We start from the raw sequence: 71,815 nt of genomic DNA on the forward strand, positions 1-71,815 counted from the left end.
TCTTGAATACTTTAGGATAAAAGCTTTTCATAGAGTATCCGAAATGCATATTTGATAAATCAAATAAGATGTGCAGTCATGTTAAATTTCCTTTCAGTTTCCCAGGATTCGACATGTCACTTAGTTTCTTAAAATGATTTCAAACTATCCCAATACAAGATACCAGTTCAATTAAATGTAGTTATTTGAGTGATATATTACTCAATAAGTGCAAGCGTGTTGTAAAACAAATTGAAAAAAATGCGACATGACCGTTTTGTTATCTATGATGAGTTTATTTTCATACCAGTTGAAACGTCCCCAAAATTAAAGCAAATTAAATTAAGTTACCAAATATTACGACAAGATATATTTTCTTGTTATTTCATCTGTGTCATCAGCTATGTCAACTGATTCTGCTTGGACATTGTTACAACTATCTAAATTTTGACAAAAACATAAATCAGTGCAAGGAGGACCCAGTTCTTTGCAAACACATGTTGTATATCATGCTTTGTTTCCCGTAAAGGAACAAACTAGATCTTGCAGAAAGTCGGTCCCTGAAAGAAAACTGACTTTAACTTGTCATTTTGCGCATTTTTCCAACAAAAACCATATGAGGAGCAAATAATTTGGGTTAACTAAATTTCAAATTGGAACAAGTTGTTCGGTACAATGTCTAGACAATTCATGTGGCAAGACAGATCACTCTCTGCATATCATTCTGCGAATAACCCACAACATATCTGGAGTCTGACCGATTGGATATGTGCAAGTGTTTGATAGTTCAAGTGCATTTGAACGTCGCGATGGTTCGCCCCTTATTTTTGGATTTGTAAAGGGTAAGCACTGCATCAGCGAGGATATTTTCATAGACTTAAGACTTGTCCTGTTTCCGTTCAAATCGTTGTATGATTCTAAATCCGAGTGTTCCATTCAGGACTGGATTTTGGAATATAGCACGCGCCATCGAGTGAAATGTGTTTTTACCGTCAATCATTTCGGTATTAATGTCAATACTGTCTACACCTTCTGGAATTAAGGAAACACAGTTAGCGATACGGAACGGGACACAACAAACACTTTGTATTTCATTGTTTTTAAAGCATTCGCTACACTAGTAAAAAACCTCCGAACCTCGTCATACTTGACGCAGAAACCATGTGCATTTGAATTTTTAATTAAAGACTTCGATCCAAACTCTTAATTCAACTGTAATACAAGACCAAGACTATATAAAGTAACTATGCTTTTACAATTTGACACCAGGCACCCTGCGAGAGCAACACATTGTCTTCGAGTGTCAGGCAATATATCCATTGATAATGAAGAAAATGTTTCAAAAGACTTTTTATCAAGAAGCAAAGTAACAAAAAAAAGTAATCAAACAGGGTGGCAACATTGCTTCTAACATTTCTAACGATACTTCGTCATTTGCAGGATAATAATAAGATATATAAAAAAAAAATCTATTTTTTGTCTTTATATTGAGGCTGCTTCATAAATTACATGCATATCGATTTGTTTGTAAGTTTTGGTTGAGCTATATGTACTTTAGTCGGCTTGTTTCTAAAGCATTTCAATTCTGCTTCGATGCAATTCGCTGCTTTAACAGGGTATCCAATAAAAATATCGCAATCAAATACAATGCTAGATTAACCTTGTCTTTCTTGAGAAAAAAACATAATGGCATCCCTATAGTACTTTTCAAGTTAAGCCTTAAGTTTAGAGGAATTATTGTATGTCTTACTTACTTTATTAGGTCAAAGGGACTGGTACATTGTCAAAAGAAGTGACAATATAAGAAACTTATTGTCAAGAATAAGGTCTCTGTCTATAATTTCACATATTCTTTCAAATACCATCATTCATTTCTGCGCATGCTCTAATAGCATCATCTTTGAGATTGTCTAACCTTTAAGCAGATGAAATTGTATATAATGTTTTCACCCCTTTTTTTGAGACACTGAGTAATACACTATGAAGTTTCGGAATTTATATCTGGTGTTTCCTTTTCAGCTGAAAAACATGATACTGATTTTAAATTCTGCGTACTTGTGTAAAAGAGGGACGAAAGATACCAAAGGGACAGTCAAACTCGTAAATCTAAAATAAACTGACAACGCCATGGCTAAAAATGAAAAAGACAAACAGAAAAACAATAGAACACATGACACAACAAAGAAAACTAAAGAATAAACAACACGAACCCCACCAAAAACTAATGGTGATCTCAGGTGCTCCGGAAGGGTAGGCAGATCCTGCTCCACATGCGGCACCCGTCGTGTTGCTTATGTGATAACAAATCCGGTAAATAGTGTAACATGACATATGATACTTAAATACGGGTAATGCTGTTCCATTGCAGAATTCATTCCAATAACTGAACAAATCATCACATCTCTTTGCTGCAGCATTTATCAGACTTTTTCTTCCAGATTCTGGTAATGTTGTTTAAATTTCTTCAACAACATAATTGCAAATAATGCATTTGTCAACACCAACATCCACTCTCCTTTTTTGGGCATCTGGTGGGACCAGTTTTAACGAGACTATGAAATTTTCCATTTGATAGAATAAAAAACATATCAAACACACCTGAAAACCAAACAAACCCTACAATGACATTAACTTTCCCAGTTAAATTCAACAAAAATGAATAAAAAACAATACCAAATTAATCACAAGGCTTATAAAATTAACAAGAAATATGCTTGAAATTGACTACAAATAACCTTCTCTCCATCGCTGAAGGTGGGACTATAACTAGAAACCACAACCACAACAATGTCGGTTAATCTGTGACAAATATACGGACTTGAAATCTGGATAAAAAGCAGATATTTAGCCAAATATCTATTTTATTAGGAATTTACTTCAAAAAGTAAATCGGGTCGATTGAAGTATTATAATGCGGCTTTAATGCCGTGCCTTTAACATAAACATAAACTGCATGTGCAAATAATGCTAGGTGATTTTTTTCAGTGTTATTTTTAGTCATTTTCAAATGCATTGTGCTTTGCATATATGACTATTACGAAATGCCCTTGAATTGTATGAAATTCAAGAATTACTGTATTTATCAATTTCGTTCACTAGTTGTTTTTTAAACGGGTTTGTTATGAAATTTGTCTACCGAATTAGCAGTAGGGTATTTGATTCAAATTGGGTAACGTCAGTTGAGGCTATTTTTAACGTCATTTGTACCACATTTTATATTTACGACAAACATTTTTATAAAGCTGTATAATCGATAGACAATTTACGACCATACAATTCCATGAGGTATTTAGGTAATTTTAAATCGTTAACTAAGTGACTTTTTCAACATTCGACGCTCCACTATAACATCGTCTATCGAAAAAAAAAACAACGGCAAATACACAACCGGAAGTCCTCTCGACCAATCATATAAATGTATTCCATTATATGCAACTCATAGAAGAATTAGTCGCTAATATTTTAATTAAAGATAAATAAACCACCAAGCATTTACATAATCAGAATATCGCTATTCTTCATTTACTTTCAACAGGTTCGCTCTGACCAAAAAAATACGAATGCCAAAGACGTGCGAGTATCATGTTGATTTACTGAACAAGTTTATTTTGATCGTGAACAATAAAATAAGTCGACAACAAACTGCTAATGGCAAAAAATGAGAAACAAATAAACAAATCGTAAGTAATCTCATGCAGTCAGGAAGGGAGCATTTCAAAATTAACTTGCCACACACATTGTGAGGCTGTAAGATACGTTGATAAGTTATGCCAAGTCAGTAGGCATCATATAAGAGTGGTACTTGACTCCAATTAAACCTAAAACGTCACTGTCTAATGGTCATTGGTCAATCTGAATGCAAATAATTGGCTGCATCTCAATTAGAGCATTCTTCTCTAATGAGGAAAGTACATATGCTGGAAATACTTAATGGAGGTGAGATGATCGAAGCTGTTAAATTTCTCAAGGATAATATATTTATATTTAACATTCATGTACGTTTTAGCAACAACGTCTATCGACAGATTGTAGGTTTTCCAATAGACACTTATTTCGCTCTTTTAATAGCAAACTTAAATGTTGAACTGTTATTAAGCACATATTATGAACAAAAAACGGTAAAGACCCCAACGAAATTGATTTCTCCACCAACACTTCAAAAAATACTGCCGAAATATACCCAAAGAAACTTAATCTAAACAAATCAGCATTGTTCAAATGTAACGTTATACGTTAAAATGACTTATATTTAGATATTTCAGTTGAACTCCGAAAAATTAACACTTAAATTTACGACAAAAGGGACTATTTTCTTTTTATCTTACCCTATTGTTACTCTTTATCTAACCCTATTGTAACTTTGGTTTGGCGATCAGCACTATCTTATGGTGTTTATATTTCAAAGTTCGTTTTCTATGACCGTGTGTGTTATGACGTTTGAGATGTAAGCGAAATTAACATATGTATAACTCGTTAATTAATATATGTATAACTCGTTAATTAATATATGTATAACTCGTTAATTAATATATGTATAACTCGTTAATTAATATATGTATAACTCGTTAATTAATATATGTATAACTCGTTAATTAATAAGTCAGGAATTTCTTTACCGCATATAACTTAAAACTTCTACTTAATTCTCCTTTGGATATAAACATATATATATATTTGGTTTTAAAGTTTGATTGTGACTGTAACAAACTTACTTTAAACGAGATAATTCATTCTTATTTTTTTCGAAGATATTGTATATCGGGTCCGGATATTTTAAAATGATCCTGGTAAACCTATCGATCCTTTAGATAAACTTATTGTTAAAGATTACCACTTCAACGCTGTTATTTGATCTTTTTTTATTGGTGTTGATATTTTTTTTGTTATTGTTTAATTAAAAGCAAACTATATATTAGTGTTATGTATATACATATGTACATTAATACAATCGGTTGTCATCTGTTTCTTGGCATGGCAGAAGGTAAAGGTTTTTTTTCCTGACTGCTTATATAAAAAGAAGATGTTGTATGAATGCCAATGCGACAACTCCCCACAAGAGACCAAAATGACACAGAAGTTATAGGTCACGGTATGTCTTTTACAATGATCAAAGCCCACACCGAATAGTTAGATATACAAGCTCCAAAATGACAACGTAAAACAATTCAAACGATAAAATTAACGGCCTAATTTATGTACAAATAATAAACAATATGTAACACATAAACAAACGACAATCACTGAATTACAGGTCCCTGACTTGCGACCGACACATACATACAGAATGTGGCAGGGTTAAACATGTTAGTGGAATACCAACCCTCCCCTTAATCTAGGCCAGTGATGAACCCGTACAACATCAGACGTCTTTAATTTTAATCAATTGGATGTTGAATGTGTACTGATTATTAAGTTAGCGTTATATGCAATTTTTATTTCGATTAGTTGTTGTCAAACTAGCTGTCAGTTACTGCAAATACTCTAAGATCTGTACTTGATGTATTTTTGTTGTTGGAATATTCAAATTTCCGGCCACGTCCACTCTGTGATTTTGTTGTGGTTTGTGTAGAATATTACAATAACATATTTGATGTTATATAACTGATAGATATAGGAAGATGTGGTGTGAGTGCCAATGAGACAACTCTTTATCCAAACAACAATAAAAAAAGCATATAAGATAAAGCTATAGGAAGATGTGGTATGAATGCCAATGACACAACTTTCAATCCAAGTAACAATTTATAAAAGTAGAAAAGTATATAAGATGAATGCATGTTGATTTATATTTATGAATAATGCCCTTGTACCGAAGAAACATTTTAGTAAATGTTCTGACTACTTTGTAAATATTGAAAACCCCGGTTAGATAATTTTTTAGTTATACAGATATTTCTTTCGATTAAATCAAATACGTTGTTAAAAGACAAGCAAATAGAACAAGTTAAGATATCTAAACGCCATAAGATGAGGACAGTGGAAACAGTTGGAGGACTTTTTGAAATTCGGATTTTGAATGTTTTTGGAAGAATAATTAGGGTAGTATGGGTGTCTTGCTTTTTGAATTGTAAAAAACAGAGAATCTAAGGTCCAGATTTTCTATCAAGTTTGCAGATATCTATTGTGAATTTCCTTCAAATGAACCAATTTATAAGAACATTTTTACATGTTTAGATTATATTTGGTTGTTTTTTTAAATGTGTTCAGATTGCCTTTTTAAGGGGATGTAACTCTAAAACAGAGCATTTGTTGAAGGAATCTACATGCAAATTTCCTATTTTGTGTTTTAGGCGGAAAAACGTACGGTAACCCTAAATTTTCTTTTGATTTTCTCAAAACATTGTTTGAAATCTATCTTTTTCAATTTATTTTACAATTTTATCATTTTGTTTAGTTTCATATCACAACCATGACAACATGGAGTTTTTTCCTATGTAATCCATACAAAATGTGTCATCTATAACAACCTGTAGCTCGAGAAAATGCGCGGATACCAATTATCCTTTATTATGTTTTTGACCATATATCAAAGATACTACGTTTTGGCATGAGTCCCATACTACCTTAAGATAACAAATGATGGATGACACGCATGATGTGGTATTCAAATCCGTTTGACGTGCAACAACAAAAAAACGACTAGGAAGACCAATAGTACCACCGGTGTAAAGAACATCATTTTAATTTTCAAATATATTGTTAATTAAAATCAGCGTTATTCTTACTTACGATGGAAACATTATTATGCATATATTGTGATCTAAACTATAACAAACCAACAACGTCTGTTTCAACATTAATAAAAAAAATAAACATTGTGCATGAATATGTTTTAATTGTTTTTACAGATATCAGATAACACATTCATTTGCTAAAAAGCTGTTAGACGATTCTTGTTTAATATGTACTTCCTTTTCTGCCTTCATATCCAGATCCACCTCCATTTCCAGATCCGCCTCCATTTCCAGATCCGCCTCCATACCAAGATCCACCTCCATAGACAGGTCCTCCACCATACCCATATCCACCACTGGACCCTCCAGATCCACCTCCATTTCCAGATCCGCCTCCATACCAAGATCCACCTCCATAGACAGGTCCACCACCATACATATATCCACCACTGGAACCTCCGGATCCACCTCCAGATCCAGATCCAACTACGATAACAGCACCGCCACCAAAATCAGCTCCACCACCGATACCAGCACCGCCGCCGAATCCAGCTCCACCACCGCCTCCTCCGTAACTACGGTTAGTTACACTGTTTGGTAACACCTTACAGCATGTAGTCCATTTCCCTGGGAATAAGGGTGTTAGTCTGCAATACTTGTCCAAAACAAATTCTCCTTTAAGACATTGTCCTTTACGACAGGTACACCATACTTGACTACCTGTAATAAACAATGACCAACATACATTGTATGTAATAACTACATGCATAATATTGGTATTGATAAACAAGGGATAAACATCAAGGAATCAACTTAGTTATATTGTATAGATATAGGAAGAATTAGGCTACGATTGATAATAATAGTTGAATAACAGTCGGTGTGTTTGTGATTTGGAATTATAGCAAAATATATTTTCAATATACTTCAGGCAATTTGAGAATATGTTCATTTATAAATTTTGAAATTATAGCGAAAAAAAGATTTATACCCCCTGAGGCAAAGTTGACCTTAAATAGATTTGGTTATTGTTGATGTATTTTGTTTGTCGTGTTCCTTTTCCAATGTTAAGGAACTCAAACATACATGCTCAGTTTTCATATATTTGGCTATGCAAGTTACTGAAAAAGCGGTTCGCATGAAAATATTCTTTTTTTCCTGCATTTTTCTCTATCACGTTATCTATAATGCACAATTAATGGTACTACTTGTAGAGGAACACAGCAAGGGATGTCAGGATTGAACAAATGATAGCCGGACCGTACGCGTAGGAACGACTTTCTTTAAGCAATCTTGACACCCAGATGTATGTTCTACGACAAGGAAAACCTCGAAATGTGCATTAATTTTCTTATATACCGTGAGGATTTGCAAAATTTAGCATCCTAGTTTACCGACCAAACTAAAGTGGGCTATTCCTTTCTAATGCGTTCATGTTTTAATGCGCCCTACGGCTCATTTAGAATTTGGAATAACACTCACTTATAAATCTAGATATAACCGTAAAGATTATTATCCAGACACAATACACATATTACTGCAACTGCATAAATTAAAACACAACTGAACGTGACAGATATTCAGGTTATCATTGTGTACACTCCACTCACCCATTGTGAGGTATACATGATTTTTTCAATAGAATTTAAGAATATTTTATTAGTCGACCATATGATAAAGTGAAAGGTATACATAAAGAAAGAGGGACGAAAGATACCAAAGGGACAGTCAAACTCGTAAATCTAAAACAAACTGACAACGCCATGGCTAAAAATGAAAAAGACAAACAGAAAAACAATAGTACACATGACACAACATAGAAAACTAAAGAATAAACAACACGAACCCCACTAAAAACTAGGGGTGATCGCAGGTCTTCCGGAAGGGTAAGCAGATCCTGCTCCACATGCGGCACCCGTCGTGTTGCTTATGTGATTACAAATCCGGTAAATAGTCTAATTCGGTAGGTCAAATTCATGAAAGGGAAGGGGATTGTAGTTACGACGTAAGGAACATATCCGATATAATTTGTGAAACGGTTATTCCATAACGGTCAACCAACTCGTGATGGCGTCCGTAAAATTTACGAAGGGATGATTTCAACTTCACCATTTGAAACTCTTGGTTTAATAGCTTCCTTGTGAGCAATAACCCTCTATCAAGAAAATCATGATAGGAAATGCAAGCACGGGAATATCGTATCAATTGGGAGATATATACCCCGTATGCAGGTGCTGCTGGAATGTTGCTACTTAGAAATGGAAAGTTCACAATTGGAAAGCTGAAATCATCTCTTTTGTCGTAAATTTTTGTCTTCAACCGAACCTCATTGTCAATTTCTAGATGTAAGTCAAGATATGAAGCCGACTTAGCCGACCATATGATAAAGTGAAAGGTATACATAAAGAAATGACACGAAGAGGGACTGAAATCGTGATACATGTACATGTTAACGAAATCGAATGTCAAAATATGTAGGTAACAGTATGATTTCCTATTCAGTGTGTATAGTCCTGAATATGCATGACATATTTGCCACTGAACGTTGAGCAACCATTAACCAATTAACCTTTTTAGGCTAAATCTAAAAGATATTTAAAATCTTTCAAAGGAATTTGTTATATCTGGCTTTATTTGAAAGTGTTGTGAAAATTTTACATTACAATTCATCTAACATGATATATGACAATGTCTTTGTATTGTAGCAATAAATTAACAAAACTTCACATCATTTGTTTCTTGAATTAAAATGCGGGCAATGACGATATTTTCACACCAATCATATATTGAACTTTAAAGATAAATTCCCAAATTTGCAACAAAAGACTATCAGACGAATATGATTTTGAAGTATGTTATCGTTTGCATTTTTATCAAGGAAAATAATGGCCTCAAATAGGTCGTTATATTATGCTTTGGAGCATATTTATTCGATGTTTTAATCCATAAATATGTTCTCGAGAGCGCTCAATATAGCTACCTCAATAAATGCATTACTATTATACAAATTATACACTCGCTGTACTTAATCAATTGTCGGTAACATTGCTTCTCTCGAACTTTATCATGTTGATTGAGTGTGCTTTATAGTTATACAGTTTGACATTCATACGTATTGGTTATACATAATTAAAATACTGTAGCATTGGCTTACCTTTCTTTCCTCCACCTCCTCCTCCGCCCCCTCCGCCTCCTCCGCCTCCTCCACCTCCTCCGCCTCCTCCGCCTAATAACAATAGTCCACCTCCACCACTAATGCCGGATCCGAATCCTCCGCCGCCACCGCCGCCATACCCAACACTATAACCTCCGCCGCTTCCACCACCATATCCTTGAAAATAAAAATTAAAATAAGGATACAGCAATTAACTTTGGTATAATCTCAAACAGCATGAAATAGACACAAATCAAAGAAGAAGTGACGTTATCATAGTTTAAAACTAAAATACAGTAACATTAATTTACCTCCTTTTCCCCAACCACCTCCTGCCCCTCCTCCTGCTCCTCCCAATCCTCCGCCACCGCCGCCGCCGCCGCCACCACCACCACCGCCATACCATCCGCCGCCTCCACCCCCATATGGGCCATGACAAAATGCAGATCCGACAACACTTAACAGCAGTAAAGTTATAATAGCCATGATGACTGAGGTTTGACAATTTTAACTGTGTTGACACAACTGTTTAGATCTGTATTTATACCATTTGATGTAACCACAACTTCTTTGATCAGGATTGATAATAATAAAGCAATTTAACTTGATTGATTATAAGTGATTCGACATGAGTTTTTACAACAACCAATGATATTATTATGTCATTCTTGGCTTTGAAGTTACCTTTCTTTAATCAGTAATGGGAACATTTTCTTTTTTAGTTGAGGAAAATTTGATATTTTGAAAGTTATTAAGGGTATATTCTTTTGATGTTTCAGTATCATTTAGTCTCATTGAAATCTCATTCAGAAATTATTTCAAAATAAAGTTGAGAATGGAAATGAGGAAAAAGAAAGAGACAACCACCCGACCATGGAAAGACAACAGCAGAAAGTCACCAACAGGTCTTCAATGTAGCGAGAAATTCCCTCACCCGGGTAAAAATAATACAAAACTTAAAAAGGCCAGAGGCTCCTGACTTGGGACAGACACATACATACGGCGGGGTTAAACATGTTTATGAGACCCTAACCCTCCCTTATACCTCTAGCCAATGTAGAAAAGTAAACGCATATCAATACGCACATTAAAATTCAGTTCAAGAGAAGTCCGTGTGTGATGTCAGAAGATGTACCCAAAGAAAATAAACAAAATGACAATAATACATAAATACAACAGACTACTAGCAGTTAACTGATATGCCAGCTCCAGTCTCCAACTAAACTGATTGAAAGATTTCACCATATGAATATCAGTCACAATCCTTCCCGTTGGGGGTTTAGTATCATAATATTATAACATATGAGAAGAACATAACTCATGTCATGAGAATGGCAAAAACAAAACATAAGTCAAAAGTGGAGAATAGCATTGAATTTGATAAAAATAATTATCATATACTTAGACTAAATAACATATGATTTTTACTGTATGATAATAGCATTACATTAACGTGAATTCCATATTTTTGGAATTGGTGCTTAGCGGGCTGATATGAAAAGTTTATCACATGCTTCAAGTGTTATCACATGCCTTTCCGTAACGTTATCGCATGGCATTCCGGTAAAACTCGGCAAATTCCGGAAAATACAACTCAATGCTACGTTTTCACTGCAAAAAATTACAAAGTAGTGTACAAAACAACTATTTGCATACTGAAAAGTATATTTTGTAAAATAATTAAAAAAAACAAAAGCAAAAAAAAAAAATCAAATTATAAAAAAAAATGCATTTTTTAAAAGTTTCAAACATAATTTAGAAAGTTACTTTACAAAAAAGTTTCTTTTCCAAACAGTGTTTATTATGTATATTTTTGATTTTTTTTTGTGGTTTCGTCAACATTTTAATGTTTTTCTTCTCTGTTGAGGCATATGATAAAAAGATAACATATTGAATGTTCTAAATTTCGGGTCCGACGTCCGTGAACTTTTCACTCTTTGAACATCTATCTGGGAACCACGTAAAAGGATCAATATATCGATCTGTGATTTTTCTCCATCGTTGAAGCATATGATAAAAAGATCATAACATGTCATTTTTCATATCGCATGTATTATCAGCCCTCGGTCAATATCAGCCCTCGAGCCATGCGGCTCTTGGGCTGATATTGAACCTCGGGCTGATAATACATGCGATATGAAAAATGCCATGTAATAATCTGATATAATCAAACTTTGTTTCTGAAAAAAATGTGTATTTCCAATATGTAGTCTTTAGCCCAAGTTTTTAGAAAATGAGTAAGGGTTACAAAAAATGATTTTACCAGAAACATGTACATCTCATATAATAACTTTATCTTTAATCATTGATAACAAAGAAGTTGAAATAATATGCATTTTGTTCTTTCAACTGACAAAAAGCACAAATTTACAAAATTGACAACATGATAAATTTGACACGAAAAAGCATAAAAAATGCTTAAAACTTCCTTTATTCAGATGGGTCCACTTCATTTTCATTGAGAGTATGAACAAAAGTTTAATTGTGGAACTGTGATTTTTTTACGATAATAGCCTCAAAATGGGGAAAATGATAAAACATGTGAAAATCATCACAATAGTGTACTTTTAGAGTGCTGTAGCAGTAAAAGAAATGCACCACCTTCTTCCTCTTTTCTGTAACTTCCTCCTACTAATGAGGAGCATATTCTTTACGGATTTAGAACACCAAATGATTTTTTTCTTCGCCAATTTTTTTATTACATTCATATCAACCCCAAAAAAATTCAGGTTAAGAAAAAAGTTTAATTCTAGAAATTTTCGGTTTCTCAATAGTGTGCATTCTTAATTGTATTGCTATCGATAAAAGTGGGATGTTAGATTGCAGAAACAATATATATTTAATTTTGTTTGGTATGTTTTCTGTGATACGAATTTGACGTGGCTCGGTACTAATACATCCGATCAATGTGTTTGTATTACCTTTCATTTTTGCTGATGTGATTTGTTCATGTGACTTTTTGTGTTTTTTTGGGAACAAGTGACGTTACTCTGTACTTTTAAAGATACAGCTATCATGTTATTGTTCTAGTATAATTTGGAAAATATTTTGAACTACAAAATTATTTTACTCGCGTAGTGGTATTAACCATATGCGGGTTCTACAAAATTCAAAACCCTGTATACCAACATTCCCCATGTAAAATGAAATTTTGGCAATATTTTGAACGACAAAATCATTTTGTATTTATTCCTGTATGACTTTGACATTTTCTGACGTCAAACCCGGGAAGACTTCAAATATATCATACCTTTATGAGTTAATTTAAATTACTCATTTAAGTAAGCTATTATTGTGGTTGTTAAATTTGAAAGATGCTGTTTGTGTTACTTAAATAGTTGTTTGTTTTGAGATTGTGACACTGTGAGAACTGCTGTACCCATATTTAGACAATTTATACCTATAAGATCTGTTTTGTTCACGCATCGTTGTAAATATAACGCGACTATCATACAAGTGCAAGGTTTAGCGCTATAATCTCATAAAACCCGGTTCAATCCAATCCACCATTTTCTACATTTGAAAATGCCTGTATCAAGTCAGGAATATGACAATTATTGTCCATTCGTTTGATGTATTATATCATTTAATTTTGTCATGTAATCAGGTGATTTCCGTTTTGAAGTTTCTTAAGAGTTCAGTATTTTTGTGATTTTACTTTTTACATGAAATTATCAATTTATTTAAATATAACAAACTCCGTAAAAAATCTTTCAATTAATTTATATTATTTCCACAGTGACCACTTCCAGTGCTTGCTCAAAAGGGATGAAAACAAGTGCAAGTAAAATGGAACTACGCTTTATAGATGATAACAATTCATTTTAATTCATGTATTCCGATTTTAAGAATGCCAATTTTATTGTCTTCGTTTTTGTTTTTGATGGAACAGAGATTAAACATTTTGAAATAAAGAGCATTTTGCTATTTTGTTGTAAAAGATTTGAGAATAATATCAGAGACACAATAAAACTTATATGTCGAAAATGACCAGGCAACGCCTCATAAAATTTACCAAACCTATACACAACAATTAATTAATGCTTTCTAAAACATCAATCATGCATTTTTATCAGCAAGAAGATTAGAAGACAAATAATAAAGTGACGATCAACAATCTCTATGTGACGGATTGTCATGTAGTTTCATTTCCTTATTTTTATTTTGTTATAGAAAAAAGTGTGTCCCTGAGCTGATAAATGGTATTCACCTTGATCGAATATTGTATTGCTACGTGCAATCGTTTAGTATCTTATGGTTTCTCATGAGTCAGGGTTCCTTCAAGAAAAAAATCGGTCAATTAAATTTACAAAGAAAATCAGTCCACTTTTTAATCAGGTATACTGATTATAGTACTTCCCTTAAGGTGGCTGGGGACTTTTTGAAGTTTCTATCAGAAGTGACTGTTTTTTTTTGTTATTTGATTATTTGGGGTTGATATGAATGTAATAAAAAAATAGGCGAAGAAAAAATTCATTTGGTGTTCTAAATCCGTAAAGAATATGCTCCTCATTAGTAGGAGGAAGTTACAGAAAAGAGGAAGAAGGTGGTGCATTTCTTTTACTGCTACAGCACTCTAAAAGTACACTATCGTGATGATTTTCACATGTTTTATCATTTTCCCCCATTTTGAGGTTATTATCGTAAAAAAATCACAGTTCCACAATTAAACTTTTGTTCATACTCTCAATGAAAATGAAGTGGACCCATCTGAATAAAGGAAGTTTTAAGCATTTTTTATGCTTTTTCGTGTCAAATTTATCATGTTGTCAATTTTGTAAATTTGTGCTTTTTGTCAGTTGAAAGAACAAAATGCATATTATTTCAACTTCTTTGTTATCAATGATTAAAGATACAGTTATTATATGAGATGTACATGTTTCTGGTAAAATCATTTTTTGTAACCCTTACTCATTTTCTAAAAACTTGGGCTTAAGACTACATATTGGAAATACACAATTTTTTCAGAAAAAAAGTTTGATTATAATTTTTATCAAATTCAATGCTATTCTCCACTTTTGACTTATGTTTTGTTTTTGCCATTCTCATGACATGAGTTATGTTCTTCTCATATGTTATAATATTATGATACTAAACCCCCAACGGGAAGGATTGTGACTGATATTCATATGGTGAAATCTTTCAATCAGTTTAGTTGGAGACTGGAGCTGGCATATCAGTTAACTGCTAGTAGTCTGTTGTATTTATGTATTATTGTCATTTTGTTTATTTTCTTTGGGTATATCTTCTGACATCACACACGGACTTCTCTTGAACTGAATTTTAATGTGCGTATTGATATGCGTTTACTTTTCTCCATTGGTTAGAGGTATAAGGGAGGGTTAGGGTCTCATAAACATGTTTAACCCCGCCGTATATTTGTGTCTGTCCCAAGTCAGGAGCCTCTGGCCTTTTTTAGTTTTGTATTATTTTTACCCGGGTGAGGGAATTTCTCGCTACATTGAAGACCTGTTGGTGACTTTCTGCTGTTGTCTTTCCATGGTCGGGTGGTTTTCTCTTTCCTTTTCCTCATTTCCATTCTCAACTTTATTTTGAAATAATTTCTGAATGAGATTTCAATGAGACTAAATGATACTGAAACATCAAAAGAATATACCCTTAATAAATTTCAAAAAATCAAATTTTCCTCAACTAAAAAAGAAAATGTTCCCATTACTGATTAAAGAAAGGTAACTTCAAAGCCAAGAATGACATAATAATATCATTGGTTGTTGTAAAAACTCATGTCGATTCACTTATAATCAATCAAGTTAAATTGCTTTATTATTATCAATCCTGATCAAAGAAGTTGTGGTTACATCAAATGGTACAAATACAGATCTAAACAGTTGTGTCAACACAGTTAAAATTGTTAAACCTCAGTCATCATGGCTATTATAACTTTACTGCTGTTAAGTGTTGTCGGATCTGCATTTTGTCATGGCCCATATGGTGGTGGAGGCGGCGGATGGTATGGCGGTGTTGGTGGTGGTGGCGGCGGCGGTGGTGGCGGAGGATTGGGATCTAGCGGCAGTGGAGGACTATTATTAGTAGGCGGAGGATTGGGAGGAGCAGAAGGAGGGGGAGGAGGTGGTTGGGGAAAAGGAGGTAAGTTAATGTTACTGTATTTTAGTTTTAAACTATGATAAAGTCACTTCTTCTTTGATTTGTGTCTATTTCATACTGTTTGAGATTATACCAAAGTTTGTTGCTGTATCCTTATTTTAATTTTCATTTTCAAGGATATGGTGGTGGAAGCGGCGGAGGTTATAGTGTTGGGTATGGCGGCGGTGGCGGCGGAGGATTCGGATCCGGCATTAGTGGTGGAGGTGGACTATTGTTATTAGGCGGAGGAGGCGGAGGAGGCGGAGGAGGCGGAGGGGGCGGAGGAGGAGGCGGAGGAGGAGGAGGTGGAGGAAAGAAAGGTAAGACACTGTTACAGTATTTTAATTATGTATTACCAGTATGTATGAATGTCAAAATGTATAACTATAAAGCACACTCAATCAACATGATAAAGTTCGAAAGAAGCAATGTTACCGACAATTGATTAAGTACAGCGAGTGTATAATTTGTATAATAGTAATGCATTTATTGAGCTAGCTATATTGAACGCTCTCGAGAACATATTTATGGATTAAAACATCAAATAAATATGCTCCAAAGCATAATATAACGACCTAGTTGAGGCCATTATTTTCCTTGATAAAAATGCAAACGATAATTTACTTCAAAATCATATTCGTCTGATAGTCTTTTGTTGCAAATTTGGGAATTTATCTTTAAAGTTCAATATATGATTGGTGTAAAAATATCGTCATTGCCCGCATTTTAATTTAAGAAACAAATGATGTGAAGTTTTGTTAATTTATTGCTACAATACAAAGACATTGTCATATATCATGTTAGATGAATTGTAATGTAAAATTTTCACAACACTTTCAAATAAAGCCAGATATAACACATTCCTTTGTAAGATTTTAAAAATCTTTTAGATTTAGCCTAAAAAGGTTAATTGGTTAATGGTTGCTCAACGTTCAGTGGCAAATATGTCATGCATATTCAGGACTTTACACACTGAATAGGAAATCATACTGTTACCTACATATTTTGACATTCGTTTTCGTTAACATGTACATGTATCACGATTTCAGTCCCTGTTCGTGTCATTTCTTGATGTTTACCTTTCACTTTATCATATGGTCGGCTAAGTCGGCTTCATATCTTGACTTACATCTAGAAATTGACAATGAGGGTCGGTTGAAGACAAAACTTTACGACAAAAGAGATGATTTCAGCTTTCCAATTGTGAACTACAATCCCCTTCCCTTTCATGAATTTGACCTACCGAATAAGACTATTTACCGGATTTGTAATCACATAAGCAACACGACGGGTGCCGCATGTGGAGCAGGATCTGCTTACCCTTCCGGAAGACCTGAGATCACCCCTAGTTTTAGGTGGGGTTCGTGTTGTTTATTCTTTAGTTTTCTATGTTGTGTCATGTGTACTATTGTTTTTCTGTTTGTCTTTTTCATTTTAAGCCATGGCGTTGTCAGTTTATTTTAGATTTACGAGTTTGACTGTCCCTTTGGTATCTTTCGTCCCTCTTTCTTTATGTATACCTTTCACTTTATCATATGGTCGACTAATAAAATATTCTTAAATTCTATTGAAAAAATCATGTATACCTCACAATGGGTGAGTGGAGTGTACACAATGATAACCTGAATATCTGTCACGTTCAGTTGTGTTTTAATTTATGCAGTTGTGTATTGTGTCTGGATAATAATCTTTACGGTTATATCTAGATTTATTAGTGAGTGTTATTTCAAATTCTAAATGAGCCGTAGGGCGCATTAAAACATGAACGCATTAGAAAGGAATAGCCCACTTTAGTTTGGTCGGTAAACTAGGATGCTAAATTTTGCAAATCTTAACGGTATATAAGAAAATTAATGCACATTTTAAGGTTTGTCTTGTTGTAGAAAATACCTCTGGGTGTCAGGATTGCTTAAAGAAAGTCGTTTCTACGGTCCGGCTTTCATTTGTTCAATCCTGACATTCCTTGCTGTGTTCTACTACAAGTAGTAACATTAATTGTGCATTATAGATAACGTGATAGAGAAAAATGCAGGAAAAAAGAATATTTTGATGCGAACCGCTTTTTCAGTAACTTGCATAGCCAAATATATGAAAACTGAGCATGTATGTTTGAGTTCCTTAACATTGGAAAAGGAACACGACAAACAAAATACATCAACAATAACCAAATCTATTTAAGGTCAACTTTGCCTCAGGGGGTATAAATCTTTGCTTCACTATAATTTCAAAATTTATAAATGAACATATTCTCATTTTTCATATTTCATATTTCTCATATTTTCCATTCTCAATTTTATATTCTCAAATTGCCTGCAGTATATTGAAAACATATTTTGCTATAATTCCAAATCACAAACACACCGACTGTTATTCAACTATTATTATCAATCGTAGCCTAATTCTTCCTATATCTATACAATATAACTAAGTTGATTCCTTGATGTTTATCCCTTGTTTATCAATACCAATATTATGCATGTAGTTATTACATACAATGTATGTTGGTCATTGTTTATTACAGGTAGTCAAGTATGGTGTACCTGTCGTAAAGGACAATGTTTTAAAGGAGAATTTGTTTTGGACAAGTATTGCAGACTAACACCCTTATTCCCAGGGAAATGGACTACATGCTGTAAGGTGTTACCAAACAGTGTAACTAACCGTAGTTACGGAGGAGGCGGTGGTGGAGCTGGAGTCGGCGGCGGTGCTGGTATCGGTGGTGGATCTGGATCTGGAGGTGGATCCGGAGGTTCCAGTGGTGGATATGGGTATGGTGGAGGACCTGTCTATGGAGGTGGATCTTGGTATGGAGGCGGATCTGGAAATGGAGGTGGATCTGGAGGGTCCAGTGGTGGATATATGTATGGTGGAGGACATGTCTATAGAGGTGGATCTTGGTATAGAGGCGGATCTGGAAATGGAGGCGGATCTGGAAATGGAGGTGGATCTGGATATGGAGGCAGAAAAGGAAGTACATATTAAACAAGAATCGTCTAACAGCTTTTTAGCAAATGAATGTGTTGTCTGATATCTGTCAAAACAATTAAAACATATTTATGCACAATGTTTATTTTTTTTATTAATGTTGAAACAGACGTTGTTGGTTTGTTATAGTTTAGATCACAATATATGCATAATAATGTTTCCATCGTAAGTAAGAATAACGCTGATTTTAATTAACAATATATTTGAAAATTAAAATGATGTTCTTTACACCGGTGGTACTATTGGTCTTCCTAGTCGTTTTTTTGTTGTTGCACGTCAAACGGATTTGAATACCACATCATGCGTGTCATCCATCATTTGTTATCTTAAGGTAGTATGGGACTCATGCCAAAACGTAGTATCTTTGATATATGGTCAAAAACATAATAAAGGATAATTGGTATCCGCGCATTTTCTCGAGCTACAGGTTGTTATAGATGACACATTTTGTATGGATTACATAGGAAAAAACTCCATGTTGTCATGGTTGTGATATGAAACTAAACAAAATGATAAAATTGTAAAATAAATTGAAAAAGATAGATTTCAAACAATGTTTTGAGAAAATCAAAAGAAAATTTAGGGTTACCGTACGTTTTTCCGACTAAAACACAAAATAGGAAAATTGCATGTAGATTCCTTCAACAAATGCTCTGTTTTAGAGTTACATCCCCTCAAAACGACAATCTGAACACATTTAAAAAACAACCAAATATAATCTAAACATGTAAAAATGTTCTTATAAATTGGTTCATTTGAAGGAAATTCACAATAGATATCTGCAAACTTGATAAAAAATCTGGACCTTAGATTCTCTGTTTTTTACAATTCAAAAAGCAAGACACCCATACTACCCTAATTATTCTTCCAAAAACATTCAAAATCCGAATTTCAAAAAGTTCTCCAACTGTTTCCACTGGCCTCATGGCGTTTAGATATCTTAACTTGTTCTATTTGCTTGTCTTTAAACAACGTATTTGATTTAATCTAAAGAAATATCTGTATTACTGAAAAATTATCTAACCGGGGTTTTCAATATTTACAAAGTAGTCAGAACATTAACTAAAATGTTTCGTCGGTACAAGGGCATTATTCATAAATATTAATCAACATGCATTCATCTTATATACTTTTCTACTTTTATAAATTGTTACTTGGATTGAAAGTTGTCTCATTGGCATTCATACCACATCTTTCTATAGCTTTATCTTATATGCTTTTTTTTGTATTTATTTTTGTGCTAGTTTCGTCTACAAAAGACTTCAGTGACGATGGAATAAAAATGGCCAACTAAATTATGAAGTTGAAGAGCATAGGACCAAAATACCAAAATGTTATGCCAAATACAGCTACGGTAATCTTTTACTGAGGTAGAGAAGTCTTCGTATTATAGGTATATGAAGTATATTAACTCCATCAGCAATGGTTGTAAATTTACTCATCATAAATATCAAAATTGAAATTTTGTATTTGCGCTAAACGCGCAAACAAATTACATCAAGTACAGATCTTAGAGTATTTGCAGTAACTGACAGCTAGTTTGACAACAACTAATCGAAACAAAAATTGCATATAACGCTAACTTAATAATCAGTACACATTCAACATCCAATTGATTAAAATTAAAGACGTCTGATGTTGTACGGTTTCATCACTGGCCTAGATTAAGGGGAGGGTTGGTATTCCACTAACATGTTTAACCCTGCCACATTCTGTATGTATGTGTCGGTCGCAAGTCAGGAACCTGTAATTCAGTGATTGTCGTTTGTTTATGTGTTACATATTGTTTTTCGTTTATTATTTGTACATAAATTAGGCCGTTAATTTTATCGTTTGAATTGTTTTACGTTGTCATTTTTGGGCTTGTATAGCTTACTATTTGGTGTGGGCTTTGCTCATTGTAAAAGACATACCGTGACCTATAATTTCTGTGTCATTTTGGTCTCTTGTGGATAGTTGTCGCATTGGCATTCATACAACATCTTCTTTTTATATAAGCAGTCAGGAAAAAAAACCTTTACCTTCTGCCATGCCAAGAAACAGATGACAACCGATTGTATTAATGTACATATGTATATACATAACACTAATATATAGTTTGCTTTTAATTAAACAATAACAAAAACAATATCAACACCAATAAAAAAAAGATCAAATAACAGTGTTGAAGTGCTAATCTTTAACAATAAGTTTATCTAAAAGATCTATATATTTATATCCAAAGGAGAATTAAGTAGAAGTTTTAAGTTATATGTGGTAACGAAATTCCTGACTTATTAATTAACGAGTTATACATATATTAATTTCGATTATCGCTATTTTGTACATTTTTCCTGTGATCTATTTTTGTGATAATTTTCATATCATGCTACTCGACTGAGATGGAAAAATTATCACTAGAAACTAAGCAGGTACGTGGCGTTGCTAACAAAATTGACATGAAATTGACAACGTCGTAATGGGTAAAATAGCGATAAACAGATTATCATTGGTCATCTCAACTCGATTGCGTTTCTCGCTTTCACCGTCCCGGCTCAAGCGAGAAAATCAATCTCGTTGAGATGATCAACGATAATCTATAATTACATCTCAAACGTTATAACAAACACGGTCATAGACAACGAATTGTGAAATATAAACACCATAAGATAGTGCTGATCACCAAAGCAAAGTTACAATACGGTTAGATAAAGAGTAACAATAGGGTAAGATAAAAAGAAAATAGTCCCTTTTGTCGTAAATTTAAGTGTTAATTTTTCGGAGTTCAACTGAAATATCTAAATATAAGTCATTATTAACGTATAACGTTACATTTGAACAATTTTGATTTGTTTAGATTAAGTTTCTTTGGGTATATTGCAGTAATTCAGAATACACCTATGACCCAATTTCCCATGTCATAACAGGAGACCTTAACATCGTTCGCGACCGAGAGTTAAAATCATTCCTCAGTAAAGTACCTAAATATCGTCCCCCGTCAACTATTTACTGGAATGAGTATCGTAATATAATCCACGACTCACTCCGTACCTACTGTTTAAAATGGGTCAAAACGGGAAAAAGCTGACAAAAAATCTTTGGACTCTTTTTTTAATTAAGTATTGAAGATAGTTGATATTCGAATACAACATTTTAAGGAACATTTTACTCTTAACAAAAACTATAAAAAAAAACCTATTTCGCGTATCAAAAATAAACTAACAGAACTAGCCAAGGAATTTGTTTTTGTCCCTGCTTATAAAGCTGCTAATAATATCATTATTGTTTGACGTAAATTGTATATAGAGGTTCTGCAAAAGGAAATCACGAATTCACCAACATTCCAACTGACTACATTTTCAAAAAAACGACATATGTCACAAACATAAACTTTTAGATACTTCTTTACAAGCAGAACCAAACACAATGAAAGTCCCAACTATGTACTGGCTTCCGAAGCTGCATAAAAAAACCTTACACATATAGATTTATTTTATCTTCAAGCCATTGTTCAACTACTAAATTGTCTGTTTTACTTACTAGTACACTTGGTACAATAAATAACATGAGAATAAATTGTTCAAATAAGGCCTTTGAAAATATTGGAATTAATTACTTTTGGAGTGTCAAAAACTCGTTGGAAGTACTTGAAAAATTGCATGCATATATTGGTGATTTTGAATCTGTTCAAAGTTTTGATTTTTCTACTCTAAATACCACTTTGCCTCATATTCTTATTAAGAAAAAAATCACATCCCTAATTAACTGGGTATTTAAAAAGTCGGAATGCGAGTACATATGTTCAAACTCTTTTAGATAATGTTTTAGTAGCAATAAAAAAAAGAACTATGTCAATTGGACATGCTTTGATACTATTTATGCGCTTGAATTTTTACTTGATAACATTTTTTTTCGTTTTGGAGATTCCGTATATCGTCAAGTTATTGGAATTCCAATGGGGACTAACTGTGCACCACTTATTGCGGACCTGTTTTTGTATTGTTATGAGTTACAATTTATGACTAAAATTAGCAAAGACCCATCAAAACAACATTTGATACAAAAATTTAACAATACTTTTAGATATTTGGCTGATATATTGGCTCTCAATAATGACGACTTCAGTATGTATACTAAAGAAATTTATCCTGTAGAACTTACATTTAATTAAGCTAATGATAACAATGACCACTGCCCTTTCCTCGATCTTGATATCTATATCATAAACGGGAAGCTTAATACTTAAATTTATGATAAAAGAGATGATTTTTCATTTCCTATTGTTAATTATCCATATTTAAATGGTGACGTTCCCTTGTCACCATCTTATAGTATTTATATATCTCAACTTGTACGATTCGCTCGTGTATGTAACAACGTATTAGATTTTAGCGAGAGAAATTTATGTATTACTGAAAAATTATTACACCAGGGTTTTCGATATTACAAACTGGTCAAAACATTTACCATATTTTATCACCGGTATAAGGAAATAATTCGTAAATATAACTCAACATGCAGACATCTTATACGTTCAGGTATTTCACATCCATTTTTTTATGGAAATATTCTTTACAAAGCACAAAAATGTCAGTATTCTCCTCAGAAACTAACAAAACCTCTTAATAGACTTAATAAAACGGGATATAGTTACGATACTGTTGTCAGGTCATTAAAAATTGCATATTTTGGCTTTAATATTGATTCACTGATAGGGTCTTTGCATCGAAACTAAACACATCTATTTCTAAAAAACAGTTGTTGGCATGACACGGGTTATGGTGTTCTCATATATTTTATGATAGTATGATACTGAACCCCTAACGGAAGGCATTGTGCCTGATATTCATATGATAAAGACATAATCTTTCAATCAGTTTAATTGAGGTCAGGAGCTGGCATGTCAGTGAACTGATAGTAGTCTGTTGTTATTTATGTATTATTGTCATTTTATTTATTTTCTTTTGTTACATCTTTTGACATCGGACTCGGACTTCTCTTGAACTGAATTTTAATGTGCGTATTGTTATGCTTTTACTTTTCTACATTGGCTAGAGGTATAGGGGGAGGGTTGAGATCTCATAAACATTTTTAACCCCGCCGCAATTTTGCGCCTGTCCCAAGTCAGGAGCCTCTGGCCTTTGTTAGTTTTGTATGATTTTAAATTTTAGTTTCTTGTGTATTATTCGGAGTTTAGTATGACGTTCATTATCACTGTACTATTATGCCTATTTTTAGGGGCCAGCTGAAGGACTCCTACGGGTGCGGGAATTATCGCTACATTGAAGACCCATTGGTTGCCTTCGGCTGTTGTCTGCTCTATGGTCAGGTGGTTATCGCTTTGACATATTCACCATTTCCTTTCTCAATTGTATTTAAAGATACATGTACACAGTTCTTTATAAATAGTTCATAATTCAATACATTGTCATGAATTTGACCGCATACAGACTTAAAATTTGAGTTAAGGCATTGCACTCCTATCCAAATGAACATTGTCATTATTTTGATAACGTCTTTAGTACGTAGAAAGCTTGTAAGCAACGGGACTTCACCTCCATGTGTAAACTATGCTGGCTTGTCTTTTTCGTTACTGTTGTTGAATCAAACGCACTCTTATACTTTCTAATCAGGAATATTGACAATCGTATTTCCACTTGATTCTTCACACGTCTGCTGAAAATATATTAACCAATAACAAATTGATTATTTGTACTTAGGACAGCATTAATCACACTTTGAAAAGGAAAAAATCCCTTTGCCTACAATTCACGTGGAAAACCAATAGGGAATCAGTGTCCTTCGACCTGTAGACAAAGAAATCTAAATTAAAAAAAATAACCATCATACATAAAATTTAAGTATACATTTGTACTAGTATACAAAATCATTCAACATTACATTTATCAAATAAAACAAAACAAAAATATTGCAACCATTATTTAAATTCCCAAGACAAACAGATTTTTGTGATATATTTCAACACGTCAATGTAATTATATACACATCCAATAGTAAACACCATGATTTTTTTCTTTTTTTTCTTTAGAACTGTGCCATATTGGCATAGTCTGTCTTTCACAACACAGACATACATAATTTAGTGTTTTGTCCATATTTTTCCCATTCATTCATTATTTTCCTATTTTCAGAAATCAAAACATTACTTAAATTGCAATTTGTTCTCACCATATTCTGATCAGAAAAAATCCTTTTCTTTTAGGTTGTTCGAACTCATTGACATGAATCATTGTGCAATGTCATATTGCTTCTCCTTCATTCATCAGCCTGACAAAGCTGTAGGTCACACCATCTGGAAAAAATTTTATTCTATTCAATTCTATGTACAATCAAACAGACCGCTAAACGCGGACCTCGACGAAGACACCTTATAAATCAATACACATCACTCCGGTAAACACCATTAATATCAAGTGACATGTCACACTAAATTATTCCACTTTCTCGATAATTCTATTCTTTTCTAACAAGTTCTTTTAAAAGCATTTTCTATCAGTATGTACGATGTAATAATTAATGAAAAGTCCACAACACTCAAAAGTAACAAAAGAAACTATTTACCCTATAAACAATTTATTATTCTCCTTTCAACTATACAGGTTTCCAAAATGGCCAGAGCCACCACTTCCGCATATATTTTATATAGCGATATCACTTTGCACTGCGTTTAACCGGAGCACGGCATAACAAATATATGACCACATGGGTTGATATAACTACCCCAGGTCTAAATCCCAAAGCATTTTGCCATCAAGGTCAAACATTACCATCTAGTTCTATCAAAAAGCCGTCAAGGCGAATATAAATGACCACCCAGGTCCTGTCGCCCCCAAGGCTAGTATTTTCAATTCAATTTTGCCAGCAAGGCAAATGTAAAATATTATAAAAATGAACACCTAGGTCTAATGCCAACAAGGCGTATGTAAATGACCACCTAGGTCTTTTGCCACCAATGCATAAATAAATGACCACCTAGGTCTATTGCCACCAAAGCCATATATAAATAACCACCAAGGTCTTAAAGCCACGAAGGCTATATTGCCACCAAGCCAAATGTAAGTAAAATTAAAGAATAAAGTTACTTTGTGGATATCCTATATTAGGTCATTTGGGAGGTTGGATTATTTCAATACACTATTAGTAGTGGAGTTACAACTTGACCATTTCAATGTATTAAACATTCTGTTTGATTGTGTTATATCCAGATTAATGCATACCAATTGCAACAGTTCTTAAAATTGAACACGTGAGAACTTTAATTCAAAAATAAGAAGATGTGGTATGATTGCAAATAAGACATCTCTAGTCTAAATTCAACAATCAAAGAGTGTCGGTAAGATAAATGCGTAACATAGTGTGCTAGTGACCTAATACGATGTAGGGGTCAGAAGATTCCATACACATTGTTCTTTATTAATTAAGCTATTTTAACACTAAGAAATGAATTAAACATCTGAATGATGCAAATTCAAGACAAGATAATATTAAAGTATTGAAATTAGAGTGCAAATATTAAGTAACGTATCTGTTTCCTATGGAAATAGTTTTTTTATATTTTATATATATTGAACTTTTGTTAGTGAAGGTGTTGGGTATCACCTTAAATGTTTGCTTACAAACTAAACATCAAGAGGGTATAGCTAAATTTTTTTTACTAAGGACGTTCTTTGCACCAATGGATTTTCCTTCGCTTTTTAATCGTATTAAGATTTTAAAAACAATTATGTGAACCAACAGAATAAAAAATCGTTATAGTAAGATCATGAATAATATTTGGCGTTTTTTTGTTTGTGATTTTTAACTGTATATCCTGTGTTTTTTTTGGCGTACAATGTTTTTATTTAAACAGTGTGAATCTAAAAAAATGATAACTGTTTTCCCCTTTTTTATTCGATTTGTTTTATCTTCAAAGGAGAATCCACTGAAAAATAAAAAAAAAAACATCTACATATAGCTTCTGGATTAGTTTTCCCTTTCTTCATTTACAGATATGTGTCGAACTTTTAGTCAAAAAAATATATGCACTGTCGTTATTTGGTTCATTTTAATATATTGATTTATGTCTTTTTGTTATGTCATATACTGTGGAAGCCATCGAATTTCTTTATTCCTCCGAAAACCTATTTTGATCACATATAATATTTCGAATATTGCAAATTTCTTATACAACTACATTGAACATCTGTGTCAGTACTGCTTAAACCTCTTTTTTTTAAATCATTTTCAGCAGCATGCTTAAATGGACACACACTGGTGAATTTACTTCTTCGAGTTTACAAGTTAGCTGGAAAGTATCCGTTATTGAAACTTCGAAGAAGACATTTGTCAATTCTGCAAATCTGTTTAGCAAGAATCTTGAACAATTATTTTTTTTTCGTTATCTTCACAGAGAAAATTACCCCAAACCCATTCTGGCAGATACAACAACTTTCAGTCTACCCCAAGAACCTCTCGTCATAGCTGTTTAACTAATCATTGAGAGTGCGTCAAACACAATGTCTTATTTAATACTATTACACACGAATCGGTGTTAGATGTTATGTAGGTGTAATACCACCATTGAGTTTCCCCAACTAGTTTTTGCACTAAATTTGCACTTTTCCAAAAAATGTGTAGAATTTCTCTTTGTTTCAAATAAAAAAATACTTGGCATGAGTAAAGTTTTATCCTGTCCAGTATTATAGAAAAAAATTCACATAAAATTTCATTGCATATAAGAAAATAACCATCATTATTTCTTATGCAGCAAAAATACTGCAATCTGATTGGTTGACTACCACGGTGTAAATAACACCCCACCCTGGTTCACCCGGGGATAAATAAAATTTTGCCAAATTTATAATAAATTGCCAAAAAATTAAAAATAATTTTTTTTTCCGAAATGAAGAAAAAAAAAAATTAAGAAAAAAATAATATGAAAAAAAAATGGTAAACAAATTTTTTTTTTTTTTTGTAAACTCAAAAGAACACAAAAATTTGCTGAATTTTTCCAAAAATAAAGTAAAAAAGTATTTGACAATGTGTAGCAGCATGGACATTGAAAACATATTACGCTGGAAATTTTTCACTTCCATTTTTACAATTCTACATCCTGGTTTCAAAATGAGTAAAGGAATTGTTCATAAGAAATAAATTCGTTATCTTGGTGTAATCAGGGGTGTACGGAATTTTAAACCGCTGCGCCTCAGGGTGTATGAATTTTCAACAACGGTGTAAAATTCTGTACACCCCTGATTACACCAAGATAACTAATATTGGAAGTTAACCAATCAAATTTCTCTCCTTATCTTATCTGTGTACAATGTTTAGTCACCATGTAACCTCAAGATTACAAAATGTTCTATAGAAATCCCAAATAAAAAAATAATGGTGTTTTGAAATACCCAAGACATATGTTTATGACACAGAAATGTTTTTACTGCAATAAATGAAGGAATAATTACCTACAACTGTCAAGTTCAAGGGAATATTTTTTTCGACCTACTTTCGTATACAACCGGATGTGATGAACCAAGATTTGGTGGTATTACACCTGTAAGAAAATTTGCCATTATTTGCATTATCATCAAATGTGTTGGTCTTGAACAGGCCGTTGCTACACCAACACAGTTAATTCGTCAGAATGTGGATCGGTTTATTGCAAGTAACAAACTTATTTCAGGAATGACTGCAATATTTGTTTCTGACTACGAAGAATAAACATCAAAATCCTCGTGGGCACTGAATTATCCACAACGCGTGTCATTTTAAAGTGTTCACCACATTGTTATTTGAATAGACAGAAACAAAATATTACAGTCATTTCTTGTAATTTGATTATACATTCAATTTTAAACCTGAGTAAATCATGTAAATTCGTTGATAACGTCAGGGTAACATGCCACAAATATGTCTATCAGCTGTTAAACATAACAATGTCAGTCAATCATAAGACGCGTTACATCCAAAATTGAATTATTCAAGTATATTAATAAGCAGCGATTTCATACCAGTGTTACAAGTGTCATCAGGTGAAAAGGACAGTATAGCAGTTTGGTTTTCATGGCTAAAGTAATCTTTTAATGCACTACCTTGATATGAAATAAAACGTCTTGAAAAGAGATGGCAACCATGTTCTTTAGCTTTGTTTTTGACAAAGACTTTTCCGGTTTCATTGTTTGCCTAAATAATATATAGAAATTGTCCCCTTGCAAGTATGAAAGGGTTGAGAGTGAACGACCCACAACTTCATTTGAAATTAAAAATGAAGTATAAACCATTCTCAAACTGTACTTTTTAAACAGTTAAAAAAAAAAAGTTTTGTAAACTTTAAATGATATTTCAATACTTTAAACAACCCAAAACTCTTGGAAACGCTATAAAAATGACAGTTTCCATTTAATTGTCTGTATTTTGAAGTATGAGCGTGTCTTATTGTTATTCAACTAATGTAAGTGGCTGTTTCGAGAAAAATATTTTACATTTTTTAAAGATCAGTTCTTTTTTAAAAATACATTTTTGTTCCATGGGCGAAAATATAAATGAGTATGATTAAAAGATACCCCTTTTCAATCAATTTCATTTTTTTATTTGTTAGCCTTATTTAAGGTTGGACAGGTAGATGTAGGTGGAGAGGAAAAGGAGTAAATACATTCGTCATCAAATTGTATAGTTCAAATGTGAAATACAAGGTTAAATTTAATAAAAATAAAATAGAGTACAGTTAGCATATCTGTTTAATTATAAGATCGAACCACTAAGTTATAACAATTTATTTCCGTTTCACAAACAGCTGGGAAATCGTCAAACATAATAAATTAAGTGTGTTTTCATATTCAATGAAAATTTTAATATATATTTGTCAAGCAATATGTCTGAAAATTTAAAAATCTTTAAATAGCCAGTTAAATAGGATTTTTAAACAACCTAGTTTGGGACCGGTTTTACTCGTTTGAAAGGAAGCAAATAGTGCATGGTATTCAAAACAACGTAAAAAGGAAAGCACATTGGAAGTCTGTTTCTAAGTACACTATGTTTGTTCAATCAAGTGAGGGGATTAAAAGTTCAACAATCGTTGTAGTGTACTCGTTTGTGTGTATATAACTTGTTATAATAGTCCGGCCGATTGGTGCAAACATGGAGCAGTATAACTCACTTGATAAGGAAAGCATTAAACTCTGCATAGTAGTTCTTGGTAATATACCCTTTAAATTCAGCTATGTACCCACTCTGAAAAATCAAATAAGGCCGCCATTTTTAAGATTGCGGAAAACGTTATAAATATCAAGATTGTTCTTGAGGTATTCTATATCATTTCGAAAATTTAAGTAATGATTCTTTTTAAAAATGGACTTCATTTTCTTTAATTTGTTATCAATTAATTTTAAAATATAAAAGTTGGTTATTTCTATAACACGTACATACATTTGCAAATATGGCTGCATATACAAAAACAAATAGTGAAATTCAAAATGTTAATCAATATGTTACATGTTATTGTAATTGTTCTTTAAACGCTTTCGGTTTTAATGGTTGCGATGAAATAGGTTGAAACGAGTCGATTGAACATTATTATAGGTTGGTGAAATAGAAGGTAACTCGACTGAACTTCGAGACAGCGCCAATGGCACCTTGTCTCGTGTCTCTACAATGCCACGTCTTACGTCAGTTATCGCGTTTTTATCTGCCGTAGCCACTACATCGTCAAATTATTCTATGTAATCAATAGATGTACCTTTCCCGAGGATGATCAGACGAGTGCTATCACTTAAAACGGTTAAGGGGCAACTAATACGTGCGAAACAAATTCGCAACTATTCAGCGAATATAGTTCTAAAATACACTCATCGTCAGAACTTTTATTAGTTTTTAAGTTTGTCGGAACTGTGATGGTTTGTTTTATGCAAACGTACTGAGTTGAAATCTCGTCTCCACTGTTAAGGTAACACGATACCGATTGGCATATCTCACGATTTCCAAACTTTTTGGCACACGTGTTCTTTTTATCGAGTTACATCGGAATATGTAATAAAAATGGGGATCACTTTTTCTTGGTATTTTCATAAGAAAACGTCAATTCTGGTGTGAATTTTACCTAGTTATATAGGGGAAATGCCCTTTTTCGGCTGTCCTTTTTAGATTTTACAATGAATGGCTATGTTCTAATATACGGCGAAAAACAAAAAAACTAACACAATATCCAGAATTGCATACCGAATCCATACACGTATAGAAACTCATAGGTCATCGTCCTTGTTTTTGAGATAATTGGCTTCAAAGTTGATTGATACCCGTAGAAATGGACCGAAAACGTGTGACGTTGTTGAATGCAGAATGTAAAAAGTAAAATCACAAAAATACTGAACTCAGAGGAAAATCAATTTGGAAAGTCCATAATCACATGGCAAAATCAAAAAACAAAACGCATCAAAAACGAATGGACAATTGCAAGAACTGTCATATTCCTGACTTGGCACAGGCATTTTCAAATGTAGAAAATGGTGGATTAAACCTGGTTCTATAGCGCTAACCCTTTCACTTTAATAACAGTCTCATCAAATTCCGTTACATTTACATGATGCGTTAAATAAACAGTCACAATCAATAAAATAGTCAAAATATGGGAACATCAGTCATCATCGTATAACAATTTAACAGGACACAACAACATCTACTATAGGTTGTTTAACGTTAAGGTATTACTATTCAGAGATATAGAAAAAAAAGTATGTGTTCGGATCTGAATGGTGTTAATTTTATTTTCATTTCCGCTGTCTGGTTTCGTTAATTTCCTAGTAATGCAATATGCATTTTGCTGATATAATTTATTTCGTCCTGCACCTGGAAATTTCACTCACATGAATTAACACTATTAATCTCGTCTGATTTTTACACCAAACGATCTTGAACTGGTTGGTTCCACGTGAACCTTATATACGATAATAGTTCATGCATAAATCACCAGAGTTTGGTACACGTTAAGTATACGTAAATTTTTAAAATAAGATTATTCAAATAATATCTTTATTCTAAATTTCATTAAAATCATGAAAAATACCTTCATATTTTTGTAAAGTTCATGTGAAAATAACATGAAAAATTTCACGTGTAATTCCTTTGAACTACTGGGTTTTTAACTCCATCATTTAAGACAATGGTGGTGTCGTTGCTTCATCCATGTAGAAATAGAGTACTTTAAAAACTTGAGTTTAGAATTAAGAATTATAATTGTTCGGTTTTTGATGGTTGTTTAACGTTCAGTGGCGAATAGTTCATACATGTTCGGAACGATACAATACAAGTTTGGAAACAGTTGTTTTAAAAAAATAAAAGACACATTTGATGCATCAGTCAAAAAAGGTATAACATTATGTTAGTTGTGAATATAATGAGGAAAAATAATGATCCTGATAAAATACACAATCTTAAAAACAAAACTCAAAGAAAAATTTAAAAGACACTTATCAAATGACGAATACATATAATTTTTTTTATAAACAGCCGTCATTTTCTTGACTTGCTACATACATTAGTTTAGTGTAGTCTGCGTGTTGTAAATGTATGAGTTGGTTGCTCAGCAAGTCAGACAAACCTTGCACAAACTGTATACAAAATTTCACAAAGTTCAACAGTGTTATTTGTTGAAAATTATTTCGAAACAAATCTTAAAATTGAGAATGAAAATGGGGAATGTGTCAAAGAGACAACAACCCGAACAAAAAAAATAAAAAAACAACAGCAGAAGGTCACCAACAGGTCTTCAATGTAGCGAGAAATTCCCGCACCCGGAGGCGTCCTTCAGCTGGCCCCTAAACAAATATATACTAGTTCAGTGATAATGAACGCCATACTAATTTCCAAATTGTACACAAGACACTAATATAAAAATGATACAAGAATAACAAAGGCCAGAGGCTCCTGACTTTGGACAGGCGCAAAAATGCGGCGGGGTTAAACATGTTTGTGAGATCTCAACCCTCCCCCTATACCTCTAACCAATGTAGAAAAATAAACGCATAACAATACGCACATTAAAATTCAGTTCAAGAGAAGTCCGAGTCTGATGTCGAAAGATGTAACCAAAGAAAATAAACAAAATGACAATAATACATAAATAACAACAGACTACTAGCAGTTAACTGACATGCCAGCTCCAGACTTCAATTAAACTGACTGAAAGATTATGATTTCATCATATGAACATCAGGCACAATCCTTCCCGTTAGGGATTTAGTATCATACCATCATAACATATATGAGAAGAACATAACCCGTGTCATGCCAACAACTGTTTTTAGAATAAATGTCTTTAGTTCCGACGCAAAGACCTTATCAGTGACTCAATATTAACGCCAAAATATGCAATCTTTAATGACTTGACAACATTATCGTAAGTATATCCCTTCTTAATCAGTCTATTTAAAGATTTTGTAAGTTTCTGAGGTGAATACTGACACCTTTGTGCTTTATAAAGAATATTTCCATAAAAAATTGGATGTGAAATACCTGAACGTATAAAAAGTCTGCATGTTGAGCTATATTTACGAATGATGTCTTTATACCGATGATAAAATTTAGTAAACGTTTTGACTAGTTTGTGATATCGAAAACCCTGGTGTAATAATTTTTCAGTAATACATAAATTTCTCTCGTTAAAATCTAAAACATTGTAACAAACAAGAGCGAATCGTACAAGTTGAGAAATATAAACACCGTAAGTTGGTGACAAGGGAACGTCACCATCTAAAAAAGGATAATTAACGATAGGAAATGAAAAATCATCCCTTTTATCATAAATTTTAGTATTCAGCTTTCCGTTAGTGATTTAGATATCAAGATCGAGGAAAGGGCAGTGGTCATTATTAGTATTAGCTTTATTTAAAGTAAGTTCAGCAGGATAAATTTCATTAATATACTTACTGAAGTCGTCATTATTGAGAGCCAAAATATCATCCAAATATCTAAAAGTATTATTAAATTTGTTTATCAGATGTTGTTTTGATGGGTCTTTGCTTATTTTTGTCATAAATTGTAACTCATAACAATACAAAAAGAGGTCCGCAATAAGTGGTGCACAGTTAGTCCCCATTGCATTCTTTATAAGTAACAAAAACCTGCAAAGACGAAATATAAAAGTTCCAGCTTGAAATTCCACATGTACAAGATGTAAGTCGGAGTCTGTGTGCCTTTCATATTTTATCAAAACGCCTTATCCAGCAACCTGTCATGAACAAAAAAAATGAAGAAAATCCAGACAATATGCGCATCTTAAATATGAGTAGTAACACCAGATACATAATTTAAACCTGACGCAAAAAGACTGTAGTCCTAAATAACAAGCCGTATAAAGCCTATATACACCAAGTGCGGGATTAGCAGTAGAACGGACACGGGTGAAACAATATGATGACATACGGGATTGGCAGTAGAACGGACACGGGTGAAACAATATGATGACATACGGGATTGGCAGTAGAACGGACACGGGTGAAACAATATGATGACATACGGGATTGGCAGTAGAACGGACACGGGTGAAACAATATGATGACATACGGGATTGGCAGTAGAACGGACACGGGTGAAACAATATGATGACATACGGGATTGGCAGTAGAACGGACACGGGTGAAACAATATGATGACATACGGGATTGGCAGTAGAACGGACACGGTTGAAACAATATGATGACATACAGGATTGGCAGTAGAACGGACACGGGTGAAACAATATGATGACATACGGGATTGGCAGTAGAACGGACACGGGTGAAACAATATGATGACATACGGGATTGGCAGTAGAACGGACACGGGTGAAACAATATGATGACATACGGGATTGGCAGTAGAACGGACCCGGGTGAAACAATATGATGACATACGGGATTGGCAGTAGAACGGACACGGGTGAAACAATATGATGACATACGGGATTGGCAGTAGAACGGACACGGTTGAAACAATATGATGACATACGGGATTGGCAGTAGAACGGACACGGTTGAAACAATATGATGACATACGGGATTGGCAGTAGAACGGACACGGGTGAAACAATATGATGACATACGTGCTCTATAAGAATTTTGATGACAAAACTTATTTTTGAATATGCAGTTCATATAACGGAATGGTAATTTAAAGATCTAAAATGAAACATAGCGATGTAGCAAGGTAACCTTTCCGTCATTTTGTCTTTGGTGGAAAGTTGATTAATTGGCAATTTTAACGCACCTCCATATTTCATTATGATTTGAATTTTCTCTAGAAGAACAGTTTTTTTTTAAAGATAATAGGACTTTAACATTGTTTAGCACATATGTACAAGGGGACTGAAATATTACTGTGATAATTATACTTATCAAAATTTTCCAATTTAGGGGACAAACGTTTACTAAAACTACAAATTAGAAAAAAAAAAGATATTCGTCAAATTACAATCAGTCAGTCACAATTTGCTTGATGTCTTTGATTTTGATGTCATTAAATGCATACCCCATATCTCCATTTATCATTCTGACAGCCAACTGTTGTAAAAATAACATGTTCCATATATATTTTGTTTTATTTGTACTTGTACTGTTACAAATAAAGTCTCATGCTACCCAACTTCCATATTTAGCAAGTAGTATCGTAGATATTTCGAATGGCGTAAATATTCGTAAACTTTGTCCATTTCTTTGAAAGTTGAGAGTTAATAATCTAAATTTTAACAAATGAAGTTTAAAGTGACGAATGCAAATAGTAGAATTGATTTTAGGTTGCTTAACAATGTTAACGTCCAGTGGCAAATATTGCATGCACATTCAGGAAGGGAACAAATGAGGTCAAGTTTACACTATTTACAATACTAGATAGATTTTGTAATAGGGGCGATCAAGTAAGATGGTTGAGAAAATTTGGACTGACACTGAAAAATGAGGGTTTATTATGCTGTTTGTTCCATGTTGACTAAGTCTATAATATTACAAAGCTAGCACTTTATTTTTAAAATGTTTCCGAAACTATATCGGATTTACTCAGTACAGACCAATGAGAGAGTTTACACTTGGAATGTTTTTCGGCAAAATAACCAAGTTAAACCACTTTTTTTTTACAATTGGACAATTCCCCGTTTTTTCACACATCATTCTAAGTTTCTTTAGATAAGATTTCTATTTTCAAAACAAACATTTGTGGGAATACGGCGTGCACCATGCAAAAGTATTTATTGCATAAATAAACTAAGAATAAAATAAAAGGGATAAAACTCAGTCTATTTTGCATAAGAACATTATTATATAGATAAATCGTGCAGATGCTTGAATATTAAAAAAAACAGAATATAATATAAAAGTAAAGTAATACATTTGTTTTAACAATGGTTCACAATGAGCAGAAAAATTGCCAGAACACGATAAAGCAATCTATGATCATCTATCATCATCATCGAAAAGTTAACCGTAACGTATTGTATTAAAACTCTCGGCAAATGTTACCGTTTAAAATGTCAAAAAATATAATTTATATTGATATTTAATCTCTTTGTGATTGCAGTCAGAACCTGCTGCATTGACTTGAAAGAGTGAACGTTATTCGATAACGTCAGGAACGATAACTCGTGGCGTAACGTCATTCGGTATCGTGTTACCTTAACAAATGCCGCATTTATCACTTTATTTCTGATGGGAATTGTTGGAGTCCAAAATATCTAGCTTTAGTATAACATCGTCTGTAAATGACTCTTTATACACATCCCAGTGTATTTGTGTGTTTACTCTATTTATGTCGCGAGTCGTTCTTTATAATATTCCCAATAACAAGCTGTTAACCCAAACCACGAAGCGTTACGCTCTTCAAATCTCCATTGTTTGCCTCAATTAATTTCTCATTTACTAATGTTATCATTACAGAACTGTCCACATTCATGCTCACATTCTTGTCATTTATATGCTAAGCTCTTTCACGTGGTTCGTCTGATGACAATATCGGACGAGGACGTGTTCTACTAATCGGTTTTGTGATTAGTTGATGTGTCGTGGCAAATATACTTTGAAATCATAGGTTGGCCTACCGGCCCGACCCTTTGCTTTTTAAGACTCAATTGGTGGGGTTACACTTTGATTTGCGTCGTATCCTGGTGAAGGTTACTGTTGTCTGAAACAACCGGGATTTCTTGAGTTTCTCTGGGGAAATGATAACCGTTGTCTTTAGGATCTGTTTGATCTCTAGCTTAGTGATGATATTGCTGATCGATATGCATTAAGCTTGGGTGAATTTTCATCTGGCGATCTACTGCAATTGTATTGCTCATGAGATTTTCCAAGTGTATATTGATCAAGTGATCTTCCATTGAACTGGTAATTTTCCATGATTATTTGATCATAAGAACCGAGGTTATATTGATCGGCCAATCGACGGTTATGCTGATGAGTTGTAAGCATAACATCAGCTAAAGACAATTTGTGTGAGGTTATTCACCTCATTATATCCAAAGGACTGCTAATATTTTCTTTATCGGTCAGTGATACTGCGCCATCAGCAAATTAGACTTATCGATGGTTAATGTTTGGCACTTTTTGATCCATATATCGCCATCTGGTTTGCTATAAAGGTTTTCAATTCTTTTAACAATTTATTGCATGTTTCTGAGTTCCTCTCTATTACATGCCTTGAACAATCTTTGTCTTTACATCCTCGACGTAATGCTTCGGTTCCAATCTGTTTTGATCGTCTTTCTTGCTGAAGCGCTGCTCTAAATGAATGATCCTTTAAAGGCCTTGGAATCATCATCTGTGTTTACCTTGCGAGCGGACTCAACGCCAACTTTGGCCTGGTAATCTGGGGCTTACACACATTTTTTTATATTTTCCAATTGTCATCTACCGGCAGTTTGTTCAAATATGTAAATGAAAGCCTCACATGCATGGATCTTCTTCAAATGAGTTTTTGCATTTTTTTAGCTCTGGGATTAGGCCCCTGTCCCTCGCATCAAGATTTTATTGCCATTGGGTATATTATCTCTCCAATGATGAGTCTGAAGAAGAAATGTTACACTATTTTGATTTCCTCTGCCCTTTCCTGGATCGATAGGTCAGTGGAGACAGCTTGCTGTTAGAGCTCCAGGAGCTGACGAGGTTGTCATGATTGGAGTGATAAATGTGGGACCCAACGGGGATGATACCGTAAGTATAGGCACTGGACTCAGCATTGGAGAAACTTGATAGAATCTATTTGTAGCTAATTGTTTCTGTTATGGTGTGCTGCTCTGAACAAAACATTATTGACTCATATTAGATACTAAGTGTGCGTAAGAAGACACATAAGACTTTTGTTTGTATCCTTGATTAGAACTACAGGTTTATAGTATGTTTTAAATGGAGATTGTTGTTGAATAATTTGAACTGTCTCAAGCAGGGCCACTTACAATTTGGGAAAGACCCAAGGCATGGATTTTGTTGTGTACTTTTGGTAAATTTGCGTTGTACTTGCTAAGATCAAAATTTGGCTTAGATGATGTGTCCATTGCTGAAATTTCCTTGTTTCTTTAGCTATTACTGCAGTGTTTTATGAAAGCTTCTACTTTATGTATGAAATGACAAGCAAGGCAAAATAAAAAGGGACAGAGCTGGGACTAATACTAAATGACACTTTACATCAATAAAATGATTATATTCAGGACTATTTTCAATAATGACTATTCGCTTAATTTTCAAGGCGGCTATTTTGAAAAAAAACCCGCCATTTTGAATTTTAAAGATAGATCAAAATTAAATCTTGCTAAGTACACCAAGTCATTCAAATATTTAGATTTTTGTGCTTCTAGCATCAAATCCAGTGTGTTTTGTTCAAAACTGGAAAATATTTTAGAACGTACGGCAGTCATTTTGAAATAAGTTGCCATATTGAATTTTGAGAGTGGTTCCATAGCTTTAATTGCTCAGTTCACAAAAATGAACCATCATGCAAAAAATATTGCTTTCCTAATTATTTTTTCAACGATCGGCCGGACTATAACATGTATAAACAGTAAAATAACTGAAAAATCATTGAATATTAAAGAACATTCTGCATGATTTTATGTTTAATTACAGTTAAATTCGCGAACATTTTCTAAACATGATAAGTCCGGTCAAACAAAAATTGTTTAGTATGAATATCCTTTTCCACCTGACCCACCGGAACCTCCACCGGAAGCCCAACCAGAACCTCCACCGGAAGCCCAACCAGAACCTCCACCTGAAGCCCAACCAGAACCTCCACCGGAACCTCCTCCGGAGCCTCCGCCTGACACAACAATAACTGCAGGTCCATTGGAACCACCATATCCGTATCCACCATTGGAACCACCATATCCGTATCCACCACTGGAACCACCATATCCGTATCCACCACTGGAACCACCATATCCGTATCCACCACTTGAACCACCATTGCCAGATCCACCGCCACCACCACCAGTTCCAATTACAGATACAAGTTGTCCTACTACCAATCCTCCGCCACCACCACCTGATCCAAATCCTCCGCCACAACCGCCACCACCACAACCACCTCCATACCCAACACTGTATCCTCCACTGCTTCCACCACCGTATCCATAACCTTTATTAATTTTTAAATTTCAATTTCAATTTCACGATAATATATTAACCATTTTTATAAATGTGTGACATTACTTGACCTTTCTGTGAACAAAAAAAAATGATGTTTCTCACTTAAGGGCATACGATATAGTTACAGTGGAGGTAATGACGCTAACGTAAAATGTTATTTTATCAATCAAACTGATTTAATTTGAAAACGACTTCATGGACCCCTATTTTTCAAAACAGCAATTTGTTTCATTTTGCAGGGAAATTATATGATCCAAATTTCATAAAAGTGTAAATAAAGGATTTGTTTTAAATTTTGATAAACATGCAGCAAAAAAATGACGTATTTATTTGATTAATAAATGCATAATTTTTAAGGATACTTATAAAATACAGAAATTACCGTTTAGTAAACAAAAAACAATTTGTATTTATTTTTCATAACAAAAAAAGTTATGTCTTTCTTTCGAAAAAGAAATTACGGCCACAAATCTGAATTTTGAGCGAAAATAATAAAAATCGACCTCATTTTACTTAAAAAGTAACACATGAAGGTATATTTTTTATTACATATTTGATTTAATAGTTTGATAAATGCCTATTTGAATGCTGCAATTAATTGTTTGTCGGAAATATTACTTTTGTTAAACATCAGGAGTAAGATATCTGCTTATACACCAAAGTAATACAGTATTCTAACATGACGTCTTTCATACCCTTTGGGTAAACACCTGTGGTAAAATATGAATATACAATTTGACTGTTCCGAACGAACTACCATGTCTTATGTTTTGTTATTAATGAGATATCCGAAGTCATATAACGATAACGTCCGAATTTTAACATTTTTAAGGAAAAATACACAAACAGAAAGTCATCAGGGAACGTATGCAAGGGATTTAAAATTGTGTTGAAGGCCATATTTTGTAACCTATAAGACATACAAGGAAAATAGTTCTAACATGTCACTAATTCAGATTTGCTCTGTTCTTTGCGGCAACTTAATATTGCGGTTATTTATGGGCACATCAAATGTTTGCCCGCACCTAAAGAGCTTCGATTCAAACGAATTTTCGGATTTGTCCTATTAGAATAAATATATTGCTCGAGGTAAAATATTAGGTATAAAGGGCCAACCCGTGGTAAAATCATTATTAAAAGCCCCAATGAATTATTTCTTAATTGAAGTTTAGACAGAAAATAATTACTTTGAAACAAACTTACCTCCTTTTCCTCCTCCTCCTCCTCCACCGCCTCCTCCGCCTCCTCCTCCTAACATTAAGAGTCCCCCACCATTGCCTCCAGCACCACTTCCACTGCTGCCATATCCTACACTATATCCGCTGCTTCCACCATATCCTGAACCATATCCTTTTATACGATTAAACTTTTTTTTAATTTTCAAGGTAAAATAGTAAATATTTGTTGATATTGTATGATAATAAATTAATAATGCACAACTTCAATTATAAAGTTTATTTTCCCTTCTTAAGGTAAATGGAGTGTCTAAATTATAATCGATAGATTTTTGTAAAAAAATGCCAAAATGTAGTTTATATCATTCTTTAAAAATAATATAAAAATAATGTGTCACGGGGATTATTTGCACGTTACAGGTTGTGCAAAATTGACATATTTTGTATGGAGTATGCATTCACACCCACATTGTCTGACATAAAATGAACACTGCACCCTATATGTAGATAAAATATGAGAAGACAGCTCTTATATTATGCTTTCAGATAAGAAAAATAAAATATGGGTTCACGGGACCCGTTTTCTAGCTACATAATAAAATAGGTAATTCAAAACACATTATATCGTAAAAACAACTTTATCTAAAAAGACAAATCACAAAAATACTGAACTTAGAGGAAAATCAATTCGGAAAGTCCACAGTCACACGGCAAAATCAAATAACAAAACGCATCAAAAACGAATGGACAAGACCTGTCATTTTCCTGACTTGGTACAGGTATTTTCAAATGTAGAAAATGGTGGATTAAACCTGGTTCTATAGCGCTAACCCTCTCATATTAATGACAGTCTCATCAAATTCCGTTATATTTACATTGGTGCGTTAAATAAATAGACACAATAAATAAAATAGTCAAAATATGGGTATATCAGTCATCATCGTATAACAATTTTAAAAGGAACAATTTAACAGAACACAAAAACATCTACTATCTACTAAAAGATCTGCCCTTACACTTGAGTTGCATCTCCTTATGTGGCAATGTTGGAAAAAATTAATCGAACAAACATATTCTGTTTTTTTTTTTGGTATAAAACAACCATTGATATATTTAAAACATGTCATTTTCTTTTTTGAAATGAAATTCGTACACATGTATTATCTACTCTCAAAATTTACACATAAAAAGATATAGATCGATTGTTTCCTGGTTTTTAAAAATCCAAGTATTGGAAGACAACATATCTAATAAAAGACAGTATATATGACATTGCTTTAAAACTGTCTTAATAAATGCTTAAATGACAGGAAAATTATTCCTGTTATACACTTTGGAGTTACTTTTCTGGTTATAAATCAAACAACCAGTACTAATGAAAAAAAAAATAAGTACTAACAATTAGAAAAAAAGAATTACGTAAATACCGACTGACCTCCTTTTCCACCACCACCCCCTCCTCCTCCACCTCCTCCTAATAGTAATGCCAAGCCTCCGCCACCACTGCCTGATCCAAATCCTCCACCACCTCCGCCGCCACCACCACCACTGCCATATCCACCGCCGCCATAGCCGCCTTTTGTGCAAAATGCAGCTCCGACCAAGCTCACCAGAATCAAAGTTATCATTGCCATGATGACTGAGGTTTGACGATGTTAAACCAGTGTGGTGATACAACTGCTAATATCTGTTTTTATACTATTCAATGTGTTGATACCTGCTTTGATCAAGATGGATAATAACCAATCAATTAAACTTACTAGAGCATTGGTGAATCGACATGCTTTTATATCAATCATTGATCAAATAAAAAAGTAAGATATATTTTTTTCTAAATATATATTCTTAATTACTTTTAAGTCCATTTTTTATCAAATTACATCATTGTCAGTATTTTCTTAGAGAAAACAAAGATAAAATCACGTATTTGAAGGACGTAGAGGTGCAATTGGGACGCGGTCTTTATCATGTTTATGACACCTACTGGCTTATTTTGAAATCTGTGTCATGGTCAGTATTTTTGTAGAAAACAAAAACTCACCGAATATATACTTAATGACTAATTCAAAATCTACATTCATATGTGATTTTTTTAAGTGGCAGATTTTTGCATTAGTCAGAGAATATGTTATTATAACTTACAAAATCAGTAATTTTGATAAATTACTAACTGGTGAATGTAAATATTTTAACATTTTGAAGACTATTTTGTAAAATCCCAGCTCACATAGTTTGTTCACATATAGATTAAGAACTCTCCGTTTGAATATCCTCAGGGTTCGCTAAGTTTACTTTCAGTATATTTGTTTAAGCTCAACAATCGTATCATCAAAACTAAAAAAAAATAAAATCCCTTACATTTATCGTTATTATGAGAAACATAATAAATTTACATTAAATATACATATATTTTTCATAATATTATAAATCCAAGCTCATTGTTAAAAGACGTCGATCAAGTTACATTAAAGTAACCAATACAAGTGGAAATAAGGGAGGGAACTAATGCTTAAAAACGATAGAAAATGTGTCCAATGTGTACGTTATCAAAACGACCTGTTAAAATAAGTGTATTTTAAGCATTTACTTGAAACAGATTGGAAATAATCTATGTAACCAAGAAGCTTATAATATATGTATGAAAATGGTTGACACAAACGTACTGATGATTTTAAGAGTTATTTACCTTAACCTAGGTCTACCTCCTTAAAGAAAGGGAATAGCAATACTGTTTTTATAATCAGAAAAACATAATACAGTGCTAATCTTTTTGATATTTTCAAAGTTCATTTATATTATACCAATTTATTTACGTTTCATAATTGTAGGTACCTCTAATAAAAACAATGCAGAAGTTTTATTTGTGTTTTATATTTAAGTTATGGAAAAGAGAAAAATATATTTCCATTTTTATTTTTATTTTTCCCCATTGGCATACTTAAATCGCAAAGTCAATTGTCGTTTCCTTGACTAGATTGGCACTCACCGTTTCTATTTTATGTTCTATTAAACATCAATCGAAAAAGAAATTCCCACAGAATATACATACATCTTTCATGCATGTCAAAAACAATTGTATTTACTTAATCAAATAAAAGACGAATGCTATCATCACTTTCTACAAACAGAATGTGACAGATGGTCATTTAATTTCCTTACGTTAAAAGTACACGGCAAATAACATAATTCATAGTGTTTCCTTGCTAGGAAGGATGTTATTGACCCTAAGTGTGTCCTAGCGAGAAGAATGATACTGCCCTTAATTCAATCGTGCAATACGAAGATTGAAGAGTCATCCACTTTATCATTACGTTGACATGACGATTACAGGAATATATACACATGTGAAGGTTTTAAACGATTTGGTTTTACTGCAATAAAAATAAAAGCATAATCAAAATGCTCAATATGTAATTATAAAGATGTAAGATCAATATCCGTCAGACAGGTGCACGCTATGTAAACATGTAGAAATAAGACATACTTCCGTGAGACAGATGCTTGATATTTAAGCACAGAGATATTATATAAACTTCCATGAGCGAGCTGCGCGATATGTAGACAGAGAGGTATAAGACACACTTTAGTGAAACAACTGTGCGATATATAAACATGCATGTATTAAATAAATGTCTGCGGGACCGCTGCTCGATATATGAATATAGAGATATTAGATAAACGTCCGTTAAACGGCTGCTCGGTATTTAAACAAAGAGACATTAGATAAACTTCTGTGAGACACCTACTCCATATATTAACATAGATATATTTGATAAACACCCGTGAAACAGATGATCGATATGTTAACAGAGAGATATTAGATTAACGTCTGTGAAACAGATGATCGATATGTAAACAGAAAGGTAAAAAAAAATCAATTAGACAGCTGATCGATATGTAAAAATAGAATTATTAGATAAACGTCAGTCAAACAGCAGTTCGATATGTAACCATAGAGATATTAGATAAACGCCCGTGAGACAGCCGCTCGATATGTAAACATAGATATATTAGATAACCGTCCTCTGGACAGCTGCGTTATATGTAAACATAGATATATTAGATAAACTTCTGTGAGACAGTTGCTCGATATGTAAACATAGACTATGCGGTATGGGCTTTGCTCATTGTTGAAGGCCATACAGTGACCTTTGTCTCATTGGCAATACTACCACATCTTCTTTTTTATATAGATATATTAAAAAAATTGACGTGAGACAGATGCCCGGTATGTTTACATAAAGATATTAGTTAAACTGACGTGAGTGAGCTTCTCGATATGTTAACATAGAGATATTGAATAAACTGCAGTGAGACAACTGTTCGATATGTAGATAAACCGATTCTACATGTAGCTCAATCTCCATGAGACAGTTGCACGGTCCGTGAAACACCTGGCACATATCTTAACATAGATATATTAGATAAACTTCCGTAAGACAGACGATCGGTATGTAATCATAGAGATAAAAAATAAACTTCCATAAAACAGCGGCTCGATATGTAAACATAGAGATATTAGATACACGTCTGTGAGACAGATTCTCGATATGTAAACATAGTGAAATTAGATAAAATTCCTCTAGACAGTTGCTCGATATTTAAACATAGAGAAATTAGATAAAACTCCTCTAGACAGCTGCTCGATATTTAAACATACAGACATCTGATAAACGTCCGTGAAACAGATGATCGATATGTACATATAGATATATTAAAATAAACTGACGTTAGTGAGCTTTTCGATATGTTATTCTTTTGAAATCGGGATCTGTAGTCAATACCAGTATATTTGCAGTGTAAAAAAATTGTAAAAGTCCGTACAGCTATGTGTCTGTTCTGTGAATCTAGTTGTTAGTACAAACTAATTTTATTATATTACCATTTTTTGAGTGTAAAAGAATAACAATAAGTTGCCTAAATAGTTTTCCCACCTTTTTTATTGTAAAATATCTATAAAAAAGTTACGTTTAATAAAATTTGACCAATAATTTCTCGATGAGTATTCATTAGAATATGCGTTGTTTAAATCTAAACAAATTAAGGAAATAGAATGAAAAAGGAGATATTTTTTAAACCGGGTTAACAGTTTGAATTAGTGGGATGACATGGCCTCAATATTTTAACGACAACGTGACAGAAGTAAGGCCGGTTAAGGCGACAATTTTTACAAATGAGGGACAAGCCAGTTCTCATTAATTGCTGTTTTGTTGTTTGCTTGTTTTTAACTACAATAAATGCACATTAATCTACACAGGATAGTACTTAGTTTTCAGTCAGTTTCACTGACACGTAATATAAATTAGATTACCTTAGCTGTATTTGGCAACACTTTTTAGAGTTTTGGATCTCGGTGCTGTTCAACTTCGTACTTAATTTGGCTTTTTTAAAACTTTTTTGGATTCGACCGTCACTAATGATTCTTTTGTAGAAGAAACGCGCGTCTGGCGTAAATTTTAGTCCTCGTATCTATGATGAGTTTATTTAGCATATTTACCTGAACATATATGGATGTCAATTGATGTTGGTATTTAGTCAAATCTTAAACTGGATTTTTGATAATTTTTAAATTTCCACGATGGATTTTAATATAATAAAATACAAAATGATTTGGCTTTAAAAAAATACTAAGAACCTGTGCATTTATAAATTTTGATGCAATTCAAAGCTCAATAAAAGAACTAGACGTAAAGATTAAATTATGACACGTTCAAGGTAGACAATCAAAATTGATTTGTGTGGAATAGAACATAGTACAAAGGAATGCAACTCTAGCATACAAATGATACATCAAAAGAATTATTAACACAAAGTCATGCGCAACCTTCCATGACGATTATAAATTATCATTATGACCAACATTTGTAAATAGATAACCTACTCGGAAAAAGCTCAAAATTAACATGTTTACACATTGATAAAATATGGTGGTTAAACATTATAAATCCATGACATATTAAGGTGTACATTCTTGTTTCAGTGATCGACTGATACCCTGTTATTTATTTGTTCCTTATATTAGCTTATATATGCGTTAATCGGTGGACCTTTTAAAAAAAATATCTTACAAGATTTCCTAGAGACTAAACAAGTTGTATTTTTATGATCCGATAGTATGCACGTCTTTCAACATAGATACATATATTTAGATATACACAAAACATTAACATTATCATGATTATTTATCAACCGATGAAGTGTTTACCTAAAAAGGCAAAATGTACTAAAACGTCACCATGCGACGACATCAAAACGTCATCTTTTTGAAATAAGCAAATACAATATGTGTCATGTCTTCATTTCTTAAAAAAATGAAGAGTAAGCATGGACAAATATCCAATTGTTCAAAATATTTGAAAACAATTAACAAAAACTCTGTTATTCGACTTTTGACGATGCAAATGTAAGCATGGATGTAATTTGGGTATTCCTCATTACAGAATCATTAATGGTTTGGAGGTTAGTTCAGACCAAACTCTGTATGATTCCCTCAGATGATTCCATATGAATTGAAAATCAAAATGGTATACCTATATAATAAAGAAAGATACAGCTACAAAATAAACTCAAAATGGAAATGTTAGTCTTGATCATAAAAAACGTAGTTAAAAAAAACTGCCGGTGAACGTTTCGTAGCCCAGTAGTCAACACTAAGGATTTTCTTATCCCAGGCATATATTACCTTAGCCGTATTTGGCACAACTTTTTGGTATTTTGGATCTTCAATGCTCTTCAACTTTTTACTTGTTTGGCTTTATACACATTTGATATAAGCGTCACTGATGAGTCTCATGCAGACGAAACGCGCGTCTGGCGTACTAAATTATAAACTTGGTACCTTTGATAACTTCTATATTTAAGGGCAAAAACAGACTGTATGTCAGAAATTATCGACCAATATTTCAGTAGTTGTTTGTAAAATTGTTGAAAGATCGGTATATGGCAATTTGAGATATATCTGGTGGAAAAATATTCTACTTTATAATTTAAAATCTGGTTTTAGATCTGCTTCTTCCCCAGATACATGTACATTTTTTTTTTCATCTGTTAAAGTTCAATCTGATCTAATTCATCTGTTAGATATATTAAAAAATATTATATACTGGAATGATGATATTTTAAACCTGAGACTGAACAGATGACACAACATAGAAAATGAAGAAAAAGCAACACGAACTCCAAGAGTCGATACACGTTAAACTGTATAGTTTAACCAAGTTATCATGGTGGAACTGACGTTATCAGTCGTTAAATTTGAAGTAAATTTTACATCCAAAGAACTTGTCAAAGGTGTTCACTTATGACATGTTTAAGATAACATACAATGATAAAATCAAACTTCAAATTTCAAAGATCAGCAAAAAATAACAAAGTGGGTAATTAAACTCATACGCTGCTATCATAACTCCATCATAGTTTAAAGAAAAAGAACAATTACCAAAGGGCAAAACAAGTTAACCTAACACAACATAGATATAAACAATGCTAAACAAAATACAAACTGAAATCCTCAAACATCGGGGATGCTTTACGAAAATTTGGAAAGTCACGTGTTAATTTATATTGATTTGTTTAAGTGTATTTTTTAAAGAGCAACATATGTTGAGGTTTGGAGAATCGTTTATCGTTAAGTTAAATATATAGGACTATTAAAATCCTGGTTTGGTATGATTTTTACTCAGTCGGTTGAAGGACACAGTACAGATTATGCATCGAACTATGTTTATATCGAACTATGTTTATATCGAACTATGTTTATATCGAACTATGTTTATATCGAACTTTGTTTATATCGAACTATGTTTATATCGAACTTTGTTTATATCGAACTATGTTTATATCGAACTATGTTTATATCGAACTTTGTTTATATCGAACTATGTTTACATCGAACTATGTTTATATCGAACTATGTTTATATCGAACTATGTTGATATCGAACTATGTTTATATCGAACTATGTTTATATCGAACTATGTTTATATCGAACTATGTTTATATCGAACTTTGTTTATATCGAACTTTGTTTATATCGAACTTTGTTTATATCGAACTATGTTTATATCGAACTATGTTTATATCGAACTATGTTTATATCGAACTATGTTTATATCGAACTATGTTGATATCGAACTTGTTTATATCGAACAAGAGAGAGAAAGCTAATTTGAGGTCTGGTTGAGGTACACCATATCATTTAATCAAGTGAGTGATTAAACGGACCGCAATAGTTTTAGTGTCTATATTTCTATGTATGTTATTTGGTCTAGCCATAAAGATAACCGTTTGATTTCTGCATGAATATATGTTTATTGTAGTCTAAAAAGAGAAAATATATTATGTATCAAACATAATAAGCATCATAAGTCCTGTCGAACGAAACGTGTTTAATAATATCCTTTTCCACTTGACCCACTGGAACCTCCACCGGAACTCCAACCGGAACCGCCACCGGAACCTCCTCCGGAGCCGCCACCGGAACCTCCTCCGGAGCCTCCACCTGACACAACTATAAATGCAGGTCCACTGGAACCACCATTTCCGTATCCACCATTGGAACCACCATATCCGTATCCACCACTGGAACTACCATATCCGTATCCACCACTGGAACCACCATATCCATATCCACCACTTGAACCACCATTGCCAGATCCGCCACCACCACCACCACCAGATCCAATCACAGATACAACTCTTCCTAATACCAATCCTCCGCCACCACCACCTGATCCAAATCCTCCGCCACAACCGCCGCCTCCACAACCACCTCCATACCCAACACTGTATCCTCCGCTGCTTCCACCACCGTATCCATAACCTTTAATAATGTAAAATTATCAATTTCAATTTCTCGGTAATATATTTACCACTTTTCTAAATGTGTGATACCAATGGACCAGTCTGCTAGACAAGTGTTACTTATTTAAGTCATTACATGTGACATTGTTGGATAAATGCCTATTATCGCTATTCTACAAATCATTTCTTTGATTGTGCTGACTTACAATTTCCTTTTTCAGTCAATTTATATGAAAAACTATCGATAGAAACTAAGGGGTCACGTCTCGTTGTCAATGAAATTGACATAGAATTGACAACTTTGTCATAGGTAAAATATCGATACACAGATTGTCATGAGCCGGTAATGAACAACGATTATCTATAATTCAAAAGCTTCACTTATTGTTTTTTCGAAAATAATGCTTCTGATTCAAGTAAGTATTTTCATTTCTGTTTATGCATCAAACTAATAAAGAATTAACGTTTGAAATGAAAAGAAGTACATTTCAATAAACTTACCTCCGTTTTCTCCTCCTCCTCCTCCACCGCCTCCTCCTCCGCCTCCTCCTCCGCCTCCTCCTCCTAATGTTAAGAGTCCACCACCACTGCCTCCAGCACCGTATCCACTGCTGCCATAACCAACACTATAACCACTGCTTCCACCATATCCTGAACCATAGCCTGTAATAATGTTACATTTTTGATTTCAAGGTAAAATAGATGAGGATGCACGAGTCTAAATACAACGTTTATTTTTTATAATTATTTATATCATTCTTAAAAAAAAACAATAATAAAAAAACTGGGTCACGGGGACTACTTTGACGATACAGGTTGTGCAAAAGTTGACAGATTATGAACGGCTTATGATTGGAAGACCCATTTTTCTGGCATAACACGAAAACTTCACCGTTTAATTTGAGATTAGATATGAGAAGATAGCTCTAATATTAAGGTTTCAGATACATGAGATAAGAAAAAAAATAAAATAGGTAATTTCGAACACATTGTATTGCAAAATCAATTTTATCTTAATGACCTGCCCCTTCCCTTTTGTTGCATCCCTTTAAGTGGCAAAATTGGAAAACATGATTCAACCAAAGGTATTCTGTTTTTTTTGTATAATACAACCAAAAATATGATGTTATTTTCTATTTTAAAATGAAAATTCTTACACATGTAAAACCTTCTTCGAAATATTTACACATTTTATCAAAATCTTGACCGATTGTTTTCTGGTATTTCAAAATCCAAGATAGAGGAAGACACCTTATCTACATTTTGTGTACCTCAAGACAAGACATATGAGCCAGTTCATCAGAAAAGGTACAAAAAGTCCGTTTGATAAACTGTATAGGACACGTTATCATGGTTATTAAGGTTTGTTATATTATTTTTGAAAAACGATTCAATCCGAAAAAAATGAATGTAAACATTCATAAAATTGTCAATTCTATCCTGAATTTGTCAATTAAAACAGAAAAAGACGTAAAAATATTTGAAATTTTGGTATTTGAGCAAGCGTCAAATCATTTGATTCCATGACTAATGCTATGATGACCAGAAACTTTTAATAAGACAAATAAGTCAATAGTTTTCAACAGTTCTACAGGTTTTAAAAAAGTGATACATCATTTAAGAAATCAGGTCTTCTTGTGTTTTAGAAAGTTGAATGTAAGTTATTAAAGTTTAGTTAAGTTAGGTTTTCTATATAGATCAACCGTCCTTGCACGGGATTCGAATCGTTCCCTGGTGTGATTGCATTGATATAAGCATCGTAAGCGAGAGCCTTATTACCACTGTTACCGGTGCTAACATTGTCAAATATCAAATCAAGACATTTAGCCTCAACTTTGAAAATGATTGAAATATATGAAATAGCTCGATAAAAATCTTAATAAAAGAACACAGAAGCACTTGAAGGTGCGTAAAGCTTACAGCTTTTAGATATGAGGAAACGTACATCTGTTTTATAAATCATAAGTCTGCTACCAATAATTATGCACAATTTTAAGAATTTCGTAAATTTTACGCTTTTGTACCTTTTCGCATTGACTGGCTGATATGTCATTGCTTTATAATTGTTTTTATAAATGCTTTACATTATTAAACGTCAGGAAATATACCCCTGTTTTACACTTCGAAGTTATTTTTATAGTTATGAATCAAACAACAGGTACTAGTTCAAAATGAATACTGACAATTACAGAAACCGAATAACTTTAATACCAACTGACCTCCTTTTCCACCACCCCATCCTCCGCCTCCGCCTCCTCCTGCACCTCCTCCTCCTAATAGTAATGCCAAGCCTCCGCCGCCACCACCTAATCCAAATCCTCCACCGCCGCCACCGCCGCCACCACCACCGCTGCCATATGAACCATAGCCGCCTTTTGTGCAATATGCAGCTCCGACGAAGCACACAAGAAGTAAAGTTATCATAGCCATGATGACTGAGGTTTGACGATGTTAAACCAGTGTGGTGATACAACAGCTTAAATTTGTATTTATACTATTCAATTCTATGAGAATTCTTTGATCATGATTGATAATGCTTAATCAATTAAACTTACTAGAGCATTGGTGAATCGACTTGCTTTTATAGCAACCATTAATCAAATTTAAAAAGAACTAACAATTTTTTTTTCAAAAAGATATATATCTAAATACTTTTAAGTCCATCTTTGATTAAATCATATCATTGTCAGTATTTTTGCATTAAATTATAATATAAATATATATTTGAAGGACGTATGTAGAGGTGCAATTGGGACACAGAAATGTTTTTTGAGCCGCCTTATGTCTAGTTTGATTTTTACATTAAGCTATGCATTTGTTAGTTTGTATGCATGGTACATCATGTTTGTAATTCAATTTCAGTTATTTTGTTAAAACTTAAAATGAACATTGGTTTTTGTTTTTTACTATGTATAACAATGTATAAACCATTTGTAAACCCACAGAATCGTTGTTATTCTGAGAAAAAAAGAACATTGAATTAACAACAAATAATCACACATTGAATTATGAATCCATACAAATTGTTAGGGGACGACCATTTAATATTCAGAGGGGGAGGGGGGGAGCGTTGGGGAAGAAGAATTTTGAAAATAAATGACTCAACCTTGATAATCACAAAAATAAATGGTTTGTTCTGTGGTAGTTTGAAAAGAAGTTACCTGATTTGCAATGTATTGAAAATAAATAAGGTATAATCGAAAGTATAAGATGGCACCAGATTCTTTATAAATTCATGTTCTTTCTCAAAAAAAAATCGGGAAACACCCAATGATTTTAACAATAAAAGTATACATATTTTTTAAATATATTTGAAATGTCTGAAAATTGTTTTTATTTATCTTGAGGTAAATGTATATTGTCTGAAGAAACCTTATCTCAATTTTTATTTTAACAGGGCCGTAACTTCATTGAGACACATGCCTCATGTAGGAAATTTCAAAACCAAACGCTTGTCTCCATATCAAATTGTGTTCAATGTGAATGCCTTGCAAGAAGCAAGTTCTGCTTTCCCTCAGACATATTATATCCCTGATTTTTTAGGATCAATGTTTCTTATTTTTTTGTCTTCTGTTCATTGATTGCCCTGTTTCATTCTTTTTGTATAAAGTAATTTTGTTTTGAACTTGATCATGAGTTTAACAAAAAACAACAGCCACAGACTCAACTATGTGAATTCCAATTTTGCTTAATCATGCACACTGGTCTTTTGATGTTGTCCCTAAAAAGTCTTCCACTGAATTTATACATTTTGCATTGAGACCAAAATATAGTCAAAAAATTATGAAATCAAAACTTTCATTTTCAAATTCTCAAAGGGTCTTCGGAACACCCAGAAAGCATGATTTTGCATTTTTTGATCCATAGCTTTCTGGGCCTTGCTCAAAAACTTGTCCCTAAAATGTTCTTGGCTAATACTTTAAAAGAAGCTATATTAAACAAAACTTTAATACTATGTATGTATGTATGCAATATGGGAATACATAAGATTCATTTCTGCAGAGGATGAAGATTAACTCTGATTCAATGGAACACAATGACTTGACTATACATGTATTATTTATTATCAACAAATCATTAAAAAAAATGAATGTTTTCGAAAATCATAAACATAGTTGTAAAAATGAATAATCAGTCCCTTCCTTTAATGAAAATAAAAAATATTGCTACAATAGTGCAGAAAATGAATTATCTGTCCTCTTAGTTTACAAAAAAAATGATCAAAAACAAATTCACCTGCCCGCTCCCCTTCTAGAATATCAAATGGTCGTCACCTTATAAAACAGGAAAGAAAGATAACAGAGGGACAGTCACACTCATATATCGAAAAAAAAGCCATGACTACAAATAAACTGGACAAATCGACAAATAATTCTACCCACTAAAGAAAATACAACACGAACCCTACTTAAAACTGGGGGTAAGCAGATTCTGCTCCACATTTGACATCCGTCGTGTTGCTTGTGTGATTACATATCCGGTAAATAGTCTAATTCGGTAGGTAGCATTCATGAAAGGGAATGGGATTGTAGTTACGACGTAAGGAACATATCCGATATCATTTTTGAAACGGTTAATCCATAACGGTCAACCATCTCGTGATGGCGTTCGTCAAATTTACGAATACTTTCTTCATGTTACATTTCAACAATATTTTTTTTTATAAATGTCGTACATTCAAAATAATAGGTTGAAATCAGTGATCTTAGTTTTATATGAATAATTCTTACTTTCTGTTTTACGTATGAAACTAAAAAAAACCATATTACTTTGATAAGTTTTTTGATACTTTTAAGGTTTCCCAATCTTATAATAATCAATCTACGTAAAACATATCTAGGTAAATTGTCTAATAAAAAAATGCAGATGTTTAATTTGTGTTTTATATTTTAGATATGAAACAGATAGAAATATATTTGATATTTTTTTTTTATTTTTCCCAGTTGCGTACTTGTTCTGTATAGTTAATTGACGTTTCCTTGACTATGTTGACATTCCCCGTTTCTATTTTATGGTCTATCAAACATTAATCGATAAAAAAATTCCCACAGAATATACATATTTTTATATATCATGCATTTCAAAAGCAATTACATTTACTTAATCAAATAAAAAACAACAACATTTATCACTTTCAACAATCAGAATTTGACAGATGGCCATTTAATTTCCTGGTGTTAAAAGTGTATGGTGTCTAACAGAATCAAAAGCGTTTCCTTGCTAGGAGTAAAGTTATTGACCCTAATAGAATCGTGCAATACGAAGATTGAAGAGTCCTCCAGTTTATCATTGAGTTGACATAAAAATTGCAGTAAAATATTCAAATACATCAGTTTTATATGAAATTTTAAAAAGTAACACAAGCATAATAAAAAGCAGAAAAACACCAATTAATAAACGTCCGTGAGACAGATGCTCGATATGTGAACACACGTATTAGATAAACTCCCGTGAGACATCTGCCTGGAATATCTGTTTTGATGTCCATGATATCCAATACTTACTGAAACAGTTGCCGCACGGTGACCTATAATTGTTTATGTCTGTGTCATTTTGGTCTTTTGTGGATAGTTGTCTCAATGGCAGTCATACCACATCTTCTTTTTTTATATTCTGTGATATAGTTGCTTCAAACTACAGATATCGTCTACGAATATAGTCTCTTGTGTGAACAGAGCGGTAAAAGCTAGTTTTTGTATACCCCTTCTTAATTTCTTTCTCCATGTTGTTTGCCTCAAATAGCAAATAAGGGGTGATATTACACTGTAAACAAAAATTGGGTCAATATTTTTAAAGTAAAAGTAAAGAAGTGAACTGGTCCAGAAAAGAAAGGTTAAAAATCAGCACCTCGGAAGCTGTCTAAAGATTTCAAGACCCCCTTAACATAATATGTCCATATTTTTAGCAGATTAAGTTTTCTAATTTTTTTTGATAATTTGGCCCAAAAATAGTACAACACACTGTTTAAATGCTATTAAGAGAGTGCTGGGGTGATCTTTTAATTGCTATGTATTGTCTAAATATATGCATTTCGAATCAAATGTATACCCGGAACATCTTATCAATATGTAAACATAAAGATATTAAATAAACTTCCGTAAGACAGTTGTACGATATTTAAACATAAAGACATTAAATAAACTACCGTGACACAGTTTTACGATATGTAAACATAAAGATATTAAATAAACTACCGTGACACAGTTTTACGATATGTAAACATAAAGATATTAAATAAACTTCCGTGAGACAGTTGTACGATATGTAAACATAAATATATAAAATAAACTACCGTGAGACAGTTGTACGATATTTAAACATAAAGATATTAAATAAACTTTCGTGAGACAGTTGTTCGATATGTAAACATAAAGATATTAAGTAAACTACCGTGAGACAGTTGTACGATATGTAAACATAAAGATATTAAATAAACTTCCGTGACACAGTTGTACGATTTTTAAACATAAATATATAAAATAAACTTTCGTGAGACAGTTGTACGATATTTAAACATAAAGATATTAAATAAACTACCGTGAGACAGTTGTACGATATGTAAACATAAAGATATTAAATAAACTTCCGTGAGACAGTTGTACGATTTTTAAACATAAATATATAAAATAAACTTTCGTGAGACAGTTGTACGATATTTAAACATAAAGATATTAAATAAACTTCCGTGAGACAGTTGTACGATATGTAAACATAAAGATATTAAATAAACTTTCGTGAGACAGTTGTTCGATATGTAAACATACAGACATTAAATAAACTTCCGTGAGACAGTTGTACGAATGAATGAATCTTTATTTCCTCCATGTATATGAAGATTTTGCATACAAAAAGAAAACAAGCAATTATTTACACAATCAACAAAATATCATACATTATGAGATAAATACATATGAAAAAAGAACAAAAAACACTCACAAAAAACAACATAGTAGATAAACACACAATGCACAGATTCTAGTATAAACAGCAGAAACACAATGTTTTTCAATCAATGTCTATTCAAAATTCAAAATTAAATCTATTTTCAAATAAAACATGTCTGAATTTTTTAAACATGGGGTGAATATGTTTTGCTACGTAATACATCATTCTAGACCAAACTATAGGATCGAGATCGTATACAGTATTATCAACAGCTCCCAATAGTACTTCAAGAAGGTCATCATCGTCTAGATTGAAAATATCCACGGACTTTTGAATGGGAAGTTCATCCACAATTTTATAGAACATGACATTTCTTTCGGTTAGTAGAACATGACACTCCATTATTAGATGTTTAACGATATCAAAAGATTGTTTGTTACATAGAGTACATGTAGCTTTCTTAATGGCTGCCGATCCTAAAGCTACAAGTACTAACAGTTCGAGTTTTGTATCGGGATATAAAACTGTCAACCGAATTAGTCTATGTTCACAGAGGGTAGGGTGAATTTTGGAATACCGTTTGAGTTCATTTCTATTTTCTAAATTACTTTTCCATCTGTTCTCTTCATAAATTTCAATAGACTGACGGACAATTTTCGACCAAAGCACTTTTTCTGGTATGTAATCCTCATTGACATAAGTTTCAAGGAAGGAAAATAGATCGTATTTAACAAGAGTTGTTATAAGATTATATGTTAGAGAGTGTTCGGCATTTTCATCCAGTATAAATTGACTGATGCACATGTTGAACAGTTTTTTATGAGTTGTGCCAGATTTACTCCTACATAATCGCCCAAAGAATAAAAGTTTGAATTTGTCGATTACAGCTTCTAATGACCATAGACCAAGGTTACTTGTAGTTGAGTCCGTTGGTGAATATTTGTCCATGCATTGGATATACCGCGCAGCATATCGTTGTGTTCTTTCTAAAAGTTCTGTTTCAGAATTTGAGAGTTGTCCCCATACTTCGCAAGAGTACAATGCTGTAGGAAGAACAAATCGTTTCCATATCAACGTGTTTGTAATCGGTGTAAGGCCTTTTGGGTTTACTCCAGCACTATACAATGAGTGTAGATTTTTCTTTAATTTCTTAGCCGCCTTTTTTGTCCTTTCAAAAGTTTTATTATTGTTAGTTATCAATGTACCAGCATAAATTGTATCAGTTTTACACGCTATTGTTGTATTTCCAAGCTTAATGTCAACATCTGTATTATTATTATTAAAAGTCAAGACACAACTTTTTGTTCCGTTATATTTAAGTCTCCATTTACACGCATAAGTTTGAACACAGTCGAGAAGACCTTGTAGACCTTTTGGCGAAGCACTTAGAAGGGTTGTGTCGTCCGCAAGAAGAATGGTAGGAATGTTCAAATAACCAATTCGTATTCCAAAATTTGTCGAAATCAGCTGCAAAATTAAGTCATTAATGTACAAAGAAAAAAGCCAAGATGAGAGTACTCTCCCTTGCCCTACACCCTGCGAAATGGAGAAATTGTCACTAGTGAATCCATTATATTGCACATGTGCACTAGCAGATTTGTAAGACATAAAAAGAATGTTCCATAGTTTACCAGTTACACCGATTTCTTTCAATTTCAGAAAAAGTCCGTCGTGCCAGATCTTATCAAATGCTTTCTCATTATCTAGAAAACCAACATAAAGTTTAGATTTACTTTTCAAAAACACGTTAATACATTCTTTGAGTGTGTATAAAGCGGGGATAGAACCATGTTCAGGAACAAATCCAAACTGTAAAGGATCAGGAAAAGTCTTGTCTAGTGCGGTAAGCATTTTATTTATTCGATGAAGAACTGTTTGGTCATGTAATTTTCCAAATACGGATGTTAGAACAATAGCTCTGTAACTGTTCGGATTACTCTTGTCTTTGTTATTTCCTTTATATAACGGAATAATTATGCCATGTCGATATAATAATGGTACATATTCGCATTTAAGTATAATATTAAAAATATAACAAATCCATTTCAACAAGGTATTACCACCGTATATTATATGTTCATTGCATACATAGTCCGGGCCTGGCGCCTTACCACATTTTAAAGTTTTAATTTGCTTATATATTTCATCATCAGTGTAGGGCACATCGAAAAAAGCATTAAACGGTTTTCTACTTTGACTGCTATATTCACGAATTTTTTCTGTGACATCCATATAAAAAGATTGATCAAAATTGTCACTTTCATTTTCATTAGGAGTATACAAATCACTAAAATAGGTACTCCACAACTTGCAAATATCACCGTTGTTAGTAGCTGAATTTCCATCATAATTCAAACAAGTTGCAGGCGATTTTTGTTGTCTATGCTTTCGCACAACACGATAAAATTGTCCTATGTCCATTTCGGCTGCTTTTTGCACATCAGCAAATTTTTCAGATTCCCATAATCTCTCTGCATTACGTTTTTGCTTTCGAAATTCTCTTTTCTTATCTTTATACTGATTATAAAAAATATTGTCATTGTTTCGTACTTTTCCCGTTGACAGCCACGTTTTTCGAGCTTGTCGTTGCTCATTATGATAATAGTCTAAGCTGTTACTTTTCCAGTACGGTTTTAGATAGTGTCTAAATTTTCCAGTAGGAATACACGAATTTGCGGCGATATGTACAACATTAACAATATTTGAGTTTATATGTTCTATGTAATTTTCGTTTATTTCAGATGAGTTCAATGGTAAAACTTCAAAGTTTAGTAATTTGTCTAATTCTGTTTGATAATATTTCTTCTCCCATTCATCACATTTCGACCACATTAGAACTTTACGATAAAGATGAAATTTATTTGATGTATTACATAGCAAATTCATATCTAAGATAATCAAAACAGGATAATGATCTGAAACATTAAATGGACAATCATTTCTAACTTCTAAATTTTTAAAGCCATTACAAAAGAATTCTGGAATGAAAATATAATCAATCATAGTTTTACGTGTCATGTCTTTAGACCTAAATGTAAAATCAGGGCCTTTACGACCGGACATCAATGGAACAGGAGATAAATTATTTTTTGTAATGAAGTCTATGACATTTTTTGATTTACTACTTAAACTTGTTACTGTAATGTCAGTATTAAAGTCACCACCAATTACTGTTACACAATCAACTGACATTCTATCATAAATACTACATACAGTTTGAAAATATTGTAAATACTCTTCAGTTGAATGATTTGTTGATGGTAGTAAAGTACCTATGATACATAAACTTTCATAACCATGCTTGGATAATTTGACAGCACAAATTCTGTCATTATCAACAAATAAATTATGTGTCTTAAAACCAAGTTTTTTCCTTACAAGAATGGCTACTCCACCAGAGCCTCTGTTTGAATTTACTGAACAAGAGCTAAAACATGAAAATACTCGAAAATCGTTTGCTAACTCATATAAAAAAGTAATATTATTTCTATTTAACCAGTGTTCAGTTACAATACATATATCAGAATCATTGAGCAAGTTTTCAAAATATGAGGTGCCATACATAGCGCCTCTCATATTCCATGTTGTTATTCGTAACAACATGAGTAACATAACAAATACAATATATAACAGTTTGAACATGAATGTTATTGATGTTTGTTTTGTGGGATATAGTCTCGCCAGTACACGCCTTCTGGCCAGAAGAAGTCATCGTTTTCTACTGCAACAAAGTCCCTCTCATTGATGTTAACACGTAGAGTATATGTCGCAATGTCTTTGTATTGTCGCTTTATTAGCAGTTTTACGAAAGTTATATTAACCCCTTTACTTGACGCAAAATGTCTAATTGCAGTATCAACTAGTTCGAAAGGTTTATCAGCAGTTACATTGTAAAGTACGATTCTTCTGGAACGTTTCCTTACAACACCACGAAATACACTTGTATCTCCGTTTGTCACTTGTGTTTGTATATGTTGAATCTGTTCTGTAGGAACCGGTCTGTCCATCGTATTTGGTCGTGCGTATGAATGCACATAATTATTAAAAAATGCAGATGTTTAATTTGTGTTTTATATTTTAGATATGAAACAGATAGAAATATATTTGATATTTTTTTTTTATTTTTCCCAGTTGCGTACTTGTTCTGTATAGTTAATTGACGTTTCCTTGACTATGTTGACATTCCCCGTTTCTATTTTATGGTCTATCAAACATTAATCGATAAAAAAATTCCCACAGAATATACATATTTTTATATATCATGCATTTCAAAAGCAATTACATTTACTTAATCAAATAAAAAACAACAACATTTATCACTTTCAACAATCAGAATTTGACAGATGGCCATTTAATTTCCTGGTGTTAAAAGTGTATGGTGTCTAACAGAATCAAAAGCGTTTCCTTGCTAGGAGTAAAGTTATTGACCCTAATAGAATCGTGCAATACGAAGATTGAAGAGTCCTCCAGTTTATCATTGAGTTGACATAAAAATTGCAGTAAAATATTCAAATACATCAGTTTTATATGAAATTTTAAAAAGTAACACAAGCATAATAAAAAGCAGAAAAACACCAATTAATAAACGTCCGTGAGACAGATGCTCGATATGTGAACACACGTATTAGATAAACTCCCGTGAGACATCTGCCTGGAATATCTGTTTTGATGTCCATGATATCCAATACTTACTGAAACAGTTGCCGCACGGTGACCTATAGTTGTTTATGTCTGTGTCATTTTGGTCTTTTGTGGATAGTTGTCTCAATGGCAGTCATACCACATCTTCTTTTTTTATATTCTGTGATATAGTTGCTTCAAACTACAGATATCGTCTACGAATATAGTCTCTTGTGTGAACAGAGCGGTAAAAGCTAGTTTTTGTATACCCCTTCTTAATTTCTTTCTCCATGTTGTTTGCCTCAAATAGCAAATAAGGGGTGATATTACACTGTAAACAAAAATTGAATCAATATTTTTAAAGTAAAAGTAAAGAAGTGAACTGGTCCAGATAAGAAAGGTTAAAAATCAGCACCTCGGAAGCTGTCTAAAGATTTCAAGACCCCCTTAACATAATATGTCCATATTTTTAGCAGATTAAGTTTTCTAATTTTTTTTGATAATTTGGCCCAAAAATAGTACAACACACTGTTTAAATGCTATTAAGAGAGTGCTGGGGTGATCTTTTAATTGCTATGTATTGTCTAAATATATGCATTTCGAATCAAATGTATACCCGGAACATCTTATCAATATGTAAACATAAAGATATTAAATAAACTTCCGTAAGACAGTTGTACGATATTTAAACATAAAGACATTAAATAAACTACCGTGACACAGTTTTACGATATGTAAACATAAAGATATTAAATAAACTACCGTGACACAGTTTTACGATATGTAAACATAAAGATATTAAATAAACTTCCGTGAGACAGTTGTACGATATGTAAACATAAATATATAAAATAAACTACCGTGAGACAGTTGTACGATATTTAAACATAAAGATATTAAATAAACTTTCGTGAGACAGTTGTTCGATATGTAAACATAAAGATATTAAGTAAACTACCGTGAGACAGTTGTACGATATGTAAACATAAAGATATTAAATAAACTTCCGTGACACAGTTGTACGATTTTTAAACATAAATATATAAAATAAACTTTCGTGAGACAGTTGTACGATATTTAAACATAAAGATATTAAATAAACTACCGTGAGACAGTTGTACGATATGTAAACATAAAGATATTAAATAAACTTCCGTGAGACAGTTGTACGATTTTTAAACATAAATATATAAAATAAACTTTCGTGAGACAGTTGTACGATATTTAAACATAAAGATATTAAATAAACTTCCGTGAGACAGTTGTACGATATGTAAACATAAAGATATTAAATAAACTTTCGTGAGACAGTTGTTCGATATGTAAACATACAGACATTAAATAAACTTCCGTGAGACAGTTGTACGATATGTAATCATAAAGATATTAAATAAACTTCCATGAGACAGTTGTACGATATGTACACATAAAGATATTAATTAAAATTTCGTGAGGCAGTTGTACGATATCTAAACATACAAATATTAAATAAACTTCCGTGAGACAGTTGTACGATATGTAAATATAAAGATATTAAATAATTTTCCGTGAGACAGTTGTTCCATATGTTAACATAAATATATTAAATAATCTTCCGTGAGACAGTTGTTCGATATGTAAACATACAGACATTAAATAAACTTCCGTGAGACAGTTGTACAATATGTAAACATACAGATATTAAATAAACTTTCGTGAGACAGTTATACGATATGTAAATATAAAGATATTAAATAAACTTTCGTGAGACAGTTGTTCGATATGTAAACATAAAGATATTAAATAAACTTCCGTGAGACAGTTGTACGATATGTAAACATTAAGATATTAAATAAACTTCCGTGAGACAGTTGTACGATATGTAAACATACAGATATTAAATAAACTTCCGTGAGACAGTTGTACAATATGTAAACATACAGATATTAAATAAACTTCCGTGAGACAGTTATACGATATGTAAATATAAAGATATTAAATAAACTTTCGTGAGACAGTTGTTCGATATGTAAACATACAGACATTAAATAAACTTCCGTGAGACAGTTATACGATATGTAAACATAAAGATATTAAATAAACTTTCGTGAGACAGTTGTTCGATATGTAAACATACAGACATTAAATAAAATTCCGTGAGACAGTTGTACAATATGTAAACATACAGATATTAAATAAACTTCCGTGAGACAGTTGTACAATATGTAAACATACAGATATTAAATAAACTTTCGTGAGACAGTTATACGATATGTAAATATAAAGATATTAAATAAACTTTCGTGAGACAGTTGTTCGATATGTAAACATAAAGATATTAAATAAACTTCCGTGAGACAGTTGTACGATATGTAAACATTAAGATATTAAATAAACTTCCGTGAGACAGTTGTACGATATGTAAACATACATATATTAAATAAACTTCCGTGAGACAGTTGTACAATATGTAAACATACAGATATTAAATAAACTTCCGTGAGACAGTTATACGATATGTAAATATAAAGATACTAAATAAACTTTCGTGAGACAGTTGTTCGATATGTAAACATACAGACATTAAATAAACTTCCGTGAGACAGTTATACGATATGTAAACATAAAGATATTAAATAAACTTTCGTGAGACAGTTGTTCGATATGTAAACATACAGACATTAAATAAAATTCCGTGAGACAGTTGTACGATATGTAAATATAAAGATATTAAATAAACTTCCATGAGACAGTTGTACAATATGTAAACATACAGACATTAAATAAACTTTCGTGAGACAGTTGTACGATATGTAAATATAAAGATATTAAATAAACTTCCGTGAGACAGTTGTACAATATGTAAACATACAGATATTAAATAAACTTCCGTGAGACAGTTATACGATATGTAAATATAAAGATATTAAATAAACTTCCGTGAGACAGTTGTACAATATGTAAACATACAGATATTAAATAAACTTCCGTGAGACAGTTGTACAATATGTAAACATACAGATATTAAATAAACTACCGTGAGACAGTTGTACGATATGTAAATATAAAGATATTAAATAAACTTTCGTGAGACAGTTGTTCGATATGTAAACATACAGACATTAAATAAACTTCCGTGAGACAGTTGTACGATATGTAAACATAAAGATATTAAATAAACTTCCATGAGACAGTTGTACGATATTCAAACATAAAGATATTAATTAAACTTCCGTGAGACAGTTGTACGATATGTAAACATACAGATATTAAATAAACTTCCGTGAGACAGTTGTACGATATGTAATCATAAAGATATTAAATAAACTCCCATGAGACAGTTGTACGATATGTATACATAAAGATATTAATTAAACTTTCGTGAGACAGTTGTACGATATCTAAACATACAAATATTAAATTAACTTCCGTGAGACAGTTGTACGATATTTAAACATAAAGATATGAAATGAACTACCGTGAGACAGTTGTACGATATGTAAACATAAAGATATTAAATAAACTTCCGTGAGACAGTTGTACGATATGTAAATATAAAGATATTAAATAAACTTTCGTGAGACAGTTGTTCGATATGTAAACATACAGACATTAAATAAACTTCCGTGAGACAGTTGTACGATATGTAAACATAAATATATTAAATAAACTTCCGTGAGACAGTTGTACGATATTTAAACATAAAGATATAAAATAAACTACGTTGAGACAGTTGTACGATATGTAAATATAAAGATATTAAATAAACTACCTTGAGACAGTTTTACGATATGTAAATATAAAGATATTAAATAAACTACCGTGAGACAGTTTTACGATATGTAAACATAAAGATATTAAATAAACTACCGTGAGACAGTTGTACGATATGTAAATATAAAGATATTAAATAAACTTCCGTGAGACAGTTGTACGATATGTTAACATTAAGATATTAAATAAACTTCCGTGAGACAGTTGTACGATATGTTAACATTAAGATATTAAATAACGATATGTAAATATAAATACATTAAATAAACTTCCGTGAGACAGTTGTACGATATGTAAACATACAGATATTAAATAAACTTTCGTGAGACAGTTGTACGATATCTAAACATACAGATATTAAATAAACTTCCGTGAGACAGTTGTACGATATGTTAACATTAAGATATTAAATAAATTTCCGTGAGACAGTTGTACGATATGTTAACATTAAGATATTAAATAACGATATGTAAATATAAATACATTAAATAAACTTCCGTGAGACAGTTGTACGATATGTAAATATAAATATATTGAATAAACTTTCGTGAGACAGTTGTACGATATGTAAACATAAATATATTGAATAAACTTCAGTGAGAGGGTTGTACAATATGTAAACATAATTATATTAAATAATCTTGTCATACACCTGCCAGAGATATCTGTTTTGATATCCATAATATTAAATACTTGTTTGAATTGTTGGTTATTTGGTTACTTTATTATCAGCTATAGGTGTAAACAAGATATGAAAAAGTTAGCCACTATATATTTGAGTCATTACAGTTCTTATCATAGGTATCTATATTACGTACAACATTGCAAAAGTTAGCCACTATATATTTGAGTCATTACAGTTCTTATCATAGGTATCTATATTACGTACAACATTGAAAAAGTTAGCCACTATATATTTGAGTCATTACAGTTCTTATCATAGGTATCTATATTACGTACAACATTGAAAAAGTTAGCCACTATATATTTGAGTCATTACAGTTCTTATCATAGGTATCTATATTACGTACAACATTGAAAAAGTTAGCCACTATATATTTGAGTCATTACAGTTCTTATCATAGGTATCTATATTCAGTACAACATTACGTTTCTCCTTCTGTTTTGTTTTGTAAATACATTTTTTAAAGCTTTTTTCAATATGTTTCATAATTTCGGAAGTCATATCTTGTTTATGCTACTTTAATTAAATTCAATTAATATGAAAATATCTTTGAATTTTATCCGAGCTAGGTTTCCCGTCCAAAATATAATTAAGACCAATCGACATCATTCTGTTTTGAAAAAAAATCATCTTAAGTGTAATGTTGGATTGATCTTATTTGAATGAAACTTTCTCTCCTATATGAGTTTTTTTTTTTTTTTTTTATCTCAAGTTGTTTTGTAAATTATGCCATGAAATGATCACTTAGACCAATTGGAATAAAACTTGACTGACGGACTCTGTCTTCAGAATTTACAATTGCACGATCTAAACATGTTTTACTGTTTTCAGAATTCTGGTTGGTTCACATACAAATTGCTTCAAATTTGAGCCTTGGTCCTCACCGAACTGCAAGCTATAAAGTATTCCCAAACAATTAGTGTAAAATTATTAAAACGGGAAAACCAACAGTCTAGTCTATTTTCAACAAGAAAAAGAAAAACATGTATTAACAACATCAACACAGGAGTACTAAGTATACCTAACATTAGAATCCTGACAGGACAGGTACAAAAAAATGCAGCGGGTTTGAGCGGTTAAATAAGTAACAGCCTTCGTCTTAATCTTAAACAATAATGTAACATCACATCACAGAGAGACACACTTTAAAATATCAATTGAAATCGCTTTACTAATACATGTATCAAAAGACATACACAAACCTCTAACATTTCAGTATTACTCAACATACACTTAAATTGTTGTTTCTGTTTATATATGTGTGTCTTTTGTACGACGAGTTACTCGAACACAGTTTGTCTCATATATTAATCTGTAATTTGTGAATATTTACTTTGATGTTCAATTGCAGATACTATCAGTGGACTGGTTGTGATAACAAAATATCAGATTAGTTGCTGATGATACGTTTACAAACTGTCCTTTTCTGGGCAATTACAATTTTACAAAACAATCTACATTGGTTGTACACATGATAAATTCTAAGACACTAATGTATTTTCAAACGTCCAATTGTGTTTGTTACTTAAGTAAGGTCAGTTCTTTTTCAATGAATCAAAAGGTCGTACCACAGTTAGTTTGGTATAAAAAAAGGTAACCATTTATATGTGATGAATATCTGCACCCTCAAAAAAAAAATTTCTCCTGTTGACAATTTTGGATATTCACCTTTCCTAAGGGTCATTATTGTGTATATTGTTTAAAGCGAATTTCAATAATAACAAATAACAAATAAAAAAATAAACGTTTGGTTTTATTTTACTGACTTTATCGCTGTAAAGTATCAGGCTCGCCCTATCTATGTATCTGCTATGTTGCAATGTTAAAGTCAATATTTTAAAACAACATGTCCGTTATGTTATAATTATCATTTTATCGAAGTGCAGCTATCTCACGAACGTTTGACTGATTTCTATGTTTTTTCATTTCGATAAGCTGTTTGACGGACGTTTATATAATATCTTTATGTAGCATATTTACCTGAAGATATCGGGATATCGGTATTTTGTCGGACCTTGCGATTTGTTACAAACCGGTATTTTTTAAAAATAAACAAACAAATGTCGAAATGTTCAGGACTTAATTAAATCTGTATTTGGGAAAGATGATACAAGCATACGATTTTTATTGCGTCGTACACTTTGAGAAGCAAACAATTTCTTAATTCTGTATTAAAATATTGTGTAAAAACGTTAATTATGAGCTATGAAATCAAGTGGCTCGACTATTTTGATGAGGAAGTTTTAAAAAAAATTCAAAGACATATTTTTACAGTGGTTTAGCTTTCATTAGTCTGAACTATCCTTTAGATTAAATTTTAGTTTAGAATATTCATTAAAGGTGGAAGACGAATGCACAGTTAATTATTATATTGATGTGCCATTTGTATGCAAGAGTGACATTCTTTTGTGTTATGTGCCGATTCGAAAAAAAAAGATATTGTCTCCCTTTAATATGTTCATTATTTTATAATTAAGTGTAGGTTTCTGATGTCATTTCGAATTATTACAAAATGTATCAATTTAATATATATTTTTTTTGTTATTGATGTATGTAAAACATTGACGTACGAATATAGTTTCATTAATTTGAAACGTTTAAAATGATTAAATACCAATATAAAGAACCGTTCAATATATTTTAAAAAGACTACAAATCAAGATCGAATAATGTATCTCTCCTTTCATTATAGATTATTTGAGAAGTTTATCAGAGTTATTTAATATTATTCACAGAGAAGGACTACCAAGCAATTTTTAATTGCAGCTTATCACCTGTCCCAGGAGTCTCTGGTCTTTGTTAGTCTTGTCTTATTTTAATTTTAGTTTCTTGTGTTCAATTTGGAAATTAGTATCATGGTGTTCATTATCACTGAACTAGTATATATCTGTGTAGGGGCCAGCTGAAGGACGCCTCCGGTTGCGGGAATTTCTCGTTACATTGAAGACCTGTTGGTGACCTTCTGCTGGTTTTTTCTATGGTCGGGTTGTTGTTTCTTTGATACATTCCCCATTTCCATTCTCAATTTTATTTAACGTTGAAACAATTATCCATTATAAACGAATGTTATTTTTATACAAATATAAGGACTTTCTAAGCTAAATCTAAACATTTTTTTTTTTAGATATTATGAATTTTTATTACAAACGATTGATATGCTACTTTATGTTTCTATAACGAGTATCTGTTTATCTAATATCTCGATGTTTATATATCAAGCATCTGTTTCATGATGGTATATATTATATCTCTACATATAGATACAGGAAGATGTGGTGTAAGTGCAAATGAGACAGCCCTCCATCCAAATAGCAATTAATAAAAATAAACCATTATAGGTCAATGCACGGCATACAACACGGAACCATGGCTCACACTGAAAAAAAAGCTATGAAGGGCCCCACGTAGCATTGAAGTGTATTTTCCGGAATTTGCCGAGTATCACCGGAATGCCATGTGATAACGTTACGGAAAGGTATTTGATAACAATCGAAGCATGTGCTAAACTTTTCGTATCAGCCCGCTAAGCACCAAATCGAAAAATATGGAAAATACTTTAATTTTTTTTTTTAGATATTATGAATTTTTATTACAAACGATTGATATGCTACTTTATGTTTCTATAACGAGTATCTGTTTATCTAATATCTCGATGTTTATATATCAAGCATCTGTTTCATGATGGTATATATTATATCTCTACATATAGATACAGGAAGATGTGGTGTAAGTGCAAATGAGACAGCCCTCCATCCAAATAGCAATTAATAAAAATAAACCATTATAGGTCAATGCACGGCATACAACACGGAACCATGGCTCACACTGAAAAAAAAGCTATGAAGGGCCCCACAATTATTGGTAAAAAAACATTCAAACGGGAAAACCAACGGTCCAATCAATATAAAAAAACGAGAAACGAGAAACTGTAGTAGATATTCCAAAAATCAAAGCTGGTACACGTTTACATATCGTGCAACTGTTAAACTAAGACATCTCTATAATGCTAGTATCATATCGAGCAATCTGATTATGCTTGTGTTTTGTTTTAAAAATTCGTTAAAACCCGTTATATATGAAAATATTCCTGTTATCTTTATGTCAACATCATGATAAACTCGGTAATAAACAAAAAAAGATGTGGTATGATTGCCAATGGGACAACTATCCACAAAAGACCTATAGGTAACCGTACGGCCTTCAACAATACCCATACCGCAAGGTCAGCTGTAAAAGGCCCCGATAAGACAATGTAAAACAATTCAAAGAGAAAACTAACGACCTTATTTAAGTGAAAAAATGAACGAAAAACAAATATGTAACACATAAACAAACGACAACCACTGAATTACAGGCTCCTGAGTCTTCAATCTTCGTACTGCACGATATAATTAGGGTCAACATCATTCTTCTTCGTAAGGACACACTGAGAGTGAATAACATTCTTCCTAGCAAGGAAACAGTGTTAGTATTGTTTTTACCGTGTACTTTTAACATCAAGAAATTAAATGGCTATCTGTCAAATTCTGTTTGTAGAAAGTGATGATAGCATTCGTCTTCTATTTGATTAGGGAATCGAATTGGTTTTGACATGTTTGATAAATATATATTTATCAAATACTTAGACTGAATAACATATGATTTTTACCGTATGATAATAGCATTAAATTAAAGTATTTTCCATATTTTTCGATTTGGTGCTTAGCGGGCTGATATGAAAAGTTTAGCACATGCTTCGATTGTTATCAAATACCTTTCCGTAACGTTATCACATGGCATTCCGGTGATACTCGGCAAATTCCGGAAAATACACTTCAATGCTACGTTTTCAGTGAAAACGTGACAAAGTAGTGTACAAAACAATTATTTGAATACTGGAATAAAGTATATTGTGTAAAATAATAAAATTGAAATAAAATAAAAAATATATTAAATAAATGCATTTTAAGTTTTTCTGAAACATAATTTAGAAAGTTGCTTTAAAAAAGTTGACTTTTCCAAACAATGTTCATTATGTACATTGTTGAATTATTTTTTGTCGATTCGTCCATATTAAAATGTGTTTTTTTTTCTCTGTTGAGGCATATGATAGAAATATTTCATATTGAATGTTACAAATTTTGGGTCCGACGTCCGTGAACGTTTTACTCTTTCAACTTCTTTTCGGTAACCACGTAAAAGGATCTATATATGAATCTGTTATTTTTCGGCTCTTTGGCTGATATTGAACCTAGGGCTGATTATACATGCGATATGAACAATGCCATATAATAATCTGATAATACAACTAGTCTAAACACCAACCTAACAATATTAGATCTGTAAATTTGTTTTTTTTCCCGCGCCGGGATGCTACTGGGATATCGTGACATCAAATCGCTAGAGCACACGACTACTGGGGAAAATATAGTCGAGAAATGTTCAATATAACAAAAAATAAAAATTTCAAGGAAGCGTCAGTTTACTTTGGTTTAAAAGTATTAACTTAGGGGGGGGGGGGGAGTTATCACTGTAATATATTTTTGTCAGTTTCATAACTAAAACCTAGAACACAAATTAAACTTCTGTATTTTATTTTATGAGATGTACCTAGAATTGTAGATACATTGATATACAGTTAGTGAACTTTGAAAATATTAAAAAACTTAACACTATGATAATAGTTATCAAAAGTATTAAAAAATATTAAAAAGAAGATGTGGTTTGATTGCCAATGTGACAACTATCCACAAACGATCAAAATGACACAGACATTAACAACTATACGTCACCGTACGGCTTTCCACAATGAGCAAAGCCCATATCGCGTAGTCAACTTTAAAAGGCCTCGATAAGACAATGTAAAACAAGTCATTTTGGACGTACTACAACATTTCTTATCGTTTCTAAACATTAGTTCCCTCACTAATTTCCACTTGTATTGGTTACTTATTAGTATGTAACTTGATCGACGTGTTTTAATAATGATCATGGATTTATAATATTACAGTTAACACAGGTTTATTCTCTTTTAATTTAATAATGATCTTTGTTCTCATAACAACAATGAATGCATGGGTTTTGCATGTTTTTTCCACAGTCCAAAAACACATTAACGTTGGTATTGATGATAATCCTATACTTTTGAGCTTTAACAAATATACTAAAGGGTGTTTGCTCCTCTACTTTTTGAATTTGCCAGATTTTCGGAAGGCTCTGGTGTTGTCCATGTATTAACATTAAAATAATTTGCCCACTAACCCCTTCTTTTTTTTCCATATTTTTATTACATATTATTTGAATAGCCATTTTTCAAAATCTTATGAAAATAGTTATCAAAGGTACCAGGATTATAATTTAGTACGCCAGACGCGCGTTTCGTCTACATAAGACTCATCAGTGACGCTCATATCGAAATATTTATAAACCAAACAAATACAAAC

At 32.5% G+C, this 71,815-nt stretch overlaps 4 protein-coding genes and 1 long non-coding RNA gene across 5 annotated transcripts; 1 reads left to right on the plus strand and 4 right to left on the minus strand.

The window, feature by feature from the left end:
• Positions 1-6,876: 6,876 nt before the first annotated feature.
• Positions 6,877-8,267, minus strand: LOC134719327 (uncharacterized). The gene is made up of 2 exons (XM_063582337.1): positions 8,264-8,267; positions 6,877-7,373 (listed from the first exon to the last, which is right to left on the minus strand). Exons 1-2 carry the CDS (start codon positions 8,265-8,267, stop codon positions 6,877-6,879), a joined length of 501 nt encoding a protein of 166 aa, XP_063438407.1.
• Positions 8,268-15,687: 7,420 nt separating this feature from the next.
• On the plus strand, positions 15,688-18,976 carry LOC134719328 (uncharacterized). The gene is made up of 3 exons (XM_063582338.1): positions 15,688-15,915; positions 16,050-16,232; positions 18,434-18,976. The coding sequence occupies exons 1-3, from the start codon at positions 15,696-15,698 to the stop codon at positions 18,892-18,894; spliced, it is 864 nt and encodes a 287-aa protein (XP_063438408.1). The 5' UTR covers positions 15,688-15,695; the 3' UTR covers positions 18,895-18,976.
• Positions 18,977-38,929: 19,953 nt separating this feature from the next.
• LOC134718480 (uncharacterized) lies at positions 38,930-39,458 on the minus strand. Its single transcript, XR_010107390.1, has 2 exons — positions 39,115-39,458; positions 38,930-39,066 (listed from the first exon to the last, which is right to left on the minus strand). It is a non-coding gene; the product is annotated as an uncharacterized LOC134718480 (long non-coding RNA).
• Positions 39,459-39,516: 58 nt separating this feature from the next.
• LOC134719329 (uncharacterized) lies at positions 39,517-42,282 on the minus strand. The gene is made up of 3 exons (XM_063582339.1): positions 42,084-42,282; positions 40,677-40,823; positions 39,517-39,545 (listed from the first exon to the last, which is right to left on the minus strand). The coding sequence occupies exons 1-3, from the start codon at positions 42,280-42,282 to the stop codon at positions 39,517-39,519; spliced, it is 375 nt and encodes a 124-aa protein (XP_063438409.1).
• A 6,613-nt stretch (positions 42,283-48,895) lies between these two features.
• On the minus strand, positions 48,896-51,880 carry LOC134719331 (uncharacterized). Its single transcript, XM_063582340.1, has 3 exons — positions 51,670-51,880; positions 49,952-50,113; positions 48,896-49,469 (listed from the first exon to the last, which is right to left on the minus strand). Exons 1-3 carry the CDS (start codon positions 51,878-51,880, stop codon positions 49,036-49,038), a joined length of 807 nt encoding a protein of 268 aa, XP_063438410.1. The 3' UTR covers positions 48,896-49,035.
• Positions 51,881-71,815: the final 19,935 nt, after the last annotated feature.

Source organism: Mytilus trossulus, chromosome 5, assembly GCF_036588685.1.
Source record: "Mytilus trossulus isolate FHL-02 chromosome 5, PNRI_Mtr1.1.1.hap1, whole genome shotgun sequence".
NCBI lineage: Eukaryota > Metazoa > Mollusca > Bivalvia > Mytilida > Mytilidae > Mytilus > Mytilus trossulus.

Excerpts from the sequence above, each read along its gene's own strand:
- LOC134719328 (XM_063582338.1), top strand. The coding sequence starts at position 15,696 with ATGGCTATTATAACTTTACTGCTGTTAAGTGTTGTCGGATCTGCATTT. Across the intron at positions 15,916-16,049 it reads AGGTGGTTGGGGAAAAGGAG|GATATGGTGGTGGAAGCGGC; the intron begins GTAAGTTAATGT and ends TTCATTTTCAAG. Across the intron at positions 16,233-18,433 it reads AGGAGGTGGAGGAAAGAAAG|GTAGTCAAGTATGGTGTACC; the intron begins GTAAGACACTGT and ends TGTTTATTACAG.
- LOC134719329 (XM_063582339.1), bottom strand. The coding sequence starts at position 42,282 with ATGGCAATGATAACTTTGATTCTGGTGAGCTTGGTCGGAGCTGCATTT. Across the intron at positions 40,824-42,083 it reads GGGTGGTGGTGGAAAAGGAG|GATATGGTTCAGGATATGGT; the intron begins GTCAGTCGGTAT and ends ATCGTATAAAAG. Across the intron at positions 39,546-40,676 it reads AGGAGGAGGAGGAAAAGGAG|AAAGGTCAAGTAATGTCACA; the intron begins GTAAGTTTGTTT and ends TTTTGTTCACAG.
- LOC134719331 (XM_063582340.1), bottom strand. The coding sequence starts at position 51,880 with ATGGCTATGATAACTTTACTTCTTGTGTGCTTCGTCGGAGCTGCATAT. Across the intron at positions 50,114-51,669 it reads ATGGGGTGGTGGAAAAGGAG|GCTATGGTTCAGGATATGGT; the intron begins GTCAGTTGGTAT and ends ACATTATTACAG. Across the intron at positions 49,470-49,951 it reads AGGAGGAGGAGAAAACGGAG|GTTATGGATACGGTGGTGGA; the intron begins GTAAGTTTATTG and ends ACATTATTAAAG.